Below are 62,512 nucleotides of genomic sequence, written 5' to 3'. Positions count from 1 at the left end.
TTGAAGATATCAATATGTAATACAACAAGCATTGTTAATTTCCTACCACTTTGTTTGTAACTCTGTATTGTCTGTACTGTTCTTTTGCTATTTTGTAAAACGTTGTCTGTCTATTAATGTTCTCCTCCTTTTATTTTTAAAATGAAAAAAAATAATGAAGTGGCTAGCTCTTATGATGGCTACTTTTATGAATCACATTGACTGGGCTAAGAGATGATTCAATATCAGGTAAAACACCATCATCTGATATCTTTGGGGGTGTTTCCCATGGAGATGAGAATTTGGATGTATGGACTGAGTAAATTTGATCCCTCTAACTAATGCTTTGGCCTGATGCAATCTACAGATGGTCCACATAGAAAGAGAAAGAGGTGGTCTGTCTCTCTGGAGAACTGTAAATCTCTGGAATTCTCAATTGCTCTTAAAATGGGAATGATAAAAAGGTAAACAAAAAAAAATAAAGTGAAAAAAAGTTGGAATGATGATTTCCTGCCTGGTACTGCATATGTATAATTGCTACTTGTCTGTACAAACAACAGAAATAATTCTTGGTTTTGGAAGTGAGACAGATGATGAATAAACAAGACAAAAATAAAGAAGTGGTCAAAATAGTTTCTGGAGTGACTATGAAAAAACTATTATTTTAAGATGTTATATTCTTCATTATAATAATTGTGAAACTCATGAATAACAATGTTTTAATTGTGAAATTTGAATATGAAATTTTGTATGAGATTTCAAGAGGAGAGCCGTTTCACTCTAAATAGGATGGGGTGATATATCAACTTGGTTTAAGAACTGCCCAGCGAATTAGTAAAGTTCTGAGTGTGTCTGTGGATAATTGACACCTGACAAAGTGAGTCAGGGAACCCAGTAGATGCCACTAACCAATGGGATTGCTGCCTGGATGGAATAAAAAGTGGTCTCTTTCCCTTTCTTGGAAGAGATCTAGTTCTTGCTTTTGAGAAAGTGGTCTCTGGCCTCTTCAGTCTTCCAAGTGGATTCCTCAGTCTTCCAATTAAGACTTAAGCCAGCAGTGCTAAAGTCAGTTTCAAGGCCTACAATTTTTAACTGTTTCCAGATCCTCTGGTCTCAGGTACAAAAACAGCCATTCTGGATACTCCCATTTCTGATTCTGTGAGCATACATGGTGAATTCCATTGAACACCCTAATTAGTAACTATCATTTTATCGTTTAGTTGAAAATGTAAGAAGAATGACTATAAAATAATTAAAATAATCATTGCATTGCTAACTACAGTAGTGTCTTAATTTTTTCCTACTCAGAAACTATTTTCCAACAGAATTTCTATACTTGTTTAGAAAAGTTGAGTTTTTTCTTTTCAGAGAAAAGTTTTAGAACTTTTAATATTAGATCACAGGTATTTCTCTACTTTCAAAAACATTCAACAGTCTCCTGCATGTCAACCTGCTCTCTGTCTTCCTTCTTTGCTCATACATTTTCTCCATTGTTTCTTCTAAAAGAGTTGTTAAAATTTTGTCAATTCCTTTCACACATTTTAAAAATAATTTTAATGGAGCATAATTTACTTGTACAATCCACCAATGTATACTCTACAATTTAATGGCTTTTACTATATTTACCAAGTTATCCAACCTGTCATCACCATCATCTCATTTTAGTACCATTTCAATGTTATAAATAATCTTATCAACTCAGTAAGACAGTCTCTATCTCACTATTTCTATACTTACCAGGTTTTACAAAACTCTAACCTAGTTTCTGTGTCTACAGACTTGCCTATTTTGGCCATTTCCTACAAGTGGTAGGATAAAATATGCACTTTTATATTTGGCTTCTTTTATTTAGCTTAATCTTTTAAATTTCATCCATGCTGTCGCATGCACCAGCACTTCATTTCTGTTGCTGTATAAAAATGCACTGTATGGCCAAAACATCTTTTTGTTTGTCTATCCACCTCTGATGGGAATTAAGTTGTTTCTATTTCTTTGGAAGTTGTGATCAATGGAGAAACAGAAAAACATATATAGACATTTGTGTTCATGCCACTTTTGTAGGTGTATGCATGAGAATGGTATTGCTGGCTCATATCATAACTCTTTCATCATTTGAAGAGTGGCTGGATTATAAGGCCTCCACGATTTTATATTCCTGGAAACAATGTGAGAGGTTCAAACTTTCCCATTTAACCCAGGTATACATGTTAGGCATTTCACTGAACTATATCCCAACTTTATCAATACTTATTTCATATTTTGATTAACATCATCCTAGTGGTTATGAAGTGTTTTTAACTTGCTTTTTGCTTAATGACATTGAGTGTTGTTTTATCCACTTATTGCTCAGACCAAAGTTTTCTTTGCCAAAAAATTCTTGTCATGTAATTAGTGAAATGGTGAGAGTTCTTATTTCCCAGTACTACTGTTGAATTAAATTATCTATTGTTCCTTTCAAATTTGAAATTTTTTTAACCTATTTTAGCTCTGTGGTTAATGCAACCATGTTTATACTTGTTATATCTTCCTGATGTATTGATCTTATTATTATGAAGTGTCTCTGCCTATATTAATATCTTGTATTTTAAATTCTATTTTGTCTGATTTTAGCATATGTCTTAGTTACATTTCTCACCCTGAAACAAAATACCCAACATTCACAACTTAAAGGAAGAAAGGTTTCTTCGGTTCACAGTTTGCAGTGGTTTCAGTCCATAATTGGCTGGCTCCAAGGCAGGGTGGCATGGAAGAGAGGCGTGGCAGAGGAGAAACAGTTTGCTGCAGGCAGAAGATAGTAAAGCAAGCAAGAGACCTTAGTTGCTTCTTTCTGCCCCCTTTATATTCCATATTGGCTACTAGGTTTAAGACAGTGCCAAACCAATCTGGGGACTGGTTTAATAATCACACACTCTTAATCCCAGCATGACACATTCTAGATCCAGCTGCCTCTGAAAAAAGCCCCCCATATGACCAAATGAGGCTTTGGGGGAACATCTAAACACAAGGCATAACAGCATAGATGCCACAGAATTTTTATAATGTGTGTTTGCATGTCATGTATCTTTCCCATTCTTTTCCTTATAATTTATTTGTTCTTAAATTTCTATGGTGTCCAATAGACAGCAAATGTTTGGATTCTGTTTATTTACTTTTTTTTTTTGGTACCAGAAATTTAACTTAGGACCTCATGCTTGTCTGGTAGGTGCTGAGCCACTGAGCTATATCCCTGGCCCTTGGTTTGACTATGTCTGCCTTTGGATTGGTTTACTTAATCCATTTATATTTTTTATTGATGTGATTTGACTTACATGTACTAATTTAATTTATCTTCTCTTTCATATCTTTGTTCTTTTGTTCCTCCTATTCTACCTCTATGAATTACATGTGCATTTTTCTAGTGTAATATTTTATTTTAAAAGTGATTTATTTATTAACCATAATTTTGAGTTATTTTTCTTAATGTTTCCACTAAGGTTTATAACAGTGGTGGTGAGCTTCTGGCACACATACCAAAGTGGTTACACAGAACCCTTTCTGTTGGCATGCAAGGCAAGTCACTCTAGTCAAGGTTTGGCAGATTATCAGCATTCATTCAGCAGGAAATATCACATTAATTGTGCAAAAGCACACCAAGGGCAGACTTTCACCTTTCAATAAAAAGTTGTATTATTGAAAGTTTTATCGTTGTGTTTTTTTATTAAGACAAAAGATGTCACTGTAAGAATTGTTTTTTTTTAAACTAAAACTTCAGTATTCAGTTTTAATTGAAGTGTTGACACTTGGTGATAAATAAGTGAGTTTTGGGTTGGAGTTTGGGCACTGGGTCTCTAAAAGTTCCCCATCACAAGATTATAATATAAATTAGATTTGACTTCAGATTTATGCTAACTTAATTCAGGTGACAAGTAGAAATATTATTCCTATACAGCTATACTCTCCCTGCTTTGTGCTATGATTTATATACATTGCATCTAAATATGTTACAAACTAAATTGCATGGTTATAATTCTTAGCTTACATAATTATATATCTTTAATGAAACAGAGAAGAAAAGTGAACAATTATATCTTTATAAGTTCTGTTAAGGTTTTTACTCGTTTCTCATTTCCTTCATCGATACTCATGTTCCATTCAAATTGCCAGCAAACACCATTCTCTCTAATATTGTTTCGCTCACATTTGATTCTCTTGCATTGTTATGTAAAATATATTACATTTCCATACTTTATGACATTGATCAGCCAATAGAGTGAATGTTTAAACTTAAAAAATTAATGCAGGTAGGAGTAATGCTGAGCCGTGCTGAACCTGAGGAGCTTCTGTAAGCTGCTCTGAAAGGGAAGACTGCCTCCAGGTCCCCACCACTGCAGGAGGAACACTGAACCTCAGGGAACCTCAGGTGCTTTGGAAGTCTCAATTTGGGGGTACCCTGGTCCATACTCTAACACTGTGGGTCAGCAAGAACAGCACATGGGACATGGCAATAGACTTATCCAGAGGAAGCTAGGGTAAATCCACTCTAACAAGGGGAAATGCTTTGCATACATACTCATAATTTATGATTGGATTTGTTATATAACTTTAGGCTTTTCTCCTTTGGTCTAAAGTACAAAATCAATAGTTCCTACATTTGGTCAGTTTCTAAATTGTGCTTATTGCTAATTGTACTGGGATCCTGGGATGTCATACTTGTTGTAATCTGTTGTTCTCTCTGGTATAACTATATTGGAAAGCTCTGGGGTAATACACTTACCACAGCCCTACACAAAAAAGACTAGGGACTGAGCCAAACAGAAATCAATATCCCACTCTCAATTAATTGGGAAGTTAGGATCTTGGGACAGACACAAACCAAGAATCTCCTAAACATAAGATACCTCTAAAGTACAGACTATTCCTGAAGAGGCCTTGATTTTAGTGATACACTTACCAAGTACCAAATCTCACAAGGATCACCACAGAAAAGAAAATAAAAATTCTTTGAAATAGAAAATGTCAAAACAATGGAGCAAAATGCAACCTAAGACCTCCAGCCAACCCATTACAACTCCAGGAAATATCAGTACAGAAGAACTTGGAAGTCACACACCTGAAATTTCTGAAATCATACTGAATGAAGTAAAGAAACAATTCCATCAGGCTATAGAAGAAATCAGATCAGAAATAATCTCTCAGGTAAAAACAAGAAATAACAACCATAATTAAATAATTGCTCAGCATATCTAAAGACATACATAAAAAATAGAGGAACATAAAAATGATAGAAACCTTGAATTAATGATGCAGGAAAGAATTAGAATGAATGAAACAGATTCAAAGAGATAGCTAGGAAATTAAAAGTTCAATTGAAAACTGGCAAAACCACTTGAATGAAACTGAAGACAGACTTTCAGACCTTAAAGATAACATTGAAGCTAGCAATAATGAAAGGAAAGATCTCTGAAAAATAACAAGAAACAAGGAAATAACAATTCAACAGCTGCAAGATGAGGCAAACAGAAACAATATAAGACTGATAAGTGTCAAAGAAAAGGGAGGAATCAACAAAAATGACATAAAAAGACTATGTGCAGAAGTAATAGCAGAAAATTTCCCAAACAGGAGAACAGAATCTGACATACAGTAAGTGAGACATATACAGATTCAATTAGCCATAACCAAAATAAATCTACACCGACATATAATAAGATCACAGAAATTCAGCATAAGAACAGAATATCAAAAGCTATTAGAGAATAGAAACAGATCAACTATAGAGGAACACCCATCATAATCACAGCAGACTTTCCAATACAAACCCTGAAGTCAAGAAGAACTTGGAGTGAAGTATTTCAAGTCCTGAAAGAAAACAACATCCAACCCAGATTGATATACCCTGAAAAACTATCTTTAAAAATTAATAGAGAAATTAGGTCCTTTCACAGCAAAGAACACTTGAAGAAATTCATGACTACTAAACCAACCCTACAAAGAATACTAAAAGATATTCTGGAAAAAAAAATTGATTACAATTACAAGAACAACAACAGAAAGAAACCAAAAAACAGGGCAAACAATTAAACAGAGAGGGAAAGTAGGGAATCAACAGCAGGAAAATAATAAGACTAAGATAAGCCAATACATACCAGTTATAACCATCAATGTAAATGGTCTCAGTTCACCAATAAAAAGAAACAGACTGGAAAAATGGATCAAGAAACAAGATCCAGTAACATACTATATACAAGCAACACATTTAATTCAAAAGGAAATTCATAGACTGAAAGTCAAAAGATAGAAACATTACTCCATGCAAAAGAACCCAGAAAAAAGCAAGGGGAGCTATGCTGTTTGCAGACAATGTGAACTTCAAACCAAGAATGATCAAAGAGATAAAAAAGGTCACAACATACTTCTTAGGGGAAAACTTCAAGAGGAAAAGATGACAATCATAAATGTATATCCACCACATACAGGAGCAACCAACTATATAAGACGAATTTTAACAGATATGTAAAATAAAATAAGTAGTAACACCATTGTAATCCAGGACTTAAACACCTCATTATCAGAAAAAGATAGACAAACTAACCAAAAAATCAGCAAAGAAATAACAAAACTAAAAAATTGTGAAAAAATGGATATAGTAGCCTTTACAGAGTGTTCCACCCAACAATATCAGAATACACATTTTTCTCAGCTGCACATGGGGTGTTCTCTAAAATAGACCATATACTAATATGTTTATTTAATGCAAAGGAATTGAAATTATCTCATATGTGTTATTGGGCCATAGTGCAATGAAATTGGAAATTATTGACAAAAGGAATAGCAAAAATTCCATAAACACATGGAAATTAAATAATAACCTCCTGAACAAACATTGGGCCACAGATGAAATTAAAGCAAAAATTGTACACTATTTATAATCAAATGAAAATGTAGATAAAACTTACTGGAGCCTGTAGAATGCAATAAAAGCAGTCCTCAGATGGATATTTATACCAGTGAATTCCCACATCAGGAAAATAGAATAACACAAATAAACAACCTCATGCTGCACCTCAAGTTTCTAGAAAAACAAGAGCAAGTCAAGCCAAAGCTGAAAGAAAGCAGGAAATTATAAATAACAGAGCAGAAATTAATGCAGTGGAGACTAAGAAAACAATACAAAGAGCTAATGCATTGAAGAGTTGGTTCTTTGAAAGAATAAATAAAATTGATAAATCACCATTCAACCTTATCAAAAAAAGGAAAGAAACAACTCAAATTCATGCAGTAAGGAATGAAAAGGATGAAATCAGTACAGACCCTGTGGAAATTCAGAATATTATCAAAACCTACTTTGAAAATCTTTATTCCCACATGATGAAAAATACAGAAGAAATGGACAAATTCCTGGAAACATATGATTAACAAAAGCTAAATCAAGAAGTTAAAAAATTTCTGAATAACTCAATATCAGTCAATGAATTTGAAAATGTCATTAAAAACTTGCCAACAAAGGAAAGCCCAGGGCCTGATGGATTCACAGATGAATTCTGCAAGAAATTTAGAAAATATTTAATGGCATTTCTTCTCAAACTCTTTAAGGAAATTGAAAGGACAGCAATTCTCTTTAACTCATTCCTGGAGGCAAATTTTACTCTGATATCAAAATCAGAGAAAGACCCAACCAAAAAAAGAGTACTACAGTCCAATCTCCCTAATGAACATAGATGCAAAAATCTTCAATAAAATACTAGCAAACAGAATATAGCAGATCATCAAGAAGATTATGCAACATGACCAAGTGGGATTAATTCCAGGAATGTAGGGATGGTTCAATATATGCAAATCAATAACTGTAATACACCATATCAACAGAGCCAAACACAAAACTCACATGATCATTTCAACAGATGCAGAAAAAGCTTTTGACAATGTCCAACACTCATTCATGATTAAAAAGCCTACTGAAAATAGGAATAGGTGGTCTTTACCTTGGTCTGATAAAGACCATCTATGAGAAATCAGCAACCAATACCATACTAAATGGACAAAAACTGAAAGCTTTCACTTTAAAATCAGGAATAGGACAAAAATGTCCACTGCCACCACTCCTATTCAATATAGTGCTGGAAACATTAGCCAGATCAATTAGACAAGAGAGAAACAAAAGGATTAAGGATAGGAAAGAAAGAAGTGAATTTATTATTATTCATAGATGACATTATACTCTACATAGAAGACCCCCAAAACTCAACCAGATGGCTTCTAGATATAGTAACCAAATTTAGTAGCATAGCTGGATACAATGTCAGCACTCTGAAATTAATTTCATTCCTGTACACAAATAACAAACACTCAGAGAAATTAGGGATACCACAGCCTTCACAATGGCATCCAAAAAACTAACATACTTAGGAATCAATCTAACAATGGAAGTAAAAAATCTATACAATGAAAATTACAGCATTGTGAAAATAAAGAGATCAAAGAGGATTTCAGAAAATGGGAAGCTATTCCTTGCTCACAGATAGGAAGAACCAACATAGCGAAGATGGCCGTACTGCCAAAACTGTTATACATATTCAAAGCAATCCCAACTAAAATACCATTAGTATACCTCACAGATCTAGAGAAAATATTCCTAAAATTCATCTGGAGCCAAAAAAGCCCTAGAATATCAAAGGTAATCCTGGGGAACAAAGCAAAGCAGGAGGTATCACAATCCTTGACTCGAAATTATACTACACAACTGCTGTATAAAGTCAGCATGGTACTGGCAAAAAAAAAACAAAGCTAAGGATTAATGGAACAGATTAGAAGATGTAGACAAAACTGAAAGCATGCTCAGTTACCTTTTCTTTGACAAAGAGGACAAACGTGTTCCCTGGAAGAAAGACAGCCTCTTTAATAAATGGTGCTGAAAAAACTAGTTCTTCACATGCCAAATATTAAAAATAGAACCATGTCTGTTACCATGCACTAGACTGAAGTCAAAGCGGATCAAATATCTAAATATTAGAACAGAAACACTAAATATACTGGAAGAGAAAGTAGGTAAAAATCTTGAAGACATAGGGGTAGGCAGAGAATTCACGAACTAAAACCAAACTGCATGGGAAATACTTCAAAGAATCAGAAACAGGGATCTCATCTTATTGAAAAGTTTCACACATCAAAAGACATTACCAACAGAGTAAAAAGAAAACCCACAAATTGGGAAAACATTTCAGCTAACTGGCCCTCAGACAAAGAAATTCTACCTAGAACTTATTAAGAATTAAAAAAATCAGACCCTCCAAATTCAAAGACCAAATCCAGAAATGGGCATTGGAGATGAATACACACTTCTCACATGAAGAAATACAAATGACGAATATATGGAAAAATGTTCAACATCATTGGTCACTCAAGAAATGCAAATTAAAACAACACTGAGATTCCATCTCACACCAGAAAGAATGGCTGTCATCATGAAATCAACCAATAACACATGCAGAAGGGGTTCTGGGGAAAAGGAATCCTTCACTGCTGGTGGGAGGGTAGATGGGTACAACCACTGTGGAATGTGGAGATTCTTCACAAAACTATGATTGGATATTGGATATTTTCTCAGAAGATTTGAAAACATCAAACCACAGCGACATATGGGCACCCATGTTTATAGCAGTGCAACCTGTTATAGCTAAATGTTGGAAACAACCCAAATGCCCAACATCTGAGGAATGGCTAAAAAAAAGTGATAGTTTTGTACAATTTAGTACTACTCAGCTATAAAGAAAGATAAACTTGAGGCTTTTATAGGTAAATGGATGCAACTAGACTATACTCATAAGTGAAATAAATCAGACCCATAAACATCATATTGTCACTCCTAGTGTAAGAAACTGAAAGAGTAAATAAAATCCAAATGGTAAAATAGGTACTGTGAAAGGGAAAAAAATGGCTAGGGAAAGGAGAAAAGAAAGAAGGAAGGGAAACATATATATATATATATATATATATATATAACATATATATGTTATATATAATATACCCAATTATATATATATATATATACACACACACATAACTAAGGTAATTGTACTACTAATTTCTATTGGTTTACTGTAAGGGATTGTCAATGCTTAATTTATTATCCAATTGTACATATTTGTTTCTGGTAATCTGAACAACTACTTTGAAGGTAATAATAAGAAATATAACAACCCTTGTTGATTTCATATCATCTTGCTTTGAAATCTTGCATAGTTTTTATGTGTTTTTCTTATTTTTTATTGTCTTTAAAAAAAAAAAACTGGAGCCAGGGATATAGCCCAGTGACACAACACCTTCCTGGCAAATGCAAGGACCTGAGTTTGATTCCCAGTACCAAAAAAAGACAAAGTCATCTAAAATTGAAAAAAAATTGCTGTAAAAGACATGTCAATTAATCCCTCTGAAGCACCTTATATTTACATTTATGCTTTCAACACAAGGACAAGTGGTAGTGTTTTCTAAAGTCTATCTCACACGTATCTGGCCACTTTCAGAAGCAGGTTACAGTTTACATTTACAGAAAACTCTGTCAAATAAAACTTTACAGGGGCTGGGGATTTAGCTCAGTGGCACAGCGCCTGCCTGGCAAGCGTGAGGTCATGAGTTTGATTCCTGGTACTGGAAAAAAAACAAAAAAACCCTTTACAGTGTGTCCTTATGTACCTTATTCAGCAGATCTGGCACTGTACAACTTCTGGCTGGTCCTTCAAGTCAAAATGACTATGAATGGTAAGTTCAAGTTACCACCAATAGAATCCTTTCATGACGTCAAGGCAACCATGACAGTACAACTAAAGACATTCATGGCAGAGGTCTCCAGAACTGTTTCAGAAAGAGGCAAGTGTAATGGGATAAGTGTGTTTGAAGCAAGGGGTATATTTTGAGGGAGATTAATGGCAGCATGTCGTTTATTTTAATATATATTTAATTTAAATATTTGCCGTATTTTTTCACAAAATTTCATACAAACCCAATAGTCAAGGTAAGAAAGTAATGCTTTTACACATTAATTCTTTTTTCAGTAATCTTTTTCTGCTGGTTTCTCTCACATTATTGGTACTCCCAAAAGATATCTTGGTGGATTTTGTAGAGCTTCACATTTATCTGAAGCTTTGTTCATTTTTACCTTTTTAAAAAAATCTCTTTTGCAGGCTGTATAATTGCTGTCGATGTAACTGCATGTTTGTTGGTTGTTTTCTAACAGCTCAAATCTGTTGTTAAGCAGATTTCTAGTGAATTTTCTAGTGAATTTTTCACTTTAAGAATTTTATTAACTCTAGAAATTTTATTGGTTTCACTAAATAATTTATATCTCTTTACTGATATTCTTTCTGCATTTGTCCTTCATAGGTTGCTTTACTTTAATATACTTTCCTTTAGTACTCTAAATACATTTATAATAGTTTCTTTTATATTTTATTTATTTATTTATCTATGTCTTTTTGAGACAAAGTCTTGCTATGTAGTTCAGGCTGGCCTTGAGCTCACTTTGTAACCTCGTCTGGTCTCAAACTTGCAACGATCCTCCTGCCTCAGCCTCTCGAGTGCTGGGATTACAGGGGTGCACCACCATGCTCCAGCTTTTATTTTTATTTTTATATATTTTTATTAGTGCACTTTTCAGTATGCAATAATTACATTCATCATGGAGAGCTGGGATATGCACACAACACATCTGAATTCTTTCTTTAACCCCTCATCTCTGGGCATCCTTCTCTTTTGCAGTATTTTCTTTCTTTTTTAATTTTAAAGACAGGAAAAAAAAACAGTAAAAGCAATACAGATTTCAAAACAAGGTGATAGAGAATTAACAATGGTTATTATATTGCATATTGTTACCTTCAAAGTACTGTCTCAGATTGCAAGATATAGGCATGCAAAATTGATCAAACAACAGAGGCACTAACTGTTCCTTTCAGTGCAGTAGTGTCTTTCAGGCATGTTTCTGTTAAGTACTATATATGATCACTCTCACAGAGAGCTTTTCACCTACCATTATTTTCTTTTAGTGGGTCAGGCACAGCTGTTTCTTTGTACAAGTTATCATTTTGTGTGTATGTGTGCACGTATGTGTGAAGACTGGATGTATCTATAGATCTTGATCTCCCATCTTTGGGGTTTGTTGGGTTTATTTTTATTGCTTATTCATTTGTCTTAATTGGACTACATTAATGAAATCTATTCACCGTACAGTGTGCAGCCTCTCGTGTCATCCCTCAGAGGACACTGTTACCCCTGGAGTGATAGTGGTTTTTGTCTTTGATAACCTCTGTCTCTCTCTGTCTCTTTCTTACCCTCCCTCCCTCCTTCTCTGTCTCCTTCTCTTATGCTGTCTGCCATTGTTGGTATCATGACCAGTTTTTAGTTCCCATTCATTGCCTCATGATATTTCTAGTGCTTAAATTGGGGCTTGAATTGTTCTGATCCAATTAAATACCTGCCTCTTTGCAGGGGTGATCTTGGAGGGCTATTTATTTTTTACCGTATTTTTAAATTTCTTATTTTGGTACGTATTTCCAACACATACATTTTATAACCATTTTGGAGTGTGGGTACCTGTACATAATGCAAAGTATTTTTTTTTTAATCTCTTCCCCCAACCTTTCCCTCTCCATCCTTCCACCTCTAATTCCTGTTTTTCCATTTTCATCCCCTTGGCATCATTAATATTTGCTCATATTTATGCCATGCAGTGTTTACACTCATTGAGGTTGTGAGACTACTGTACATGGCAGATCTTTATTCTACTTAGTTCCCCTTCTGCCTCTCCTCACCCCTCGCCCTGGGTCTCCTGGACCCCTTTCCATCTGCAAGACATCCTCCCCTTGTCTCCTCTGAAATTTGTTCTAACTCCAGTAAACATCCTTCTAGATATTGTTTTTCCTGGTTATTTGTGATAAATTTCTAGATAGTTTAGAGTTTAGCTTCTTGCTCTTTTGAAACCCTTACCTCCTGATAATTGCTGATTACCACAACCTCCATTGTTTCCAAAAGTGCCCTCTGGCTTGGACTTCCCTACACTCTGTTCCAAATAGTCATGTAGTGTAAGCAGATTATATTGCATATTGGGACTACTCTGTTCTTACCTTCTTCTTGGAGCTCTGAGCTGACTCACGTCACTGCTGTGTCTGTACAGCTCAATGGAGGAACCGTACCCTACTTCTCTTTAAGCATATGGATGGGACGCTGGGCCAGGATGGTAGCTGATGTTCTTCTTGGCCTATCTCTCCCAATTTGAAATCTCGTCCTTCAAGTGAACTTGGGCAAGGATGATCAGATCTCCTCACTCTTTTCCTGCTACACTTGAAATAGTTGAAGAAAGAGGTGGCAGACTCTCATACTACTTGCTAGAAGACAGTTTCTGCAATTAAAGGCTAAGAAAGGTGCTAAGCTGGTGGCTTGCCTCCTCCAAGGAGCTGATATCATAGGGTCCTTCTCTGGGATGAGAGGGACAGAGAGCCTGTGCTTTCAGCTGCACAGACCCACCCGAGACTTGCACAATGCTGATCTGGGAGGAGAGGATTGGAATGGGTCATGGCTCAAACGCCAAATTCTTGCTCTTCTTAGCAAAACTTAGTAGATTTTCTTGAACAACTATTTTTTTGTTGCTATATTCTTTTAGGGCCAATTCTAGTTTTTAAAGAAAATCTCACAGTTTCAAATTTATTGCCTATTTTGATGTTCAGTTTAAAAATTAAAATGCAGAACCACTTATCACCTTAAGCATTGATACGATGCAGCAATGGAACCAAGCTGTTTATATTTTGAGTCTTTAAATTAATCTGCTGTGGTTTTTAAACACTGTACGGCTTGTGCAACTGAATTTTCTTTTTATTCATTTTAATTCGTTTTCTTTGTATGTAGTCACAATTCATGCAGGTTGCTGTCATTTTGGGGAAAGGATACATGTACATACCACAGGTTGACTCTTTTTTTTAAATCCTCTCCCCATTTCCTGCTTCTCTTTTCTTCCAACAGTTCCCCTAAGCCATTTTCATGCTTGTCAACACTATTAATTTTAGCTCATGTTATTGCATACAGTGTTTATATTAATTGAGGTTATTAGGTTCCTGCACATGGCATATCTTTATTTTACTTATTTCTCAATATTTCAAAAAAAGTTTCAGTGTTTTCCAGTCCTGTTGATCTGCTGTGGAGAAGGTCCATAGTGCTCTTAAGGCTGCCTTTCCAGAACCTTCTTTTCTCTACCTTTGTTCTGCCTCACTGCACACATCTTCTGCACTCATGTCAATGTTTACAGAATCAATTATTCCAGTGTAATGGTCACCTCTTATTTGTGGCTCTACTTTTTGTGATTTTAGCTACTTGCTGTTAACCATGATCTGATCTGAAAATATTGTGGGAAACTGTACACATAAATACTGTTTAGCTTAACATAATTACTCATGTTGTGCAGTGTAAGGAAATCTAATACAGAGCTGTCTTTACCCACCTGGCCAATGAGTTATCCCTTTCTCCAACACAGACATACACCATGTACATGCCCCATTCACTTGCCACTTAAGAGCCACCTCAGCTGTAATATCCACTGTACTGGTATCATAGCTTATGTGCAAGCAACCCTTATTTTACATAATAATTGTCCCAAATCACAAGAGCAGTAATGCCACAAAGGACCAGGGCATGACATAAAAGGACAGATTGGGTTTGGTACTCTGTGGCACAGACATCATATGTATGGGGTTCATAATATAGCCAGCCACTCGTGGTTTGGAAATTCATGTCCTGTGGATAAGACAGCACTGCTGAGTATGTATTTGTTTTCTTCTAATGTAATTTTTCTACTTAGCTTGCTTATGGTTACATGAAGTAGGAGAGACATTGAGATGCCTAGTTTATCTTAGGGTCAGGGATGAGTGGGAACTTAATTTTACACATGAATAATTACCAATATGTGGACCTCTGCTGAGGACTTTTATTTTAAAGTCATAGCAATATCAAAACCTTGTAAAATGTTGCCCAAAGATGTTAACAGTCTGGCAGGTTTGGTAAAGGACATCTGAAATCTCAGCACTCTGGGAGGTGGAAGGAGCAGGATCACAAGTTTAAGCTGAGTCTGGGCAACTTAGTGACTTAGCAAGACTTTGCCCGAAAATGAAAAAATAAAAAGGACTGGGGATCTAGCTGAGTGCAAAGACCCTGTGTTTAATCCAAAGAACTATAAAATAAAATAAAATAATAAAATTTTGTTATTTTTAAGGCTCCTAATAAAGGGGATGACATTACATGATTCTTTTTCTCTGTTTAGAAAGTCTACAGCAAGGCATTGCTCCCTAAGACGTCTCCTTAGAGTTCAGTTGATAGTTAAACATTTCAAAAGAAATTATCTGAAAATAGTGATGATTTTATTGGCTTTTTTCAAAAAGAGTTTAAGCAAATACTTTGAATGTATGGCAAAAGACACCATCAAATCTCTGTATTCTGGCTTTCTGTCCCTCAGGGAATCATTTTCTTTAGTAGGAAAGATTCTCAGTATTTCTCATGACATTCACTTGTGGCAAGGGAGAATTTCACATAAAGTGCTGATAACATTTAAACACATATTTGTACTCTAGCACAGCCTAATATGAGCAGAGCTTTAAATTTTAGGATCTCATTGGGATATGAAATTTTAGTAGAATATTGATGAAGAATAGGGATAGCTCATTAATTAACCCCCAACTTGGTTGTTAAATTATCTTTTTCCTTATTGACAAGAAATCACCATAGAATTAAATACCGAGTCTATGTGTTTCAAGGAAGTCAATGACATATATTTTCTACCTTGAAAACAAATCAAGAAATAGGGAATATAAGGAGTCAAAGAATGCACAAGACTATTTCTTCCTGCATACCAGAACTATGCAGTGATGGAAAAGTCAGAGCAAAAAACAGTCAAAAGCCCTGATGTTAGTTCCCTTAGGTAAGTCAGAAAGCACCCTAAGTATGACAGGACTTTTAACATGCAAATAACAAGACTAACTTTGGTGGAGCACACATTTTTACAAAGCCTGTAATGCAAAAGAGTCAACATTTTAGTAGAAGAGAAAAGGTTCAGAGATGACTTATAGGTAATGATAAGAGGATTCAACGTCCACACATCAGTTTATACTTGTACTTTATGCTTCCTTCAATCTTTCTCTACATGATGTCTTTCCTGAAGCACTGTTAAAGGTCATCGTCAATGTCCTGTAAAAATATTTATGGTACTAACTTGACAAGAAGTGATGTTTTACAGAAGAGAGTATCAGGGATGAAGTTATCTCTTAGTGCCCATATTTCCAGTGGCCCATACCTCAGGAAAATCCCAACTGTGGAGAGATTCAGAGTTAAATTGGCAGCTTCCAAAACTGCGGACTCAGGACTTAGGAAAATGATCAGTATCTGTGTAGTTAGTCCTACATTTCCAAACATTTTAAGTAACAATAAACATCAAAATCTCCTTTCAAAGACAGCATTTCTTTTTCTTGCTATTATTTAGAAGAAAAGAGATAGCTAACAAGAGCCTGTTCTTTTAAACACAATCTCATTTCCAGGAAGGCAGCATGTCTGAAATCACTGTTATGGCAAGTATTAAGCTCATCTGACTGAAAAGCAGAAGCACAGCTGTGTCCCTAGGGTGCATTGTCAGACTTTTTGATTTTCAGAGAGCCAACAGAGCTGAGATACATGTAACCCTTTTTGCTACAGCTCATCTTAGTGCTCCAGCCTTCTGCTCAGCTCCTCTCTCCTGCTAGGCAATTAGAATGGTCCTGAGCTTTTCAAAGCAAAGATACAAACCCTTTTACCTTTATGTCCTGATTGCACAAGGCTCACAGGCAAATTCTTCTAAGGAGGTTAAAATGCAGTGATCTCCTTCAAAGTCATGATGCAGGATTCAAACCCAGCCTCCTGCAGGGAAGACAAAGGGAAGAAAGCAGGATAGACGGTATGACAAAAGGATACAGTCCATGCAACAAATAGTTCTGCGATCTCACACTTATAATAACCATGTCTATTTTCAGCATCAGTCTTTGTGCTTTCCATATATTATTTCATTACATGTTTAAAATGAACCAGTAAGGAATGTAGCTGTTGGCGGCTCGGAAAAGCAGTCAACATTCCTGTATGCTTCTGTTTCAACCCTCTCTTCAGTTATTCCCTAAAAGAGTTGAGATGAAAGTCAAGTTATCCCATCTCAAGAAAGAAACAGTCATATCTGGACCAGTCTAAATTTGGGTTTCAAACTCGATCTCACCCCGACGTATGAGGATCTGCACACACAGCACAGCAGCAGGTAAAAATGCTCTCTGCTCGGTCTCATTCAGTAACCAGAGCTCTGACATGTGGCCTTATTTCTTACTTGGAACATGTGGCCTTATTTCTTACTCCTTTCCCTTGGTCACCAGGAAGTATAGCTTTACCTTTAAATTTTTTTCACCCTTCAAATGTTGAATTGAAATGGAATTCAGATTTAAGGGTAGATAAGAATGAAATAGGTCCTACCTGCTTTGATTTGATGTCAGAATGGAGCAGAGTTTTTTTTTACCCTCCATCCCAGCCATCAGCACTAGTGTTTGGGCTTGAAAAGCTCCAACGAGCTTCATGCTGGCTTCAAGCGTTTGTGCCTGCTGTCGTGTATCACTAGGCTAGAGGCTCTGGACAGATATCATCATGCCATCCTGGGCACCCACAGCTCACACAACATCAACAGCATTCCCACTGCAGTCTCACAGGAAGGCAGGAAGTTTAAATAATTTATTCAAGCTAACAGAATGCTACTATGCGGCAGAGACTGACCTTGAGCCCAGGACCATCTGATTGCAAAGTCTCACGTCCTAATCACCATGCTAAACTAAAACCAAGTTACAAAAAGAAATAGCAACTGAGATTATGCACAAACACCAAGTGAATGGGATAGTGGCTGGTACTAGAAGAATTAAGATGAAATAGCTCTTGCAGTAGGTAATGAGTCTTCATTAAGAACATCCTAATCCATAATGAAACACAACAGATAACGTTGCTGTAGAAGAATTGAGGGAAAAGGGTATTTATAGAAAGGCTGAGAATGGGATTCCAAACTTCTGATAACTTTCCCCTCATGCTTTGCTGATTGCCTTCTCTGAGAACCAACATAAATGCATGTGTTATCTGTGTTTGAAATGCTTGGAGATCTCAATGTTACATTTCATTTCTCCAACCTTCCCCCAGCCCCCCAAAAAGAAGAAATTAAAGAGAAAAAAAGAAGAGAAAAAAAGCATGGCCTGTCAAATAAAAGCAAGATATGAATGGGATGTTGTGACCCTCAAAACCAAAATCCCCACTTTTATTTAATTGTTGATCTGTGATTATATTTGCTTAATATTTAATTTTTAAATTAAGATATTATTAAGCTAAGTTAAAGAGTTACATGAAATGAATCATGCAGAAGTTGTACAACAATGTATGAATTTGAACACATGGTACAAGATAATATACGACATGTGCATTTTTATATTTGGTGCAATTTTCCTCAAACTCTTGAACATTATCTTAAGATAGAACATGATAAATAGCCTTTTTATTTTTAGATAAATGTGAAATAGCTGAAGTGTACCCTGACAGGCATTTGCTTAAAATTTATAAAGCTTTTCCATTAAGCATTTCTTTGTTACGTTCCTCACATAGTGTAAGTTATCACTGTGTTCTAAGCACTAAATACCATTAGGAAATAAATTAAAAGACAGAGATTCTTGTATGAAAGCAAAGAATGCAATACTTAAACTGTACATTCAGAGCTGCAGGTTTTGTCCTATGAATAATTTATTCATCAAAATTTTTATTAAAAAGTTACATTGAGGGCCAGTTTGTTACTCCAGGAAATTTCTCTTAGTGCTTCACACCCATGAGGAAAATTTTTCTTCCCTGGGAAATCTTATTTATCTTGGAGAACAGCCTGATACTAAGGATGATGAAAAATAACAGTATTAAATTATATTGCAGTAACAAATGAACAGATACAGGTTTGGGTTTTACACTGAGTTTGCATCGTGTATGTTTCTTTGTGGAGCATAGACTGTCCTGACGTAAAAGGGTAGCTGATCCGGGCAGATGTGGGGCTTCCTTCTTCAAGTGAGACCATAGAGTTCCTAAATATGGAAATTGAGGCAACGTGTAATGTATTCACATTGGCTTGTGGGTAGAGAAGAAGAAGATGGCAACATATTCATTCTTAAAATTTATTTTACTTTTATTAGTGTTTTATTTTTATTAGTGTTTGTAATACATAACCAATATATTCTTCATGTGGTACTGGTGGAAACACAGTGCCACTTGATCTTCTTTACTTGCTTGTCCCCTGCTTTCCTTTCCCTTTCCCTCATCTCTGTACTTCCTTCCTCTCTCCACAAAGTCTATTTCCCTGTTACCTGTCATGTATCTTTTAAATTTTTCTCTTTAAATTATTCACACTTTAGGTTTCTTATATAAGAAAGAACATCTGTGTCTGATTTATTTCATTTAGATTTATGTTCTCACGCTATATTCATTTTCCTAGAAATGACTCAGATTCACTCTTCTTTATGGCTGAGTAGTACTTTATTGTATATGGCAGCCCACATTTTCTTTATCCATTCACTGTTGTGGGGTATATAGGCCACTTGTAAGATTTAATGATAAATTGTGCTGCTATAAATATGATTATGGTGTATCACTGTAAATGATGTCTTTAACTCTTTCAAGAAGATACCCAGGAGAGGTGTATCTTGGTCACATGGAATTTCTACTTTTAGTTTTTGAGGCATCTCCATACTGATTTCGATAGTGGGTTTACTACTTTATAATCTCAGGTGTATTTTGAAGAAGTGAGGTTTGGATTTGTTTTTTCAGGGGAAGGCACTTCGTTTTTTTTGACAAAGTCTTTCCAAAGAATCACATTATATATAAAATCCATTAAAAAGAATAACTTTGAGTAAAATGAGGATGTAGGTCTAAGTTCTGGCCCTCTCAGAGTTTTCTGATGATACTGGAATGTGAAGCAGGCTATGATACTCTAAGGTTTGCCTGAAAACAGTGTGAAAATATTTGTTTTTGGAGTACATATGAGGCTTATATAAAATTTTAAAAATACATTCTTAAAATGAAGGAAGTTTAGATTGGTATTATGAATGGAGACTTTGCAATCAGATGGTCCTGGGCTCAAGGTCAGCCTTTGCTTGAGAAAAATAATAACAAAGTTGTCTAAATGGTATTTGAGTCAAAGAAAAAATAAAAATGTGACCTACAACACATTAAATTATAACATACTACATGCTGACTTAGTTCTGTTTTTAGCCAAAAGACTAGTTTAGATTATTAGTTTATAAAAGCCATATTTGTGTTGCAATATTTATAATGGACAACTCTTGTCCTGTGTACATGTTATAGGATTTTAAAACTTATAATCCAACTTGAAGTTGGAGGAGAAACTAAAATTATAATGGAAAGTAATTGTGGATTGAAGAGAATACAGAGCAAGTGTGTGCCTTCAAAATTCAAGTTATAAAATACATTGTACTCCCGTCCTTTTAATTTTATTCAGCTAGGGAAAAGTTTCCTCTGCAACTGAATTAAAATTTCTTAAGCACATTTCTACTCACTTTCAGGAAATAAAAGATCTTCACTAACAAGAGTTTTACAGGAAAGAACTATGATTGCTGAAGAGGATGTGGGTGCTGTTTCTTTTCCTCATTGTGTACCTCTTTCTCCATTTGCAATAGAATATCTGAAACAACATGTTCATACTTGGCTGGTACTGTCATAAAATATCTCTGCACTCTGTGGGGCTGGTGGATCTACTAATCTCGTTATGCTCTCATGCAAATTTGCTTGCCGGGTCTTTTGATTGCATCTCTGTGTGAAGACATCTATTCCTCCAGCACTTTGAGCACTTCTGGTCATGAATTTTCACCTATACACTAGGAATAGATATCCTCTATTGTTCTCTTATTGTTTCCCAATGATTTTCTTAGGCAAGGGGCTAAATGGTGTTCACCCAGGCATATCTACTACAGTGACGGCCACGACTAGTCACACTATCTTGTTCCACTGATTTTGGGAGAGTTTCCTCTCTGGCAATGCTGATTCACTCTTTTGGTTTCCAGTATAGTCTCCAAATTGCATGGGATCAGATGACTCAGTGAAGTCAATCTCTGTTGTTAATCAGTGGAAGCAATCCAGATGCACAACTTCACTCTCAGAGTGAGTTTGAATAGAAGTATAGTACAGCTTGATCTCAAGCAAATGTGTGTCACTAAATTCACTCTCTATTATGTCACCATTGTCAAAGGTTAATTTTGAACCCAGCTGTCCACCTCTTTTTGTGTAGATGTGTTAAAACATTTGACATAGTCTGACATGGTCTTTGTAGTCTTGGAGTTTAAAGTAATTAACATTAAGTTCAACTTCACCACAACTCTATGAGATAGGTAAAGTTAACCTAAACCTTACAAACAAAGATAAACTTAGTTAAGTTTAGGCATTTTTGCTTTTGAATCAAGGCTTTTAACCACTAATTTATAAACAGTTATGGAAGGCTTCCTAGCAGCATTTTTTCTTTTACATTCTATGGGTTTGTATCTGATATCTTTGATTTAATTTCAGACATCTACAAACTAGAAACTATATTTCTAGCAATACCCTGCTTTTGTATCTATAGAAAAAATTTTATACAGAAATGGTGTTTTGACATTTCTGGTTAACACAATAGACTGCCGTGACATGGCAGAGCCATTTACTGCCTCTGTACTGCACACAGGGAAAGTCTGGGTAAATCAGGTAAAATTTACTTAAATGATTGTTCATGTTTAAAACTTTGAATGGAAAAATATCAATTATTTGTGAAATAAAAAGAGAAATGAAAGTTACAAGACAGAGTGTTTAATTCTAAATATTCAATAAACCAGCAAAACCTTAGAAGCTATAGTGGCTTGGAACAAAACTTTGAATACTTTCCAGGAAAAACATTTGATGTAGATACATAGCTCAGTGTGATCAAATACACAAAAGCCAGAGCTCATGAAGAAAGGACAGTTAGACAAGTTCTACAAATGTAAATTCAGTGGATTCTGTTCATCTTCTAAGTGGAAGTTTTCAATGGACTAGGGCCATAGTTTGAAAGATTCACCTACAAAATATAAACCCTCAAAAGATCAAAGTAAGACTTTGACTCCGTAGCAGCATGAAAGAAACTAAATCATATTTAAGTACAACCTAGTGAATCCATTGGAAATGAAATAAAATAGTAAAGAGAAATAAAATAGTAAAAGTAAATAAAGGGAAATGTAGATAACATTTGAAAAAATTACTATTAAATAAAAACAGCATTCTCTGCAGAGCAAAAGACCCAAGAAGTGAATACTATTCTAAGTTTTGAATTTCAAGAGAAAACAATTTTCTCCTTAGAATTGTATCCCCAGTTAAAATTTCATTCAATTATTAGGGCAAAATACATAAGATAGTTTGAGGACAGCCCCAAACTGGGAAATTAGTATTCTCAAATTTTCACTAAAGAAACTTGCTAAATAAGACACTGATAGAAACTGATGGGTGAAAAGGGAAAGGAAGGAAAAAAAGTGTACAAGATATTTAAGATAGTTATACAGCTCGTTTCTCTTAGTTCATTAAAAAGAAAATTTGTGCTAATATTATTTGGAGGATATTCACTCCTATATCTTGCACCTTCAGTAACTACTATGAAGATAACACTTTGCAACATATTAATTATTCTTAACCTCCTATTAGCCTGATTTGAAACACTATTTTATTATTTCTTCTCTTAAAAAAAAGAATGAAACTTGAAAAGTGCAAGAATAAAGACAAGTGCAAGAACAAAGAAAAGGAAAAACTAATAAATATTTTTGGTTCTATGACTGTGAAACTATGTATATGGATATTCATAAAATATAATGTATATTTTGCCTTTTGTCTTTAAAATTTATATGAGTCCTGTCATGCTATCTTTCTTAATATGAGATTGCTTCTTTTCACTAAATATTAACTTTTCATCATTTTTTCTCAGTGAGGCAAGAAAAGCGAAGGCAATTCTGAAGTGACTTAAGGAATACCAGCTCAATGAGTATAGCAAAATCAACAGGGAAAAACAACTAAAGTTTAAAATATTAAAATCTAAGTAATAGATATATGTACAAGTGTTTTTTTCATTTTACCACAATTTACTCATTTTAAAATAAAAAGAAAACATTATTGAGTTTCACATCCAAATAACAGAGGAAGGGAAGAGATGAATGGTAGCACCAAGGTGGAGAAGCCTGGCAAACACCGTTTTGTCAAAGTGATGAAATTCAACACCAGTGGCAATGCTTTGAGGTCTTATTTTCTTCTGGTTGAGAAGACGGTATAAACTTAAGGCTATTATGAGTAAATGGTCAGCACTAGAGACCATACTCATAAGTGAAATAAATCAGACCTGCATGTGTAAGCAACTTGTTGTCTCACTAGTGTTAGCACCTGAAAGAGTGAATAAAAATTAGGAGGAATGATGGACATTGTGAAGCGAAAGGAAACTGCTCAAAAGTAAAGAGTAACTGCAATGAGAGAACAGAGAAAAGAAAGAAGGGGAAATTATGTATGTATGTATGTACAGGATAGCTAACATAGTTGTACTACTGACTTCTATCATTTTACTGAAAGGAACAGTTAATGATTAATTATTTGATCAATCTTGCATGTCTCTATTTGTTTTCCTGAGAAACAACTTTGAAGATATCAATATGCAACACAACAACCATTGTTAATTTCCTACCATTTTGTCTGTAATTCAGTATTGCTTGTATTGTTCTTATGTGATTGTGTAAATGAGTGTCTGTTAATATATTTTCATTCTTTTATTTTAAAATATTTTTTTTAAAAAGAGAAGACATATCACTTGAAGCATTTTACTTGCCCAAACCTCAGTGTAATTGTGAGAATATGATGGCATACACTCAAGTTAGGAAACCTTATACAGAATGTCTGGCTGGCAGTACTCTAGACCGCAAAGGTAATGAAAAAGCCAGTAAAGACTGAGAAACCACCAGAGACCTGAGCAGCTGGGGGAGATGCAGCAACTAGTGCAATGTGGTTAACTTAGATCAGATCCTAGAAAACAAAAGTTGGCATCACTGGTAAAACCAATGAAATCCAAATACTAGTCTGGAGTTTACGCCACAGTAGAGTACAGTGTCAATTTACTGCTTTTGACAAATATAATAAAGCAAAGTAAGATGCTAACAAGGAGGAAACTGAGTAAGGGGTATGGAGGAAGCCTTTGTGTTATTTTTGTAATTATTCTATAAATCTACACTTGATCTTAGCCAAAAGGCTGAGAAGCAATTATTAGTCTATAGATCTAAAATGACTTAAGAAAAACAAGTTTATTAAGAAAACAGAATTTTTAGAATAAATCATTTTAAACATAGGTAAATTTTATTTACTTGATAAACATAGGTAAAGTTTATTAAGAAAACAGAATTTTTAAAATAAAGCATTTTAAACATAGGTAAATAGCATCAATCAAAAATTTATTAGTTTTTCCTATCATTAGAACGTTGAATGGACAATCACAGCTGAAACAAACAGGATGCAAACATGGATGAGAGGAGGATATGTGAAATCGTGATAGTATGCTCTTGACCCACTTCTGGGTTCCCACTCAGTTTGCCTTCCTCTTTCCATTTTTCAGTATTTATCTTTGACACCCTTTTGAGATATTTCTGCGATTTTTATTTTATTTAGCAAGAAGGAGCAGGACAAACTGGATTATGTCACCTTGTTTTCACTGGAAACTGCACTTAATTTTGAGGGTCATAGAAAACTTGGCTACTAAGACCCTTCCATTGTCATAAGGTTCCTAGGATCCCTCAAGCTCCTCAAGTTCAGCAATCTTCCTGCTGTGATCAGGAAAGTACCAGAACAAGCCACCCCTCACCCAGAAAGTTCCTGAGGTCAGAAATCATGTGCTCATAAAAAGTACTTATAAGCTCTGCTTTTAAGCTTTTTCATTACTTATGAGTGGACTCCCTCTATCAAAGTAAAAGATGGAAAATTGCTCTTAAAGGTCAGTTTCACTATTTTTCTCTCACTTGTAGCCATAGAAATATGTCCTCAATTACCTTATTGTGATTTTGTTTTCTGCTCTTTCATTGGTATACCTGAATACCTTAATTCTGATTTCTTTTAATTTTATTCAGTGAGTTAACTCATCATGTGTGTATGTGTGCAAATGTTTTAACTGAGCTCATGATATTTGAAGGGGAGTGACAGTCTCTATTTTGACTTATTACTGTCTGCATAGTTAGGATAATCAAAGATTCAATAAGGAAGAATAAAAGCACTGTAGGTGGTACAAATGAGCAGGAGAAAGAGCTTCTAAATATCTCTTCCAAATACAGAACACTTCCCTCCTTCCCCTCTCTTTGTTCCACTCCACCCACATCCTTCCCCTACTTTTAGTCTGTTCCTAAACCAGGAAGTAAAAGTCATGAGTGGGAAGGGGTGGAGAGTGTGTGTGTAACCAACAAGAGAATTTATTCTTTTGATGAATCATAATGATTGTACTATAGTCACATCTTCCCACAGATAGTCCTGAATTCCTATGCTAGGATTCAACTCCCTCTGCAAATGAGTTAGCTAGTTCCTTTACCAGCCTTTCAAGTAAAAGGATACATTCAGCAAAGTAGAGCCATAAAGAGCCCTGTGCTCATCAAATTCTAACTGCTGACTTACAGAAGAGAAATGCAGGACTAGAACGAGATAGAAATCATTCAGGTTCATGTATTTGTTAGAGGTAGAGTTAGGACTTGGATCTTCCAGCTCCCATTGCTGTGTTCCTTTTATAATATTGGATTTAGTTGTAGCCATTGAGAGCCATTATGCTTTGACAGGCCTGGAGTGGATGAGAGGTTATTTCACTGCAGCTTGGTACTCTTTAGAAAAAAAAAAAAGCAAGTGAATGAATGACTGCCATAGCAACAACTGTAACAACTTGAAATATACACATACAGTAAAAAGCATGCATTAGTTACTTTTATGGTTACTGAGAGAAAATACCTCACACTCAAAATTAAGGGAGGAAAGGATTATTTAGCTCCCAGTTTGTGGAGGTTTCAGTCCATAATCACCTGGCTCCAAGGCCTGGTGGTATGTGGCAGAGAGGTAACAGTCCATAGTGGAGGAAAACAGCAAAAGCAACAGGAGCAAAAAGATGGGGAGCAGACCTCTTTTCATCCCTATGTTGTGTGCATATTACTCACCCTAGGGAGGATGTAGCACTCACACTATTTCTGTGCCCTCCTCTTGCACAGGCTCAGGATGTTTACAAAGTGAGGACCATGGGCCGCTGCTGAGTTGCTTAGTTAAATTTCTAAACTTCTCAAAATGACACAATGAATAAACCATTACAGCATTCTAGGGCTTAAACAGCCACCCTAGGGCATGTCCTCTACATCCTAAGATGTAGAACTGCAGGGTCACTTAAGCTTCTAAACTTCTGAAGTTGACACAATGTATCAAGCATTACAATACACTTAGTAACAACTTGAAGCATACATTCAGTTCTTATGATTCCTAGTACTGGTACTTTCTGAAATCTCATCTCTATTTCAACTTCATATTTGCATCTAATGAGAGAGGCCTTACAGGAGCTGTAGGGACATTGTAAACTTAAAATTAAAAATCTTTATATGGGAAGGAGATAGAGTGACTATGAGCTGAAGCCCAAATACTTGAGTGCAGAGAAGACTTCAGTAGTCAAAACAAGGGAAATTTCTTGTTTTCCTGAGTACCATACTAGAACAGGGGCCCTGATGTTCAGGAAATACTTTCAAAATATGTTTGAATGCATTCTCCAGTGAATATTTCCAATAATCAAGATGTTATATCCAGGTACACTAGTATTTCCAGTTACTTGTGAAGCAGGAGGATCCAGAATTTGAGGCCAGTATGAACTATATGGAGAGAATCTGTCTCAAAAAAAAAAAAAACTCCAGAAAGTATATTTTATTCCAGAATTTGTATATTAGACCAAAGGAATTAGTCCAACTGTTATCAGACTAATTGGCAACAATAAGGACAATGGTTCCAAGGATTTTTAGTGTAATCACAAACCAGAGGTAAATTAAAACCTGGTATCTAAATAGATGGGAATCTCACCTCTCAATCCCTGAGTAGTACCTGAAAGAGATACAGTATGTTAATGGATAAACTATCTGCTATAGAGCTAGGGCAAATACAAATGTACAAGACTAGACTCTTCTCCTGCATTTCTATATAGATCTGACTATAATCTGGTCAAATAGAATAAAAACACTTTTAGTCAAGTGTGGGTAAATTAATGTGAACTTAGGCAAAGTTTGATTTTTAGTCAGTGTATGGCTGTAGACTGACTGCCTTCCTATGTGAGGTGAAAGGAGCTTTGGAAAAGCCAGAGAGCAAGACATTTGAAGTTTGGGAAATGATTAAATTAAGTCTACATAAAAGTGTTGCGAATGAGCAAGTTCTGATGAAGGATATATTTTCAGGGTAATGGAGAAAAACTTCAAAAATAAAAATAAATTATTTTTCAGTGCTGTGTGAGTGTATGGCCATGGAGGTGTTTGGCAAGTTGTTGAAAAAGTTAGTTAAGAGAGAAAATTCAATAAGGTCATAGTAACTCTATTCAAATCATTTGAAAGGTTATGATGAAATAAGGAGATCAGTTATACTGACGATAGCACAGAAAGGCAGACCTTGGGTCTGTGAGGGAAGTTAAATGGGAGAATATTTATATGCTCCAAAGGAAATAGTTTCAAAAAGCTAAAGCTATTCAAAATTACAATAGCTTCAGATACTAGCTCACTCTTATCATTGCTGATGTTCAAACGTGGATTCATATCTTAATGAAGGCAGAATAAAGGGGACTCAAATGTTAAATGGATTCACAACTATAAAGTCCTTAATGCACTCTATGGCACAATCCAGCTTGGAGTAATTCTGTGATGCTGTTAGGGCCAGTGTGATCAGCAGGCACTAGGAATTGAGGAAGATCTCACCTGATCTTTGTGACAGCTAATCCAGAAACAGCAGCTCAATGTCTTTTGATATATTTGGCATGCACTTGTTTCCTCAGGTAAGCTACACTAGCTTATATTTAGATGAATGGATGCACAAAGTACGTATTGCTTATAATGAAAAATATAAAGGACATCATTGTGAGTGGATATAACAAATACTTGCTGTGTAAATCACGCTCCTGGTGAGAAACCAAATTCATTCTAGAGAGTTCAAATTGCGAGATTTAGAATGAATGGATGTCCACTTAGGGAACTGTGGGCAACATTAAGGCAACGAAAAAAAAGTTTGAGACTAGTAGTATCTGGAAAATATTAATTTTTCTATGTTTGAAGTGACTAGTTAGAAGTCATTGCTCTGGAAGCCAGTGAGACCAAAAAGAGCTGCCCTCCTTTGTGACGAGAGGGGTCACATCTACTACCCTAATGATGCAGATTAAAAGCAAAGAACTGCTCTAACTTTTCTTTTCACCCTACAAACTCTGTGCCAGTTCCAGGCAAAAGGCACCCAGTACAGGGGCCATTCCCCCAGGAGGGCAGGAAACCTCAGAGGATGAACCCAGTTGGGCACCTGGAGAGAATCCAGCAAACCTGCTGTACGTGGTGAGTGAACTGTGGCTCTTGCCATGACTAATGTCCCCAGATACCAATTATATGTTTCATTTGGGGTTTTCCAGATCATTTTAGTTCTGTTGTTTTGTAAGGTTTTCAAAGACAGGTTTTCCTTTGCACCTTCTTTTGTATTTAATGAACAGTTCATTTCCACACACTGAAATCTTTCCTTATAATTTTCCTCTATATTGTCTTCATTTTTGTTTTTATGTAAGATCTTCCCCAATACTTTTCCTTACATTTGTTTCCAAATACTGCAAATCTGAGGACATTGTCTTTACCAGATTTTAAATTGCTTGTGTGAGTTACCTAGTAATTGCCAGATAAGATCACTAAACAAATGATACAAAGAAAAAATTCCAGCACTGTAGGAGACTGAGGTAGGAAGACTGAAAATTCAAGTTCAGTCTCAAAATAACAAATAAAAAACAGCTGCGGATGTAGCTCACTGTGAAGTCTCTGGGCTCCATTAGAGAGACAGAGAGAAAGACAAAGAGACAGAGACAGAGAGACAGAGACAGAGAGAGAATGAGATAATATAGACCATAGATTCACTCTGAGATACCAGCTGTCTAGATCAGTGGCACCATTACTAGGACATTAGGGGATGCTAATGGATGTAAGAAAGCAATACTAATTTTAAGATTTGAACACTTATATGAAAGCATATCAAATGTTATACCTTAAGCCTTTGATGGCAGCTTTTACAAATCTGCATTTTCAAAAGAAGCATAAATATATATACAAGTTTTGGCTACTGACTTCTAGAGATGCTTTATGCTTTGAATTAAATGTTCATTTTTCTCACACTCTGCTTCCCTCTATTCACTGACCCTCATTTTTTCTCTTGTGTCTTAATTCCTAAGTTCATCATATAAATATTAGCACATAGTGTTTAAAGTTACAGAGCTTCTATGATACTGTAAAAAGCCATCAATTATTTAAAATATGGTACTGAAGACTGGAGAGTGGGAAGTAGAATTGTGGAAAGAAAAGATCATATATTCATGGAATTTTCCTCCCAAATTTCAACACATTAAAATTAAATGATAGTTTTCCCAAGAGATTATTTCAGACAAATCATTCAGGCCTACCTCTGGGAAAAACATACACTGAATTACTTAGACAGAATAAAACAATATGATTCAAAGATACAGGTGTGAGTTAGGTGTTTGAAGGCAGGATATGTATGAAAATCTAAAATGAGTTCATACGCTTTGGCAAGAACTGCAGAAAGAGAAACTAGGGAATTGTTTTCTATAATACTTGATATGAAACCCTAGAACCCTAAGACAGCTACAATATTTAAATGATCTAGAACTCACGTGAATGAAATAACAGATGCAGCAGGAAAGATTCCTTTAAGGAAACACGTGCACACAGGCACACACACAGCACACACACACACACACACACACACACACACACGTGTGCACACAAAAGACTAAAGTAGAAACCATGAAATGAAGGTCCTAATTTTCAGATACTAAGGCTGGAAATACTGATTTGAAAATAATGTGCTTGGATCTATGTTGTGTCATGTGTCATGAGAACTTGCGATTATTTTCTTCAATGGTTACTGAAGAAGAATGGAATTTTCTACCAGCCTTTTTGCTCAAGTTATGTATACTTTCACATCTGTTTTTGCTCTTATCTGAATGTGTCAATAGAAATAATGCATAACAAAATCTCTGTCTGACATATAGACTGACCAACCATTGACAATAAGGGCATTAGTGACACCGATGTCATGGTATTTTTTTTTTTTTTTTGTCTTCTCACATTATTAAAAGGCTGGACTATTTTCAACACTGCACAGCTAGAAATGCTGGTCTGTGATTCTTAAATTAGGAGAAATAAGGAATTAGTTCTAGAGTTGTGCTGGATTTCTGTGTGGGCTTGCTTTTCACATGGTGAGGAAGAGAGGAAGAAACCAAGAACAGCGCTAAGTACTTGCTGCATTGAGTAAATGAAATCTGATTTCAGGAAAATCAGCCAGTAAGAATTTTCTAAGCTGATGGTTGCAAAAGAAGAAAACATGCAGAATGCTACCTGGTATCAAACCTGCATAGATCTCCTTTGGGTAGGTTCCTAATCAATAAGTTATATATGCGTAAAGTACAAGTCCACGAAGCCAGGTAAAGAATGCTGGAGAAATTGAAAGCATAAAAATTCTCAAAACTTAACTAGAGCTGGTACGCATTCAAGCATATCCATTTTGGAGAAGCCTACAGGAATACCAAGGCATTAATCAAAAACCAGGAAGGTAACACAATACTGTATCATTAAAATAACATTCAAAGGCTCTAAAGTTTTTTCCAAATAAAGCTAGAAAGCATCAAGTAAATTTAGAAGCAACACAATTACCAATCAAGATAAAATCTTATACACTATAAAGAAAACAATAAAATCCAGATGTTAAACAGTGTAATATCTATAACTCAGCACCACATTAAAAAATCACCAGAGATATAATCAAACAGGAAAATATAATCTATTATCAGGAAAAATTCAGTGATAGTAATAGATTCAGAAAGGAGATAAATAGGGTTAGCGATATAATTCAGTGCCAGAGCACCTGTCTGGCAAGCGCAAGATCCTGAGTTCAATTTCTGGTACCAAAAAAACAAAGAGAGAGAGAGAGTTATGCAATTCACTGATAAGGACTAGGGAATGCTATAATAAATATGATTAAGATTAAAGGAACATATAAACATGACAAGAAGAAATGGAAGTTTCACCGAAAGTGTCAAATACTGCTTTTGGTGATCAAACATATATGTGTCAGAGTAGATATTGCATACAAAAACATCAATAAATCCAAACATATCACAAATAGAACTGTAGAAAAAAATAAAAGGAAGTGAGAAACTGCAGACTTGGTGGAAAATATCAACCAGTCTGATAAAAATGTTGGAATTGTGAAGAGGAAGGACAAATATTTGAAGAATTAATGACTGGTAATTTTAGAGTTGTATGGGAACTCTAAACCACAGACCCAAGACCTTCAAAGAAACACCAGCAGAATAGGCACAGAATTGCAGCATGGTAAACCTTAATGAAATTACTGAGAAATCAGTGATATAGAAGAAAAACAAAAAACTGCCATCAAGAATGGGAAGCACAAGATCTGTATGAGAAATGCAAGACATAAAGCAATGGAGTAGCATCTTTAATACAATGAGAAAAAGAAAGAAAATAAAAAACTGTCCACTGAAAATTCTACATTTGGTGAAAATATCCTTCAAAAATGAAGATAAAGTACTTTGTTAGGTAGAGAAACTGAAAGAATTTTTTGCCAGCGGACATCCTAGCCCACTTATAAATCAGTACAAACATGTGACAAGGAATAAGGTATCATTTTCTTTGTTTGCTTTGTTTTTTAAGACAGAAAAATACAGGTTTTAAAGATGACAAAAAAGCACCTGTTGGTCACTAAAAACAGTTTTAGAATGGGTTTCCAGCGAATGACCTGCAGCCTGGGAAGAAAACATCACGAGCAGCTGGTAAACATTTGGGAAGAACAGAGATGTGCCAAAGTAACTTTGCTCTTTTGTCTATTGCTCCTCCATTTAAGACTGAGTGACAAGTGCAGTGGATTTCCAAAGTCGCCTTAACAAATTTCTTCACAACCATTTCGGCAAGAAGGAGAAATTTATGATGGTGACAATGCACTTGAATGTTTTCTTAGCTAATTAAGGATTATAATTTTAAAGTCTTGTGAACAAGAAAATTATGGTACTTTTATATAATGGAATATTACTCAGCTGTAAAGAAAGATAAACTCAAGGCCTTTATATTTAAATGGTCACAACTAGAGACCATACTCATAAGTGAAATAAATCAAACATACATGTGCAAGCACCGCATTGTGTCACTAGTGTAAAACTTGAAAGAGTTAAGTTAAACTCGGAGGTATGATAGACACTGTGAAATGATAGGAAACCACCGAAGAGTAAAGGGCTTCTGGGATGTGGGAAAAGAGAAGGGAAAGAAGGAGAAATTTTGTATGTATGTATATACAGGATAGATAACATGGTTGTTCTTCTATCTGCTGTTTCTATGCTGAAAGAAACTGTCAATGAGTCTTTGGTTGACCAGTATTGCATGTCTATATCTGTTTTCATGAGAAGCCACTTTGAAGATATCAATATGTAATACAACCACCATTGTTAACTCCCTACCACTTTGTTTGGAACTCTGTATTGTCTGTATTGTGCTTGTGATATGTTGTAAAATGTTGTATGTCTGTTAATGTTTCCCTCCTTTTATCCTTAAAATAAAAAAAAAAAAAAAAAAAAAAGTCTTGCGAACAGAAGTAAAGAATTTAACAAGACAGGATTCCTTCTCATAAGAATTTTGCATTTTTCTTGTTTAACTGAAAGGTAAATGTATAATAACTGTACACATTAGGATTGATCAAACACAAAGTTACTTCTAGCCTTATGACAGTCTTCTTTTATAATAGAAAAAGTTTATTTCCAATTAAAATGAATTTCATGGGGAAAGCACTGATTATAGAGCATACAAATTTTGCCACTCAGTAATTTAGGATTTACCTTATGTAACTAAATTTTCCAATGGTTTTATGTCTTCAGTTTTCAAGAAAAAAACACAGTATTTGGAATTAAAAATCTCTAATTGTTTTTAGTTTGAATAAGGTCTTTTATAAATTTTCATAAATAGTCATAGTTTCATTTTTACTATTTAGAAAGCCTGAAGTGAAGAGGTAAGACTCAGATAATACTGTGAACTGTATTAGCACACTAAATTTATGCAACTCAAAATGCCTTTTTCAAATTTGAAAATGCAGGTAGCATTTTATAATAATTTCATGAGATTTTTCTGAAGTGTTTAAAAAACTTCTAAACTCTACGTATAGGCAAATCCTTTAATTAAACATGCCACATTTGCTTAGGTGCACAGTGGATGGAAAATTAGTATGTTTTTAAATATTTAAGAAGGAGGAATATAAATTGGTGAGAGAATATTATTAGAGAAGGCAAGATGCATAAAGAATAGTCAAACAGAGATTAATTATTTCTCTCCTCCCCCAAGATAGTAGACATAATTACCAAAGATAGTCAAACCCAAGGTGTGACTATTGCTCCATTTAAATCTTCCTTTTATTGTTTTTCCTTCAAGGACAATTTTTAAAGAATATCTTTTGGTGAAATATAAAAGATGGAAAGTCTGAAATCTCTCTGTCTCTGTCTGTCTGTCTCTCTCTCTCTCTCACACACACACACACACACACACACATACACACACAAATAGTGAACACTAATATTTCTCAAAGAAACCTAAAATGCCAAAATATATAGCCAAAATATAAGACCAAGTGAAGTTAGATATTCATTCCAATTTAGAATTTTACAGATGCTGAAGGCTATATTGAGTAAAAAACTAACATTCAGAGGAAAATATTTGAGTGATATATATATCCTTATTTGTGTACTTATGACTCAAGCTTCACTTAAGAAGCCAAATTTATATACTTGTAGATGTATTTATTTTCAGTATTACCTGAACACTCATTAGAATATCATACAAAAATTTGTCTTGGACATTTTCTTGATTGTACAGTTACAGAACTCTTTCTCTTTATTTCTGATTTTACCTAACATTTCACTTTAACCTCAAAGTAATAACATTTGAGACCCTAACTAATCATGCATGCTAAGAAAGAGAAGAATCTTGTTTTAGTTCTTAGAATATGAAACTGAAGTTTTTCATTGAAGAAAGAACTGTTTGAGTCTATTAAGAGGCCCCAGGAGAAATAGTAGCACTCAGAAGTCTGGCTGGGGCGGGGAAAGAAATAAGAATATTAACTTGCATAGTTTAATTACCATCTCTATGTTAGTGATGCTCACGTAGGTATTTCAATCACAGATCTCTCCCCTGAGACTGGAAAAAGAATGTCCCAGTGCCATTTGACATTCACTGCTTACAGGCAACTGCCATTAACTGTGCAAAGGCAGAATTTGTTTCCTCTACTAAGATTCCCTTTTCTCCTGTGTTCTCCTTATCTATGAAACCTTACAAGAGCAAACTGTGATTCAAGTGTGATTAGTAGTGCTAAGGTGGGCTGATGTTGGAAGATGACAGGAGGACTAATGCAGTCTCCCATGGAAGAAGTGTGAATGGTGTGGGAAGACACTGCTTCCAGTGAAAGTTGCTTAAAAGGAAGATACTGTACTTAGAAGGCTAGTTCCCCTTCTCTAATACATCTCTCCCTCTAATTTATTGATACTTTCTAATATTGCCTCCTGTCTTGGTTACTTTTCTCTCATTGCTGGGACAAAATACCTGATGCCCAAAATGAAGGAAGGGAAGGTTTATTTCACTTACACTTTGTGGAGGTTTCAGTCCATACTTGGCAGATTACAAGGCAGACTGGCACATGGCAGAGGGCTACAGCTCCTGGCGGCAGACAACAGCAAAAGGGACAAGCACACACCAGCGAGGAATTGGGGAGGAATGGCCTCAAGCACTCTTTTCCTCTCCCTTACATATGCAAACTATCCACCCCAGGGTGGGTGTGGCTCTCACACCCATTATCAAACTGTAAAAGCCTGCCCCATGGCTGCAAGAGGCTTTTGCGGAACACCCAGACACAAACCATAACACCTCCTTTAAGAAACTGAGGGCATCATGATTTTCAGAACTGTAATAAGGCTCCCAACTCCACTGACAGTCTTCAGTAGTTTTTTTTTTTTTTATTTCAAACCTAATTACGTCCTTCTAAGAATGCTAGTCTAAGTGTCATGGTATTGCTTAAATTTTTTCAATGAACTTTTCTCATTGCTGTACACATAAGATACAACCCCTAACATGACTTTATGTATTCTGCAATGTCTGGGGCTTCATCTCTTCTTTTCTCTCATCCTGGATTTATTAGGTAGGCTAACAGGAAGAGTCCCAGTGGTTGTGAGCTCCATCAGAGATGGCAGAATCCAAAATTGCCCCCTGTGTTTTAGGGATCCAGAGAGTGAAAGGTGTGTTGCTTCCTAGAAGAGTCACTGGTGAAAGTCTCTTTTGGAAAGCCAAAGACTCTGCCTTGGAAGACCAAAGAGTCTGCACTAGAAGACTGAAAGAACTGGTGATCAACGTCCAAAGGCCATTGAGGATTGGAGTTCTTTTTTTTTTTTTTTTTTTTTTTAAGCAAACACTTTCTTCTTTCCCTTTTGATTTCATTTAGGCTACAAGTTATTGGGTAGTGCCACCCACATCTGTGGTGCACTTCCTCAGTCATCTGCTGGCCCACATGTCAAGCATCACATTACTAATCTGCTAGGCTGTTCCTGACCAAGACTCCTTGACGTATGGCACTGAGCAATCACACCAGGTTTCCTCCTAGAGGATGATTGCCTAAACTGTGTGATAACAATTGATGGATATATTTCTAGTCTTAGAAATTCTTCAATTCTCAAAAACATTTAACTCTTGTCTCTAAATCTTCTCTCCTCACTGATTTTATTTCCTTGACCTACAGTTATACTGATGTTATTGTAAAATGAATCACTTACTTCAATTTGTGGTTGTTCAAGTTACTCTCCCATATCCTTCTTCTTGTCCCTGTTGATAGAATAAACTACAATTATCTGCATTTATTTCACACTCACTTAGTTGTCAATGAAGGGGAATCTGATGCTACCCTTAGCTTGTTACACGAATCAACTCTCAAAAATCAGCAAACTGATAGGACGGCAGTGGCAAGTAAGGTGCCTGTGAATGCTCAGAAAGAACTTTAAAGTGGTTGTAAGTTATTCTTGTGCCCAAATTGCAGAGAAGACTCTGCAAGAAAACCGGTCTGATAAGACAACAGGCAGAAAAATACAGTGAAAGCATGTAGTAAGTAAGAGGAGACATGTATTTAACCTCCAGTGATCTTACTGGACTCTTCCTTGCCCTGCCAGTTAGTTTCTCAGACAGCTCTTCCAGCATGTCTGAATAAATTCCTGGGAACCCAAGAGCTATAGCAGATACCAAGAACAGTAGTGTGCTAATTCATCTCACCATAGTCAGGAATGCAAAGATCTTATTCTCTGCCAGGAATCCTCTACTGTGCCCTCCTTAACTAGGGACTGTCAGCTCCTCTCAATGGCATTATAAATATGTACAGTGATTTATTAGTCAGCTTTCTCATTTCTGGGACATAATTTCTGACACCCACAACTTAGAGAAGAAGTTTAATTTATCTTGTATTTCAGGAAATTCAGCCCATGGTGAACAGGTACCAAGGCAGGAGCATCATGGTAGAAGGGCATGGAGGAGCAAAAGTGATGAGCTCATGGTGGCTGAGAATCAGAGCAAGGGAATAGCAAAGAGAAAGGAGTGAGGGACCAGTCAGACCCCCAAGGACACACCTTCAAATTCCGCCTAGACACACCAATAACTATGCTCCACCAATTCTTCAGATGGATCCCAAAACCAATCAGTCTGACATGCTAACTTCCACAAGTTGTACAGCCCAAGTCCCTCTTCTGGAGTACATTTTGTGGATCAAGCACTCCTCCCTGTGCTCATAATCTTTCACATGTTCAGCTAATTACCAGCCCATAAATTTCCCTGATACTACTTACTGAATATATTGTTAGTATTATGTCTTTCTGCGTTTCTTGAACATTTTATTCTGTTGAGGTTTTGAGGTGAGGATATAAGAGTTCCAGTGGGCTCTCCTGTGGATGATTGAAGTTCACCAAGATAGGTGATCACCAGGTAACCATACTCCCTGTGATCCACAACAGCCTTGGAATGGCCAAGTTATTAGCTGCATTAAAATGCCTCATATTTGGGAGGTTGTACTTATAAGCCATTGTATCTATGGATTTGCAAACCATTGAAACCCAAAAGGAAAGAGAGTATTTTAGTTACATTCTTATTGCTGAGATATAATACCTGACACCCAAACTTAATGGAGGAGAGGTTTACTCAGGCTCACAGTTTGCAGAGGTTTCAATCCACAATTGGCTGGTTCCAAGACAGTGAAGCATGGCAGAGGAGGCTTATTTATGTCTTGGCAGGCAGGAAGCAGCATTTATCAAAGGAGGAGAAACAATGTACACATACACTCTTCCAAGACACAGAAAAAATGGGATCAAAGCAAGACCAAAATCCAGTGGGGCAAACAGTAAATACCATAGTTCTTTGTCTAACATCTCAGGCAATCTTAGCAAGACGTGACCTGCAAAGGGCTTAGGTGGCTCTACCACCTAAGTGGCCACCTCTTCCTACCAGTGCCACCGCCAGCAATTCTAGTCCTAAGGGCCTCTCTCCTGGGCCATCTTTGCTCACTCTTTGAAGCTTTCCTCAGGTAATCCACATTCCTGGTATTGCCAACCTTCTAGGGTCTTTATGGCACTTTCAGGTTCACAATTACAGCTTCACATATTGCCCTCTCAAGACCACATTGCCTGGGCTCCCAAGGTTGTTTCTGAAATATAAGTGAAAGCCTTCTTGACCCCACAACTCCTGCATTCTGCATGAATCTAAAATCAGTACCATGTAAATAATGCAAAGGTCTGCCACCAGCTAGAGCAGTAACCATTACTCTTGGCTGTTGGGATTGAATGCCTAGATTGTTGAGTTCTGTGAACACAATCCTGAGGAACAAATTCTCTAGGTCACCACTATTCTGGAATGTGGTGCCCTGGAGTGCTCTTAAAGCAAATTCTTTAGCCTTTGTGATTTAACAATGAGGAAGGTAGAATCCTCCTGGCTCTTGTGATGCCCTCAGGTCATCCTTTCCATTTCCTGTTCCAAATTACTTGGCTTTAATACCAACTTTTTCAGTAACCAAGCTCTCTTCTGCTCCATCCTGGCAGGTGACAACTTTATTGGAGCTTTCCTTCTGGCTAAACTGAAAACTATTGAAATCATTCTACTGAGCCATCTGCTCTTGATTCTCAAGGTAGAGCTGGCTAAAAGCCCCCAACAGTAGCCATACCACTACCTCAACATTAGACTGCTTTGACATTGCATCTGTAAGATTAATTAATCCATTAGCCTTGATCTCAGATCCCAAAATATCTTTGGATATGAGCAAAATGCAGACAAGTTTTTTACAGGGAGCACGACACACATATCCTGGAGCCTAATTGCCAACGAAGTCCTTGTTCTCAACAGAAATTTGCTGAACATAAACTTTACTGGCTACATTTCTTTCACCATTTTGGTCTTCTGCACTCTGACCAGAATCTCCCATCAAGTTTAGTTCACAGCATTCTAGGGCTACTTCTCCAGCCAGTATTTCTAAATCTTTCCAAACTTCTCCCATATACCAGTTCCCAAAGGCTTCTTGACTACCCAGGTAGCATCACAGTAATGATTCCACTCCTAGTACCAAAATCTGTTTTAGTTACTTTCTTGTTGCTAAGGCAAAATATCTGACACCCACACTTAAAGGAGGAAGGATTCATTATAGGTCACAGTTTGGAGAGGTGTCAGTCCATAGTCAGCTGGTTCTAAACAGGGTGGTATGGAAGAGGTTTTCTCATGGCAGGAAGGAAATAGCAAGCCACCAAGGGAGGAGGAAGGAAGGATATATATATACTTGCTCACTATGCCTCCAGTGACCCACCCCTTCCCATCAGCCTTCACCTCCTAACATCATGCCCAGTTGTAATCCCATCAGTAGGCTTGTCCAGTAGCACATAACCACAATGCAGTCACCTCTTATGAGCAGTTGGGGCTTTTGAGTAACACATAGGTACAATCCATAAGGAAGATCATCTGGAAACTGGAGAATATTGAATTAGTCTTAGAGTAAAAACAAACAAAATAACAAAGTTACTAGCACCTGGGGGAAGAGGCTGCCTCTCAGGCTTATCAGGTAAATCCAGCAGTAGGACTTATATGCAGGATCAATACCTATGCAGAAAGATTCTTACTCTATGGCAATTGCATTTGTAGGTCAAGATGTTATATAGGAAGACAGAGAAGATTATGGCCTCTGCAAACAGAGCAGATTTAAGGAAGATGCTGAGATAAATCAGCAAAAGTCTGATAAGGTCTGGGGCCAGGTCTCATCCCAAGTTGTACTTCCAAATCCTCACTAAAGGGTAATGGGGAGGCTTATATAAGACCTTATTATATTTTTATGCTTCTAAAGATGTTGCTGGCTCTTTTGTCTGAACTGCCTTGCTGTTCTTTTGTTAGACTGTGTAATTAATTTGGACTTTCTGAGTTCTTTAAATCTAGCTCTAGTGAGAGGACAGGGTAGTTGGATGAAATCATTATGACCCCTGCTGCTGGTTCCTTTTACATTTGACTGGGGACATTGCTAAGAAATGACTATAATCCTAAAATGTACCATGGCCATGAAACAATACTGCTTTCTAGTAGTAGAGAAATGAATTAGTTTTCGTAGAAAAGACTCAGAGCTTGCAGAGATGTTTTACAACATGATTTCCCAGTTTAACAACCCTATCAGATTAGAAAAAAAGTATAATAATGGTATTTACTACATCCCTGTGGACTGTCAAAACGATTCAGAGAGGTAACCACTCTTGTACCCATAATGAAAAATATACCAATGATTCATGAAATATTTAAACAAACATGTCTGCTGCTGACACTTGGTATGCAATCTTGTGCCAGCTATTTGTCCTCCTAGTCTTTCCCAGGAAGACTAGGGTGAGTTTATCTTCACCTAGAAAGGAATGCAGTATAGAGCTGGTGATACATCATTAGTAGGCTAGGAAAACCCTAGAGGAATATGAGTTGTTTATTGCAGTCTGAACATTAAACATTTAAAAAATTTTAGTTTGAAATTCTTAAGCATACACAAAATATGAAGATTATATATTAAATCATGTATATACATCAATATACAGTTTTAGTATCAACATTTATCAACATCCTACATTCTTGTTTCATTTATACTGCCCACATTTTTTCCCCAGCAGTATCCTGAAAAATTCCAGATGAATATTCATGATTTTTTAGAGTGGCATCACCAAGGAAATAGCTTGCATTGCTTTGAGTGTCATCTAAACACAGTCCACAAAAGAGAAATGGGCATACCAATGAAAATCTAAAGCTGTCTTGAGACTATATGGGCATCAGCCCATTGAGATATTTCCCAGCCTATTATGGGAAACTGTTTTTAAAGGCCTGGCCCAAAACAAGAGTGGTTTAACACTTGGTTTGCTTCTTTAGATAGTGAAAGCAGCAATTCCCTGTTTGGGAATTTTATTTGAGCCAAACTGCCAGATAAGTGGCCAAGTTCAAATGGGACCTAAGCAATAAGAACTCTTGAAGTATTTCAGGGTATTACTAGCAGAAGCCAAACTACTTATTATTTAGAGTCCATGCTGTAATTATTGTATAGGAATTGTTATAAAGATGACTTGGCTCTGAATTTTTTAATATTCACTTGATCTTGGAATTCTTAACTGGAAGACATTTGCCCATTTCTGATCAATATAAGAATTTGACCTATAATTTGAACCCTGTCCTGAAATCATATCATCTTGTTAATAGGCAAGTCTTGATTTCTGAACTTACCATATTAATCTTTCAGTGGGCATCTCCTAATAAAAGTCCATATGTTCAATTGAAGATTTCAAAAATCTTTATTGAAAATAGTTTTATATTAAGAAAAAGCCTGGCCCTGCTTTAGTGTTATAATATTATTATATTGTAATGACACAAAGGCATTTCTCTTCTTACAATTACCAGAATAAATTTCTTCCTAAATGTGACTATGACCATGACTGAGCACATCCTTGTTTTGATAATCAAAATTATCAAAGTCAGATTCTAGTATCTCCTCCTAATCTTATTCTTTGATTTCTCTGGTACGAATTGTGGCCTCTGCCAAGTTCATATATTAATGCCCTCAACTCCAATTTTAAAGTAGAGGGAGACAGGGACTTTTAAAGATAATTGGGCTTAGAAGAGATCATGATGGTAGCGCCCTCTTGATTTACTGCTCATCTCAGAAGAGACTCAAGATAGCTTCTCCTCCTCCATTTGAAGACAGAAGAAGGCACACCAGAGAGCCCTCATCAGCATCTCCCTTGGTGACACCCTGATCTTAGACTTCTAGCATCCATGACTACGAGAAAATAAATTCCTGCTATTTAAACCCCACAGTCTATGGTATTTTGTTATTGCAGTCCAAGCTGACTAATATTCTTGACCTTTTTTTCACATACCATGTCAGAGAGCTCCCATGAAATATCTACTTTTGTTCCTACTACTCCACCTGCAAGAAAAACCTCCCTCACATCATCTCTTATTGGTTTTTCTAAGCCCAGCTCAATTGTTACCTCATACTCTCTACTATGACTTCTTATAGAATTTTATATATTTCTTTTCTAACACATTCTTTGCTATATGGTAGTGGCTTGTAATCATGACAGGCTTTCAGCAATCATTTCCAGGAAATTAATTGTATAAGAAAAGAAGCATCAACAATTGAAAGCACGTGCCTTCAAAGAAACCATAATTCAGCAGCCTAGAGGGGAATTTTCTGGTTTGTCCATAAGGAATGGCTGAGCCTCTTCTATGGATATGTCTTGGGTACCATGAGAAAGAGGAAGAGATATGGCTTCCACCATTGGCTTTACCAAAAAAAGGCTTCAGGAAGAAGTGATGCCTGAACTCAGAGAGGGAGAATGTATAGAGTTTCAATTTAGCCACATCTTGGTTAGAAACCTAGGAATTTAATGTAGATTTTATCTTTGTGTATACAGTCTCTGAAGACTTGCACACTTTTAAAAGCCGTATCCTTTCATCCAAATAGTACCACTGATCTGTGACCTATAGTTTACATAGGATGATAACGAGGTTTATGAGCAGCCCATGGCTTCTCATTTTTGCTATTCAGTGAAAAAGTACACATTGATAAGGTAATCAAGTAGAGCTCAAGAAAAACAGGGAGAACTTTTACCTCATTACCAGCAACTTTTAACCAAATAATCTGCTCAGAAGAACACAGCTTTCATAGCTTATTAAAAAAAAAAGGGAAAGTGGAACACAGAGATTTGTTAAAGTGCATGGGTCCAGGGTGTAGCACTGGGTCTCTTTTGTGTGCTGCCCAACTTTATTCACTTCTTCCCACACAGGTTGTAAGGAGGAGTTGTTTTCTCTGTTTATAGCCTGACTTTTTCATTCGTGGTTCATACCTAAAATAAGCTCATACCCCACTTCTATTCAAACCACCTCCTTGAAGTACTCATCATTTTTCATATCTAAGATAACTCAGAGTCTTCCCTTGGTGTCCCTAGGGCTGGACTCCAGGATTCTCTGCGGATTCCAAAAGCAACAGATCCTCAAAATGCATAGCATTTCCATATAATGGGCACACATCCTCCCATACACATTACTTCATACCTTGATTACTTATGACATCTATTCCTGTTAAACTGTGACAGTTGCCATATTGATTGTTTAGGGAACAACAATAAGAATAAAACTCTGTACATGTTCAGCACAGATGTCATCTGTTTCAATGCATTCTGCTGAGGTTGCCTGAATCCATGAATACAGAGTCCAAGGACCTCAAGGACCAACTGTACATAACTTTACTGCAATCTTCCCCCCTGACCACACATTTCATTGTACTCCAAATGGTCTATTTTTTTTATTCTACTTTTCACAGAATCCACTCTTCAGATTTCTTTGGGGATGATTATTCCCCAGAAGTCTGTTCTCAGTTATCTTCTGTTTCCATTTTCAATGTTCTCCTTGATGAATAGAATCCTGAAATAGAATCCTCTTTCCTTGCTTTTGTAGACACTAATAGATCAATTACAGTGTGTGTTTTGGGCCTCTAGGTTTATGTATTTACATCTACTTCACCATTTAAACATTCAAATTCAACCCACTGGAAATAGAACTCCAGGGACATTTCATACATTGCACATCCACTTAGTTTGTCAGACCTAAAAAGTTGAAGTCCTTCTGGGTTCTGTGATGTCTTTAACAACATTATGCCCTTTTTCTTCTCAAAGTGTCTTCAGCTTATAACAGAGATCCCAACATGCTCTGTCCCCTGAACTAACCAGCCTGCCTACCAGGGCTACTCCTCCTCTAAACTGTTCTTGCAAGCGTAGCTTAAGTTGCCGTTTTGTTTTTAAACAATGCTAATAATGAATATTTCTACAACAACATTTTCATGACTTCGCCTGGTCTTCACACCAATATCCAACTTCTTTAGCATCATCTCAAAATCTGGCTACGTGTTTGTTGTCACTCTACTCGGGGACCCTGTGCTCCAGGTGACTGGCACTACTTCCGGATTCTGTGGCTCCGTCGTCATGTAGAAATCTCTTCCTTGCCATGCACTGATGCTACCATCTTGACTGGCCTGGGGAGTCCCTTACCTAACTAACCTTCATTTATGTTTAGAATTTTAATTATCTACATTTTAGTATCCTCCTAATACACATTGCCAAACCTTATTAGGCTGCCTATATTTCATGTTTTGCCAACATAGTTTGTTCCATAATACTCTCCACTTTTTAGTTTACAATACTGCACTTTGACAAAAGATTTTCCATTTCTTCTCTGTACTATATCCCTTTAATCCTGACACTCTGTGTTCCTTTTCTCTCTCCTCTATCACCCAACAGTGTCTTTCACAAATGTCTTCTAAGTAAACATATCCATGCTTTACAAGAAGCTTTAGCCTTTATTACAATGATGAAAAATAATTATCTCCCTGCATCTGAGATTTCTCATTTATCATATAACAGATGAAATAATATCTACCTCATAGAGTTGTGATTTTTTTTTTTTTTGGTTTTGGTTTTTCTCCGGTACCAGGAACCAAACTCACGACCTTGCACTTGCCAGGCAGGTGCTTTGCCTCTGAGCTAAATCCCCAGCCCCTAGAGTTGTGATTGTTAAATGTGATCTTGCACTGAACATATTTTACAACTATACAAAGCACTTCTTTTTCAAGAATTTCAAATCAGGGCGCAGTCTTTGGTTATAGTCCTTAGTCAATAAAAGTATGGTGACAGTTCTCAAATACGTTTGGATTTCATAAAATGTGCATAGCTGTGGGAGACTGATCCAGCTATAATTTTCATACTTTGAAAACACTAGTAAAAACAGAAGGTGCTTAAGTGAGCCATTATGTTTGAAAATAGAAATGCAAAAGAAAAGCGTGACACATTAATCTTCTGATGTTAATGCCCTAGTAAGGATGTTATTCATATATATGCATTCATGGTTTGGAGTCTTCTCCCTCTAAATAAGTAGTAAAATATCACAAACCTAAGAGACAGCTTTCTATAACTTTTTTCTGTATGTTCATGTATCTGTTTTTCTTCAGTCCATGCAGCTCCTAAATGGAAAATAAAGCAAACATACTGTATTTGAAAGCTTCCTCTGCAGGATGACTCAGTATTCTGGCTATTGTTCATTCTATTTCTTTAGCTTAAGGAGCCAAGGAGGTCAATTGAAAGTTTTCAGGGAGTCAATGTTCTCACCTTTGGATTTATTACTTAAATAAATAACAAAAGAGTTAAACGTTTATCCTCCAACTCCTGCTACATTCAGAAAATGACCAAGCAAAACACACAGTCACCTTTTACACTGTATTGTTGCAGAGCTGATATCTTCAAGGTAAAGTCTACTTTCATTATTGATTAAAGCAGATTTCTTTATTCTCAGAGGCAGAGAGTTGTGGTTGAGAACATTAGATACCTCTCTGTCTCGTGTGTGACCTGAGATTTGTCTAGTCCCCTATGATAGTGGAAGCTTTAGTCTCAATTCTAAGGGTCAAGCAACTCTGAGATCCCTGCAGTATTCAGGAAAGAAAAGACTTTGACTTACAGTTTTTCTCCTTTTCCTAGAGAAAAAAAAATATTTTTTTTTTGTTCCAGCAAGAAATTCAATGACAGAGCCTAGACAAGAACATGTGAAGAAAGATTATATGAAAGCATGGGGCATGGCTTGTGATTCATCTATTTTTGTTTTGTTTTATTTTGTTTTGTTTGTTTTGTTTTGTTTTCTGGTACCAGGGATTGAACTCACGACCTTGTGCTTGCCGGGCAGGCGCTGTGCCGCAGAGCTAAATCCCCAGCTCCTTATCTATTTTTCTGTGTATCTATTCATCTGTAATTTCAATTACCAGTATGGTACTGAGCAGAACTTTTGAGTGCTCCTTCCTGCTCAAACTGGAAGCACTATTGAGTATTACAAGTCTCACTGAACATAAAGGAAAGAATTGTCTTCCTTTTATGTTTTCCTCTCAAACACATACCAAGTGTGTGTAACAGATATCGTGCAACTAATTCTATTATAACCTTATTCATATTTGCCTTTGAAGTACCCAACTATTTTTCTTAAAAATTATTTCAAAAGAAAATTATACAATGATAATTACAGTTGAAAAATGATTGTATTATATATAAGAGGTTTCTGTGGAAACAAAGCAAAATAAACATATTTAATTCCAGGAGCAGGATCTGATAATTGGCATTTCTTCACTGAAAAGACATGTTAGCTAGCTTGTTAGGGACTTCAAACATGTCTTTTGATTCAATCAGAAATACTGCAATTGGTGTATGAAAAAGCTTTTGCACCACGTGATGTAATGCTATTTAATGTGTGTCTTGTTATCACTTACAGTGATATAATACAAGTGTATCTGGAATATCTTCACGTTCTAACCATATTGCTATTACCACTCAGGGTCCTGGAACTATAACTGGGACTCTTTGTTATGCTTTGTCTTGTATAAACTTACTTTAGCCAGCTTTAAGAGACATTAAACAGTTTGCAGTAAATATATACATGGGAAATATGTTCTATTCTCATTCATGTACCCCCCCTTTTAAAGGCTAAAGATGGTGATACAGATATGCAGAAAATTTAGGACCATTAAGAAAATATAGGACCAATGTGTTATTTTCTTTTTGCCTTTTTATATTGTTTGAGAATTTATTTAGGTGAAATGTATATATTTGAATTCTCACACAGTAAACACTCATATACTTGGCCCTCAAGTCAAGAGATGGAATATTTTTATTTCTTTGAAGTCTAGTATCTCCTCACTGTCACTACTCTAAGGTAGCTATCACCCTAAATCTAATACCAGGGAGGAGTTTTGACGCTGATAAATAATAACATGGCTACCCTGTCCACATATTTAAATCAATGTCACTGAGTTATAATCATGAAATGGAACATGATGATATAATTTATTGAATGTTATTCTTTATCAACTACTATTTTATATTCAATGTGTAAAATATACCAGTATTTACTATTATTACTATTTATTAAAATACTATAGTGACTCTGATACTGTGTTGTACAACTTACCTCACATGTCACCAACTTTAAATGTGCAGTATTATGAATTGTGACAAACATTTGTGTAATGATCATCAATCAACATGTGGATTATTTGTATTACCCCTACTGCAATAACCTCCCCTAATCCTCTACCACACAGTCACTATTCACATTTCTGTTACTGTAGTTTTGTCTCTCTTAGCATTTTCTGTGAATTAAATCCTATAATGTGCAATATTTTATGTCAGCTTCTTTTATATAGCTTAATATTAAACAGGTTTTAGCATATATAAAATCTTTGTTCCTTTCTCATTGCTAAGTGATATTCCACCATATAGTTATACTATAGTCTCCTTACATATTTACTATTTAATGGACTTGAAGACTTGTTTTCTTGCCATAGATACTCGTACATAAATCTTTGTATAGTCACATGGCTTTATTTCTGTCTTCATTTTTCCTACTGCATTTTCATTTAATCTTCCAATTTCTGACTTGTATGGGAGTTGTTAAAGCATTCCTCTTTGATATCATATGGTTATATACAAAATATTATCTGCTACTTATTTTCTGTTATTTAATCAGTTTTTTTGTTCCCTATCCTCTCCTTACATAGAGAAACCTTGGCTACTGAGGGTTTTAAAAAATTTTATTACAGTTTTCTTTATTATTTGTTTGTTAGGTAAATGCCTTTCTCAGTGATTGCCTTAGTGCTGAACTTAGCAAACATTTTATGATCAAAATAGATATTTTCAGGTTTATGAGTCATATGGTCTTTGTCACAACTAGTGAGCTTTGGCTTTGTAGAAAAGGAACAATTATATGCAGCGTATAGACAAATAGGCATGAACAGTTTTGCTCAGCAAAGGCCAAATTTAGTTGTGGGTTGGAGTTTTCCCAACTCTGCTGTAGAGCATGTAATATGTATATATATATATATATATATATATATATATATATATATATATATATATATTTTACTGATCATGATTTACACTTAAATACTATATCACTGCCAATATGGAGTAAAAGCTTTATGTATTACAGTTACATTCACTTCCCCATTCTTTGTCAGCTGTTGCACTACTTATTTCTATGTGTAATATAAATGCCATTACATTGATCTGTCTTTACATTTCAATTATCTCTTGAACAGACAATTTGAAAATATTAATCCTCATATTTATCAGTTTGGTAGTTCATTTATTGTTGTATTTATTGTAGATATGAATTAGTTTCAAGTGTCATTTTTTTTTCTGCCTGAAAGAACTCCTGTAGTACTTTTGTTTTCAGTCAGTGACCTAGCTTGGAATTCTCATAGGTTTGTTTGTCTGAAACATATTCATATGTCACCTTAATGGGAAAACATTTTCCTTGAGCAAAGAATTCCAGTCTAACAATGTAAATATTTCCTTTTAAACGCATTGAGCATAATTCTCTATTGTCTTCTACTGTTCATTATTTATGAGAACTCTGCTGTGATTTTTATCTGCATGTATTTTCTTTCTCAAGGTTTTTATTTTTACTTGTTTTCTTTTTGTTTTGTTTTGTTTTGTTTTGTTTGTTTGTTTTCCAGTACCGGGAATTGAACTCACGACCTCACGCTTGCCAGGCAGGCGCTGTGCTGCTGAGCTAAATCCTCAGCCCCAAGGTTTTTATTTTTAAATTTTTATTCATTGTCATTGGTTTTCAAACTTTTGGTTATGATTGTTCTCGCTTTTTATGTTTTTATTCTGTTGGAGTTTATTGAGTATTTTTCATATCTGAGTTTATAATTTTGATCAAATTTGGAACATTTTGGCAGTTGTGTTTTCAACTATCTTAAAGTCCCGCTGCTTTTTATTTCACACTCCAAATGCAAACATGTTAGGCTGTTTGTTATTAAGCCATAGGTCATCTGAAATCTTTAATTTTTTTCTTTTTGTTGCTTCAGTTAGGTTACTTCTAATGCCATAATTTCACATTCTATTGCATATAATCTATTACATATAATCTATTGCATATAATCTCTTCTCAATTCATTCGTGTTTACCTTCACATTGTTTAAGGTAGTTTTAGTTTGCCCTGTGATAAACGCCTCGTCTTTTTAATTATAAGTCAATTACTCTTGATTGATTTTCCTAGGTGTGATTTAACTTTTCTAATTTATTTGCATGTCTTGGATTTTATATTACATTTTTCTACTTTCTTTAGGTTTTATATTATGAGTTTTATGTTACTGGATAATGAATAATTTAAACAGTTATTGAAATCTGGTCTTACACACAGTTAGATTATTTAGATAACCAGGGGTATCTTTCCACATCTTGCTTTTATAATTTTCTATTGTGGATCCTGAACAGCCTTTATTCTAATGCTAATTTAGTTTACTTGAGAGCAATAATCTAAGCATTCTACCAAAGCCCAGGAAGGACTGTATTTCTCCTCTGTGTTGCTAACACAAACTATCACCACCTCTGTCTGAATTCTGACTTGGTTTGGCTTGTTATTTTCAGTGTTATTTTTTTCTTCTCTTTTCTTTCTTTGGGGAGTTTCATGGAGATCCAAAAGCCAGAACAATTGTGGGGCTTACCTGGGGCATTCTGCCTTTCTTAAATCATAAACTTTTTCTACATGTTTTGCAATATCTACAAAAAGTTGCTTCTTATGTCTGATAAAGTCAGTTATAAAAATGTAGCCATTAAGGTTGTAGTAAATGTAGTAATTAGTCGGTAAGGTTGTAGTAAATGTAGTCATTAAGGTAACATGAATTTCCATGGTGAAAGTTCCTTGGTTTTATTAGGTGGTGCTATAGAGAACAAACTAGCTTAGAGCCAGTTATCTCATCACTGTCAGATATATGCAAGTTTCTTACATACATTTTTAAAGCTTCGGTGGTTTCTTTCCAGAAATACTTTTGAAAAGAAAGTCATAGAGGATACTATTTAAAAGGAAGAGAAATTTCATATTGTATCTTTCAAAAGTGTTTCTTTCAGTATTTGGTAATGAAGGGCTTCTGTCTACTTATGTATATAAGCATTATCAATACCCTTATGACTGTAGTAGCCCACATTTCATGTTTTTCCCTATGTCTGCTTCTGTGTAAATTTTGTAAGTACTCACATTGACTTATGTTGTTCTTATTTACTTATTTCCTCTTTCTGTTCTAATCTTACAGTCGTGATTTTAGCCCCAAACTATTAACCCTTTCTATCACTGTGTATGGACAGCTGTGAAATGATAGAATTTATACTTCTTGGTCCTTGAAGACAGGCTACTGAGGCTTTAACTAGAGCTCTTTGAAAACAGCAGACATAGAGGTATTTCCCTGTAGTTTATTATATTTGAAAGTGCCAAATAAAGCCAAGATCAGTTTCACCATGGGAATTTATTGCAGCAATACAGTGACAATACAGAAAATATCTGGGCATATTTTAATAAGTGTATTTTATCTACGGTGCATTGGAAATGGATTTAAGAGGATTGATAATTTATAAGGCCACAGAATAATGAACTCATAATTTTATTAGAAAGGCTGCATATGTTGACCTTTCAAATATAATAAAACTCCAGAGTAAGTAAGCGGTTATTTTTCAGTTAAATGATTACAGAGCTCCGAAATGCTACAGAGTACTGTAACAGGCATTAGTGAGAAAAATAAACCGTACGTCTGCAGTTTTTTCAGTATCTATTATGTTTTCACCAACTTTCTAACCAATATGATTGTTTCTAGCTAATTTTTTTTTTTGCTCGCCATTAAATAAATTTCCCCACTGTGTTTTCTCAATAGAATGGAAAGAGGTCATGTCCTCTACTTAAGGGTCAACATGTTTAGTATTTATGATTGAAATTTACATTAAATTGGCTTGCAATAATTTCCTTGGTGGGAAAGAAATAGTGAATATATTGCGTTAGGCATTCAAAATTTTGTAGCAGTTATCAGTGTTATAACTGTAATCTAAAATAGCTCCTAGGAAATGAGAAAACCTCATGTTACAAGTATTTTGAACTGTGACCAGATCATCAACTCAACCCTTGGCAAATATGACCTACATGGAAAATGTCAACTTCCAGTTATTTAAACATAAAATATTTTTATTGCAACTACCAGTGCCTGTATTGTTCATGACATTTAGGAGCCAATACCAAAGGGAGAAAAATAAGAGGAGCAGATCACGAAAAATTACAGTCTTTAATAAAGCTTACTGTCTTGAGAGTACAAAAATAATACACATTGTGCTAACTCATTGGCACAAAATCAGACACACAGCTAAAATGATTGAACCACTTCCACTTGGACAGCAAGGAAGTTATATTTATGTGTTAGTCACTTTTCTCATCACTGAGACAAAATACCCAATAACCAAAGTTAAACAAGGGAAGGTTTATTTTGGCTCACAGTTTGTATGGGTTCAGTCCATAGTCATCATGGGTTAAAATGCAGGGTGGCTTGACAGAGGGGCAACACAGGGGAGAAACAGCTCATGGTTGGCAGATGCCAGCAAGCAGTGAAGCAGAAGCCTCTCCCTATTGTCCCTTCCAGGCTACCCACCTTTAAGGTGTGGGGGACTCACAACCTGCATGGGCCTTCCTGTTATCCATACTGAGAACTATAATGAACCAATCAATGGACTAATTTAGCAGTCACACACCCTTCATCCCAGCATCACATTCTTAATCCCAGCACCACACACCCTAGGTCCAGCTACCTCCAAAAAGCCCCACTTATAAGCACATGAGGATTTGGGGGGACATGGAGATAGAAACTGTAACAATCTAGGAGGTTTTCCTGAAGTCTACATACTTCAAGTGCTACTTTTTCTTACAGTTCCTAGTTCCTCACTTCAAATAGTGATCGTACCAAGGCCCTTCTGAATAACATTAACCTTCATATTACATATGGGTTATGAAAATCGTTATTTGCCAGTACTGTATGGCTCTCAGTTGTTGGCATCTTCTGTTCCATACCTCCTAGTCTACACTTTATGCATCACTCATATCCTGGTGTATGCTATTTACCCTGTAGTCTTCACTTTGCCTCCATAGCTACTTACTCTCATATACATGTGTGGCCATTGGCTGTTTCACTACTACAATGAGATTAAGTGTTTTTACTTATAAGTGTTTTTACCTAAGCTGAGTGTTTTTACCTATAATTTGTCTATCTCCATTTTTTTACTTTTTCTGCTATGTTGCAAACTGAGGTGTGGGCAATTATTTTGCTAAGCAGAGTTCCTCTGAAATGCCCTGAAAATAATCAAAGGCAACAGGCTCTGGTACAATGGTTAAAGACATTTTCTGTGTTAATATACCCTTGTCATGCAAATTTTTGAAAGTATAGAAGTTTCTAAAGGTTAAAAATTGTTCCTACTGTCATCATGAAATGGTAAGTATATTTTAATTCACATTCACACAAGTTTTCTTTTTATTTTCTTTTATTCTCCACATTCATGAAGATGTACACACACACACATTAATTTGCATTATGCCATGTGTGCAGTACATAATGTGTGTGTTCTTGGTGTGGAGTTGTGCATGGACATGATACATCTTAATTCCTTTTCTCACCCCTTTCTTTCTCCTGCCTCTCTTCTCTCCATCTCTTGATCCCTTTCCCATTTGAGAAAGATCTACCTCCCTGCTTCCTATCATCTCTATGTAATTTTTTCTATATTTAAATTTGGGTTTCTCATCCTAGAGAAACCATGGAATATTTAAGATTATGTCTCTGATTCATTTCACTCAGAATTATGGTTTCAAAATACACTCTTTTTTTTTACAGATGACTCAAATTTATCATTTTTATGGCAAAGTAGTGCTCCATTTTATATAAATATCACATTTTCTTTATCCATTCATCTGTTCACAGACATATACGCTGCTTCAAAGATTTAGCTATAATGAATTATGCTGGTATAACTAAAATTTGAAACATTTTGGAAAATGTGGTGTCCTGCTATATAATTAATATTATATTAAGTACATTTTCTCATATTAAAATGTAATTGCATTTGTTTTAATATCCCAGGACTTTAACATAAATCTTTGGGCAACAAACCACATAAAACCTTTATACATAATTTAAGTATGAAATGTTAATTACTAGCTATTGTAAAGTATTTATAATATATACAAAAGGGAGAGTTCAAATTCTAGTAACATGACTGACAACTCGAAAACATTCTTGTCATTAAATGCCAGAAATGACTAAATAAATGCTATAAATTTACATATACATTCATCACTTGCCTGACAAGAAAGAAAGTAACTCTTCAGAGGCCAAGAATCAAATATAGTACAGGAGGGTAAGAGTGCTAAAACTTGGGTGCATGAAAAGTGTTGTTGCTAATTCCTGAATAAGGATCTTTTGGTTCTAATGAACAGGGGATATAAAAAATTTTCTCCTTGTATGTAACAGAATTCTAGTAGGAAATTGTAAATAAAATTTTAGCCCAGATATGTTGTATGTTAATGAAGAAATATACCCATGTGTATTGCATATCTCTATGCAGATAAAAATTGATGTTTAGAAGAAATAAGACGCAAGAATACAAAAGCATGAATAAAAATCTTTCCTGATCATTCATACACAATAGCTATTCCCACAAGTATTGAGGTCTGAAGGCTCTATACTGGTATCATTGTAAAAATCCTCCAAATAAATTAATTTTTAAAAGGTTGTAGGTAGACAAAATCCCTAAGCACTTGCTAGAAATATTTGTGCATTTTTCCATCTACCCAGGAGATATTAGTATAAGAATTTTATCAAAATGTTGAAGAAAAATAACTGACTAGGTAAATGGTATATGTAGCAAAGGTATCTTCTACAAAGTGGGAAATAAATACACTGATAGAGAAATGGCTCCTAATATATGGTTTGGAGGGAAATGACTTCATCTCTCAGTTTCTGCTTTAGCATCTGTTAAAAAGAGATTTAATATGTCTATCTCATGAGATACTTGTAAAGGTTAATTGGGTTAATATATATGCAGCATGAAGAAGAATTTGATGTACATTGTAAGTAATAAGAAGCAATGTCATATTCCTTTTTTCTTTTCACCAATTTGAAGATTGTTCATTTTCAGCTGTTCTCTTTTCATATATCAGTTCCCTTTTTTTAATTTCTGTTTTATTTTGATGAGGATGGTTCTTCAAAGTATAATTTGTGTAAACCAACACATACCTATTTTCAGCGCCTAGTTTGATAATTGTGGTAATTGTTTACAGTAGTGTAGCCACCATCACACTCAAGACAGAGCATAAGTCTCTTGCCTTAAAACCTTTCTTCATGTACTTTTGAGGTCAATATCAAAAACATATATGGTAACTTACTGATTAAAAGTAAAGAATAAAACAAAAACAAAACAGAAACAACCAGATTTTAAAAATGGGTAAACTAGTTGAATAGATATTTCATAAAAGTTTTATAAATAAAGGGAACAAAGCCAGCCATGGTGGTGCAGACTTGAGATTGATCCAGGAAGATCACCAGTTTGAGCTTACCCTAGGAAATTTATTGCTTGGCGAGAGCACCTCTCAAAATAAAATAAAAAAAAATAAAAAATTGGGGGATGTAGCTCATTGTGAACATTCTGGGTCTGATCCTTGATATTTCAAAACATAGTGATTTAAAAAGGGTCAAGGAATTGAATAGACACTTCCAACCCAGCCAATAGCTGCTTGAAAATGTACTCAAAAATTCCTAATTGCAAGGAGGTTAAATCAAAATACCAATGATATTACCTCTTACCTGCTGGGAAGGTTATTATGAAAAAGATGAAAGATCAGTAGTGTTAGTGAGGATATTGAGAAAGGGAACTTTACACATTTTTGTTAAAAAGTAAATTGGTATAGCAATTACAGTATCAACCAAGGTGCTCAGTGGAAATGTAGACAATCACATACATGTGTCTGAGCGCATGCACACACACACACACACATACATTTGCACATATGCAGGAGTACTATTCTGCCTTAAAAATAGAAGAAAAATGTTCCACAATGTAACAACACAGATTAACATGGAGGTCAGTATACTGAGTAAAATAAGCTACATATGGGGAGACAGACAACTGCATGATCTTCTGTGCGTGAGAAATTTGGGAAGGTCAGATCCATTGAAATAGAGTGAAATGATAGTTACCAAGGTCAGGAAGGCGGGGGAAAAATGGATAGAATGGTGAAAGGGCACAAAAATTTGGCTATAAGACAATTTTCTATGGCAAGGTAAACGTACTCAAAAATAATGGCAACTCACTGACTTCAGGAGACTGTGTCTCAAAATAAAAATAAATAAGATGGGCTAAGATGCAGAATATTGGGAAGGATCTGGGTTCAGTTCTCAGTATAGAAAAAAATAAGTGTATTGCATAATAGAAATTAAAATAGTATTAAATCTTAACACATTCTCATGATAAAAGAAATGACACTTTCATGATGATGACTATGTCACTTAACTTGATTATGGTAAACAGTTCATACATATATGTATACCAAATATCATTGTTGCACATCTAAAATATACAGCACAATACTCTCTGTATATGTCAATAAAGGTGAAGTAAACTGATTTTGTCCCAATTGAATTATGCTTCTAACTGTTGAAAATTTGAGACTCTTCCTGACTCCTAACAAGGAATAAAGATATGTCATGTATGTGTACAAATTACCTATGATGAATATGATTGTATATCTAAAATGTACCAGTGCACTTAATTTTAAAAAATACAATAAAATTTTAAAAAGAAGGAGCTGGGGATTTAGCTCAGCAGTAAAGCACCTGCCTGGAAAGCACAAGGTCATGAGATTGATTCCTGGTACGTGAAGAAAAACAAAACAAAACAAAACAAAAATTTTAAAAAGAAGAATCAAAATATATCATATTCTAGACTCCATGTCACACATATAATATTAATTAACATACGTAAAATTATATACATTATATATATGTGATATTATATTTTATTTATATATCCAAACTTGCATTAATATAACAGTGTTTTAATGACTTTTGCTTTAGAATGAGCCTTGAGATCAGGGAAAATATCTCATTTAAGCTTGCTGGTTTTCACTTTAAGTTTTGCTATTTAGTACCCTTTACTTTTGCTTATAATCATCTTAATCAATTTTTAAAACTCTTAAATTTCATCTGAGATTGTACTGATTCTGTAAATTAGTTGGGGAATATTCACCACTTTAATGACACTGAATAGTCACATTCATGAATATATAGCCATTAATTAGTTTTAATTTAATTTATCTGTAATACTTTGTAGTATTCAACATATGAATACACAGAAGTCATGGAAGTTATTTCTAAGTACTCATCTAATTATGTGATTCAAAACAGTTTTCTTTTTACTATTTACTTTGAAATAATTTTATATTTATATTGAAAGAAAATTTGTAATAGTACAGAGATTGCATGCATTATTCACTCAACTTCCTTTAATATTAACATCTTGCATTATAGGAAAATCATTAAAGCTCAGAAATTAAAATTGACGCCTGCCTGGCAAGTGCAAGGTCGTGAGTTCAGTTCCTGGTACTGGAGAAAAACAAAAAAAACAAAAAAAAAAGAAATTAAAATTGATACAATACAGTATTGTTAACTAAACACATGTTGCATGAATTTCACAATTTTCTCCATTAATGACCTTCTCCTATTCCAGAATCAAATCTATTATTCCACATTGGGTTTAATTATCATGTGCCTTACTATCATTTATAATTTGAAATTCTTTTTGTTCCTTATCTTTCATTATCTAGATTCTTGAAGATAACTTGTGCCTTATTTTGTGACTGTCCTACTGATGAAGTTGTGACATTTTCTTATGATTTTGTTGTAGTTGTTCATAAAAATGATGTGGCCTTTATAATAAATTATTTCAGAGGCCAAAAGGTGATTATATCTTACTCCTGCATGTTTAATTTTTGATGACTTGCTTAAGATAGTCAATTCTGCTTCTTTCATTGAATATATGCACTTTACTTCTTTAAAGTTGGTGAATGTATTGTGAGATTATAATATGAGGCTATTCAAATATGCTGTTTCGGGGCTGGGGATTTAGCTCAGCGGCAAAGCGCCTGCCTAGCAAGCACAAGGTCGTGAGTTCGGTTCCCGCTACCGGAGAAAAACCAAAACCAAAAAAAAAAAACCCCAAATATGCTGTTTCCTCTCAGACTTTTGTTTACTTAATTTTAGAATCTGTTGGCATACCTTTCTAGCAAAATTATTATTATGATGGCTTAATGGTGTTTTCTAGTTCCCAAACTACTTCATTTATTGAATGGAATCTCCCATAAGAAACAGCTTGCCCTCTCTTCCATTTAAAATATTTAGTCATTGCACATGTTTATATCTTGTAATATATATATCTTATATATATCATATAATAATCTTATCTTATATATCTTATAATACATATGTATTATAAAATATATATATTGTACATGTTTTGGTATGTTTTTTTGCAATAGGCTTTAATTCTTAAATTTGTTACACTGTAATATCTTCCTTATCTAGTTACATTTCAAATAGTCTCTTTCTAGGTATTTGAATGTGATACATGTGCAAGTTACCTTTTAAAAATTATTGACTTAAATCAAAATACCATTAGCACATGTCACAAAGCTAGACAAAACTTTCCTAAAATTCATTTGGAACCAGAAGAGACCTAGGATAGCAAAGGCAATTCTGGGCAACAAAGGCAAGGCAGGGGGCATCACAATCCCTGATTTGAAATTATACTACAAAGCTACTGTGATAAAACAGCGTGGTACTGGCAATAAAAGACAGACCATAGGATCAAAGAAACAGATTAGAAGATGCAGAAACAGCTCCACATATGATCAGAAAATTTATCTTTGACAAAGAGGCCAAATACCCTCACTAGAAGAAAGATAGCCTCTTCAATAAATGGTGCTGGAAAACTAGTATTTCAACTATGTTGAAGACTGAAACTAGATCCATGTCTCTCACCAAGCACTAAACTAAAATTGAAATGCATCAAAGATCTAAATATTAAACAGAAATACTATATCTGCTGGCAGAGAGAATAGGTAGAATTCTTGAAGACATAGCTGTAGGCAAAGACTTTATGAAGAAAACTAATTGCACAGGAACTATCACAAAAAATCAATAACTGGATCACATTAAAAAGCTTTTGCACAGCAAAGGAATCATCAGTAGAGTGAAGAGACAATCCACAATGTGGGAAAAAATTTTTGCCAGCTGTTCCTCAGACAAAGGACTACTATCTAGAATAAAGAGCTCAAAAAATTAGACCCCAAAATTTAAATACCCAATCAAAAAATGGGTATCTAAAATAAGTAGACACTTCTCAGATGAAGCGGTAGAAATGGCAAATAAATATATTTTAAAAAGCTCAACTTCACTGGTCATTTGAGAGATGCAAATTAGAACAATGCTGATTTCATCTTACTCCAGAAAGAATGGCTATTATCAAGGAACCATTAACAAATGCTGACAAGGCTGTGGGGAAAAAGGAGCCCTTCTCTACTTTTGGTGCGACTCTGAATTAGTGAAAACCAGTGCGGAAATCAGAGTCCTCAAAATCCTAGGAATAGTGGTCCTATTTGACCCAGTTATTCCCTTTCTTAGTATCTTCACAAAGGCATTAAAACCATCATACCTCAGTAATACAAACACACCCATATTTATAGCAGTACAGTGTTTTAATATTAAAACCTTGGAAACAGCCCAAATACAGATCAATGGATGAATAAACAATGAATATGTAGCTTTTTATACAAAGGAGTACTACTCAGCCATAAAAAGGATAAACTTGAGACATTTCTAGGTAAATGGATGCACCTCGAGAGCATACTGTTAAGTAAAAAAATCAAACACACATGCATAAATATCACATGGTTTATCTGGTGAAAAACCAAAAGTGTAAATAAGGACCAAAGACCAAACTGTATACTAGATATTATCAAATAGGAAGACAGTGCTCAAAAGTGAAGGGGAACTAAGAGAAGGGGAAAAGAAGGAAGGAAAAGAAAAAATGAGAAAAGGAGTAAGAATATGGATACAATGCTTTTCTAAATAAGCAGGTGAAGAGCAATTGAAGATAAGATAAGGTAATGGAAAAAAAAAGAATTAAAGTGTATCATATACAAGTACAAACTCCCTATGATGAATGTGCTCATTGTGTACAAGTTAAACGTACTACAATTAATTCACAAAAGCCACTGGCTTAATATTACTTGACCATCTTGAATCTTCATTTGTTCTTTCATTTCATCATTAATTCTTGAAATATATCTACTTCTTCTATCATGTTCTCTTTCTCTTTTCTTTCCATGAACTGACATTGTTTCTCTTTATAAATTGATTTTCTCAAGTATTTTGTCACAGTAATGGAAATCTGGCTAACATGCACAACATCTTATTGCTATCCTTGGTTTTCACCCAAAAGACTTGAAAGCTTACACACACACACACACACACACACACACACACACACACACACATAAATTCTCCATAGATGTTTCAAGTAGCTTACTCATAATTGACAAAACTAGGAAGAAGCAAAATATCTTTTAATAGGTGAATGGGAGGGTAAACTACAACACATCCAGATAATTGGGCATTGTTTATCGACAGAAAAGCACTAACCCATTAAGCCATGAGAAAACAAGAAGCATAAATGCATATTACCAAGCAAAAGAATCCAATTTGAAAAGACTACATACTGTCTGATTGCAACTATATGACTTTCTCTAAAAGCTTAAATATGGAGACAGTAAAGGCATCAGCAGTTGCTAGGAGTTAGCAGAAGAGAGGAATGGTGTAGGGCAGTACCAATACTTTCTGCGGTACTATTATTTTGGGTGATATGGTTGATACATTGTGTCAACTTGAGAAGTTTAGAAGGTTTACTAAGTGACTCAGCAGGGGGCCAGAGTCCTCACTTTGTAAACATCCTGACCCTGCCCTAGAGGAAGGTAGGGAGACAGTGTGAGCTGGTAGCATGTATACAATATTAGAGAGGAAAAGAAGCTTGCTCTCCCCCCCACTTTTGCTCTTGTTGGTTTTGCTGTCTTCTGCCACCTTAAACTGCTGCCCCTGTGCCAAGCCACCCTGCCTTGGAGCCAGCTGATTACAGATTGAAACCTCCACAAACTGTGAACTACATAAATCTTTCCTTCCTTAAATTTGGGCCTCAAGTATTTTGTTTCAGCAAAGAGAGAAAAGTAACCAAGGTAATGGGTCTATGGCATACTAAGTTTGTTTAAAACCATAGAATGTACAAAACTGAACCCTAATCTAAACTATTAATTTTGGGAGATATCTGTTGTATAAACTCTGGAAAGCATTTTGATAATAGAGGAGGTTTTGCATTTGTAGCAACCGAGAATATTTGGGATATCTCTATATATTCTACTCAATTTTGCTGTGAATGTTAAAATTCTCTTAAAAAATACACTCATTAAAGAAAAGGTTGACAGTCACCAACAAAGATTAAATTTCAATAGTAAGCTCCCACTGCTGGTGTGAATACAAAAATCTGAATTCACTGTCAGTAGCAGCAAACATTGAGGTATAATACACAGTTCCCACGACCCTACCAGTGTGCAGTATGGTGAGCAGAATAAGGCCATAACCAAGACATGATCACAATCCACAGTTACAGGCATGACTTATTGAAAGCAAACAAAGCAAATGCTGAGATTGGGACATGTTCTTCATTGTAAAGAGAGTGAAGTCCCTATTACTCAAACGCAAATGTTGTATGAAACTGGAGAAGACTACACCTGCCTTTTCAACATTCTAGATCATTCTAGATGATCAGAAACAACAGCAAAAAGAAAAATATCAGAAGATGCCTAACCTCTTTTTATTTCCATATTTTAAATATCTACTATGAGAAACCACTTTGAAGATATCAATATGTAATATAACAAGCATTGTTAATTTCCTACCACTTTGTTTGTAACTCTGCATTGTCTGTACTGTTCTTTTGCTATTTTGTAAAAGGATGTCAGTCTGTTAATGTTTTCCTACTTTTATTTTTAAAATAAAAAAATCTACTTATGGCTGAACATTAATGTCATGGCATAATACTTCACAGTTATATTTATAATTTATCTTAGTTTGATAACAAATATTTTCTCTATTTTCCAAAAGATGTGTTTTGCTAAAGATGTTATCTTACTAGGGAACTTCTCCCAATTTTTTTCTTGAAAAATCATTTATCTTCCACCAAAACTTTGAATAAATGAAGGAAAAAATCCCCTAGTTTCCTCACCTTTTGGATCAAGAAGTATGTAACAGTTTACTAAATCTAAGAAATAGACAATTGTAAGTAATCATATAATAAACATTCATTTATTCAGCACCTAATAGTAGTTATTTGCACATGGAAGAGCTTAATCTTGCTCAAATTTCACTAAAGAGGGAGAAAATAGACAAATTATTAAATAACTCTAATAACTAAAATATCTTTAAAAGGTGTGACTGAAAATACAGAGAATATTGTGGCTTAGGGCTCGACACATAGGTTTGTAAAGGTAGGTCTGTAAAAATCATTATGGCGTGTTCTCACTCACCTTACTCACCAGGGCTCTGTAAATGTTGTCTGCTCCCCAAAGTCAAAATGATCATCAAGGTTTTCACTGATTCAGGACATCACCTAGCCACAACAGTGCAACTAAAGACACTCATAAAACAGGAATTTCACAACTCCTTCAAAAAGTAGAAAGAATGATGGGATAAGTATATTTGAAACAAGAGGAATTATTTTCAAGAGGATGGGTTTTACTGTGATAATTCTTTTAAAATTTAAATATTCACTGCATCTTTTTAGAAAATGGTTGTTAGTACATGTTGGCAGTACCTAATGATTACATCAATTGTAAGGAGTCGAATATGTCAGAGCATTTCTCAATTCCTTTCCCCCTTCTTTCCACAACCTTTTATTTTGCCAGCATCAGATTTATTTATCTTCTAAGTCATTAAAAAGTTATCATATATACAGATTAAGAATGAGATTAATAACATGCATGTAAAACATATAAGACAATCATACTAAATCAGTGTTTTTGACCATACCTCATATATAAAATTTCATGTTCTTTTTTAAAACTACACATATTTTTAAATTCATGTTTTCCTTTTCAATCCCATTTCTGTCTATCTATTCCAAGAAGTACTTCTATGAATATTTCTTATTTTTCAATTTATACTTAATTTTATTGCTTTGCTGTATAAGTTTGTACCGATAGTTTTATAGTTTATATTTATTCATTTAAATGGGTCATAGACTTAGCCTTTTTTTACTTTTCTTCTTTCAACTTTTTTATTTTAAAGAGAAAAAAGCAATAATACAGAATTTCAAAACAAGATGATAGGAGATTAACAATGGCCAATATATTATGTATTGTTATCTTCAAAGTAGTTTCCCAGATTACAACATACAGGCATGCATAATTGATCAAATGATACAAGCACAAACCAATTTTTTAATCAGTTAAAAGAAATCAGTAGTATAACTATCTTATCTACTTTTCTTTCTCTCTCTTTCTGTCTTTCTTTTTCTCTCTCCCTCCCTCTCTCCCTCTCTGCCTCCTTCCTCCCACCCTCCTTCCTTCCTTCCTTCCTTCCTTCC

At 35.2% G+C, this 62,512-nt stretch overlaps 2 long non-coding RNA genes across 3 annotated transcripts; both read right to left on the bottom strand.

Moving 5' to 3' along the window:
- Positions 1–16,778: 16,778 nt before the first annotated feature.
- LOC102008005 lies at positions 16,779–41,864 on the bottom strand. Of its 2 annotated transcripts, none has more exons than XR_264116.1 (4): positions 41,801–41,864; positions 39,312–39,378; positions 36,167–36,215; positions 16,779–16,875 (listed from the first exon to the last, which is right to left on the bottom strand). It is a non-coding gene; the product is annotated as an uncharacterized LOC102008005 (long non-coding RNA). The 2 variants fall into 2 exon arrangements; XR_001231296.1 differs by lacking the exon at positions 16,779–16,875 and adding an exon at positions 35,027–35,060.
- LOC106146739 lies at positions 25,737–35,027 on the bottom strand. The gene is made up of 3 exons (XR_001231297.1): positions 34,989–35,027; positions 27,130–27,150; positions 25,737–25,904 (listed from the first exon to the last, which is right to left on the bottom strand). It is a non-coding gene; the product is annotated as an uncharacterized LOC106146739 (long non-coding RNA).
- Positions 41,865–62,512: the final 20,648 nt, after the last annotated feature.

The sequence above is a fragment of the Chinchilla lanigera genome, unplaced genomic scaffold (genome assembly GCF_000276665.1).
Source record: "Chinchilla lanigera isolate Chin_1 unplaced genomic scaffold, ChiLan1.0 scaffold00093, whole genome shotgun sequence".
Lineage (NCBI taxonomy): Eukaryota > Metazoa > Chordata > Mammalia > Rodentia > Chinchillidae > Chinchilla > Chinchilla lanigera.
Note: the sequence above shows the minus strand (reverse complement) of the source record. Positions and strands in the feature narration are given on the sequence as shown.